The 72,089-nt window shown below is 43.8% G+C and overlaps 3 protein-coding genes and 1 long non-coding RNA gene across 7 annotated transcripts in view; 1 reads left to right on the top strand and 3 right to left on the bottom strand.

The window, feature by feature from the left end:
* Positions 1–9,873, bottom strand: part of LOC119659622 — a 14,865-nt gene extending 4,992 nt beyond the window's left edge. For 2 of the 3 annotated variants that reach the window (XM_038067821.1, XM_038067819.1), the window contains exons 1-6: positions 9,505–9,780; positions 9,137–9,438; positions 8,934–9,047; positions 8,706–8,873; positions 2,242–2,283; positions 2,140–2,181 (exon numbers count right to left, since the gene is read on the bottom strand). In XM_038067821.1, coding sequence (XP_037923749.1) covers positions 2,140–2,181; positions 2,242–2,283; positions 8,706–8,873; positions 8,934–9,047; positions 9,137–9,438; positions 9,505–9,688 — 852 coding nt within the window. In that variant the 5' untranslated portion in view covers positions 9,689–9,780. The other variant, XM_038067822.1, reaches the window with a different exon arrangement.
* A 9,310-nt stretch (positions 9,874–19,183) lies between these two features.
* LOC119660110 lies at positions 19,184–19,846 on the bottom strand. The gene is made up of 3 exons (XM_038068495.1): positions 19,682–19,846; positions 19,504–19,624; positions 19,184–19,431 (listed from the first exon to the last, which is right to left on the bottom strand). Exons 1-3 carry the CDS (start codon positions 19,762–19,764, stop codon positions 19,306–19,308), a joined length of 330 nt encoding a protein of 109 aa, XP_037924423.1. The 5' UTR covers positions 19,765–19,846; the 3' UTR covers positions 19,184–19,305.
* Positions 19,847–28,122: 8,276 nt separating this feature from the next.
* LOC119659030 (conserved oligomeric Golgi complex subunit 1) lies at positions 28,123–40,236 on the top strand. Of its 2 annotated transcripts, XM_038066926.1 has the most exons (7): positions 28,123–28,347; positions 28,407–29,065; positions 29,135–29,273; positions 37,713–38,673; positions 38,747–39,385; positions 39,470–39,506; positions 39,939–40,077. In XM_038066926.1, exons 1-6 carry the CDS (start codon positions 28,211–28,213, stop codon positions 39,482–39,484), a joined length of 2,550 nt encoding a protein of 849 aa, XP_037922854.1. In that variant the 5' UTR covers positions 28,123–28,210; the 3' UTR covers positions 39,485–39,506; positions 39,939–40,077. The 2 variants fall into 2 exon arrangements, with proteins under 2 accessions (XP_037922854.1, XP_037922853.1); XM_038066925.1 differs by lacking the exon at positions 39,470–39,506 and having other exon boundaries at positions 39,939–40,236.
* On the bottom strand, positions 40,157–53,299 carry LOC119659032. Its single transcript, XR_005250315.1, has 3 exons — positions 53,021–53,299; positions 40,383–40,488; positions 40,157–40,321 (listed from the first exon to the last, which is right to left on the bottom strand). It is a non-coding gene; the product is annotated as an uncharacterized LOC119659032 (long non-coding RNA).
* Between the last annotated feature and the right edge of the window lie 18,790 nt (positions 53,300–72,089).

A 72,089-nucleotide genomic window follows, 5' to 3' on the forward strand; every position in this document is an offset into this window, starting at 1 on the left:
ATCGGCTGCAGGAAATTTGATCAAGTTGTCAAGATCAAGCTCTCCAGTGGACAAATTGGCAACATTGGAACAACAGATGAACTGGAGTCAAAGGTCACCGTGGTGAAATGAAGATCTCTCCAGGCTGAGGAAGCTGACCAGGAAGAGCTTCAACATATGCTACAGGCACAAATATTGACAGTCATTCAAGAGCTGACTGAAGAAATACAGGTCGGTCATCAAGACCGCCAAGAGGCGGTCTTGGCCGGACTACTGTCAGAACATGGAAATGGCCAGCAAATCTGCAAGGCTCGGCAAGATTCTGCCCAAGGAACATATGAGCCCATCCTTTCTTAAAAAGTCAGTAGCTGTTGGTCCAGCCGCAGCAGGTATACGAGACCATCAAGTCAAGGCTGGGCTACAAATAGCTTTTCCACATATAAATTTGCGGGCCCACGTGGCACAATGCCAGTCATGCTACAGAAGCAGCAGGAAAGAATTGTGTTGTGGCTATATCTGTTTGAAATACGTACCACAGTCTTAGAGAAGCGCACGAGTGGTTTTCATGTTGAAACTGGGGAGGTGCGGCCCTGGGTCTGCGAAGGACTTTCGATCAATCGGCCTCGCCTCTTTGGTATTGAAGACCCAACAATGCGTCCTGAACCTCCACTTAAGGACGATTATGGAGAGAATGCCTTTCTCTAATACCGAGCATGCTTACCTCAAAGGTAAATCAACAGAAACTGTTCTCGACGGGGTAATTCGCACGGTTGAGCCATCACCCCCATACAAGCAGTATAAACTAGCTACTTTCCTGGATATTCAACAACGTTAGTATCGATACAATCAAGGAAGCCTTGACCAGTATTCAATTGGAAGAGTATCTTACGCATTGGACAATATCCATGCTAAGAACCAGGATAATCCAGTCGGGTCTGGGAGAGGCCATTTTACCAGAGTAGTGTCCGGATAGCTGAATGGTTAGAGCACAAGGCTATCGTACGCGTTCAAACGCGCTGGTCGTTCGCGGTTCAAATCGCGCTGGTGGCAGAGGGATTTGTATCGTGATTTTACGTCGGATACCAGTCGACTCAGCTGTGAATGAGTACTTGAGTCAAATCAGGGTAATAATCTCGGGCGAGCGCAATGCTGACCACACTGTCTCCTACAGTCTACTGTAGTGTACCGTTACGTTCTTGAATGAAGTGCTCTAACACACTTCAAGGCCCTGATCTGATATGGATTGTTGCGCCAACGATTATTATTATTAGTGAATAGAAGCTAAACGGTCATAGTAACATCCTAGATGAAGTACTTCGGGAAATCTAGACATTCCCCATGAACTACACCACATGCAAGTAAAATTTCACAAGAAACTTTACTGCGGACTTTGCAACAAGGGCAGAGTGGAAGACCGGCGGTATTCTTCACCGACGAATCAAGGATGGTTTGTGGAGTCGGTGTGGGAGTTTTCTCGAATACACACTGTGTATCCGAATCGTACGGTCTCCCAGGTTTCACCGGTGTATTCCAAGCGAAAGTACTGGCGAAACTGGAAGCCTAGCGAATGGTGCGAGCCCCAAGCGAAGGTTCACCGTCTGTGCAAGTCAAGGAGAATTTGGGCTGCTTGTGACAAAATCCGATTGCAAGAGCTCTTGTGCCAGCCGCGTGCAAATGCATACATGATTGCAGCGCCTATTGGGGATTCCAGAAATTTTAGAAATTAGAGGAAATTAAAAACTTTCGCAGCCCCTTGACCGTAAAAATTGCAAAAATTGGAAAAATTCAAAATCATCGTATTGCAGCTGGAGACGCCTCGTTCGCACGGTGAGGTAGCACAGTGCAAATTTTTATCATATATATATATATATAAACTTAAGGGAGGTTTCTAGACAATTTCTGAAAAAGATAGTGACACATTTTTAGCTTCATTTAAGTATATATCTGTATGAAGTGTATTTTGGGGCCTTGACACTATACAGAGACTGCTTCATAGTTTTTTGAGGGTTGGGCAGTTCCTGAGAATGGCCTGGGAAAAAAATGAATTATTTTATAGAACCCGCATTCCCTTTTTTCAACAAATGTCACAACTAGGACCGAATTAAGAATATGCACATAAGAACCACTAGGATGGGATAAACTTTCGATGGTTGCACTTACCTGAATTCTGGTTGCAGCTTCTTCATTGCTAAGTTGCTGGTTCTGAAAAAAACAATGGCATTAAATATTCAGCTCCTACTTATTCTGCACATAGTTACATACCTTAAACATCCTTCTTCGCAATCTTTCTTCACGTTTCTTTCTCTACAAATAAAGGACAAGAAGATAAGGTTAAATAGAAGTAATATTATTATAGAATGGGGAGTTCAAATGAAATGAAAAAAATGTAAAGCCTGCGATTAGGTCGGGTCATTTACTCAGTTAGCGCTGATTACTTTTTTCGCAAACTAATAAATCGTAAAAGGAGGCAATCACAATCATGGAACTTGTATCTTTATTCTGGTGTTGAGGTGGAGGCAGCTCCTCTAACATTCTCGGTCCACAATTTTGCGGTATTACCCACACTAGACAAGTGTTAAAAAGTATCAATTATTATTCCGAAAATATATCTAACACACGAACGGGTGCTGTGCCAACTACTGCAGCATGACCTGTGCCGAAGATCTAACTGAATTACGTCAGTAGGCTGTGGAAACGAAGTCATCTAAGGAAACGTGGAGATCTAGACAAAAGTAGTTAGCTACAAAACTGCTTCGTTTTCCCTAATGGGGGGGAGGGGGGGAATGATGATCAAGAACCTTGGCTTGGGATCGAAAAAGGTGGCGATTTTATCGTTCCAACCAACGGTCATGCCTTGATTCGCACGGTTCACAAAACTAGAAACATCAGAAACATTTCCGTTCTCTGATACACAGGCTTACATCCAACCTTATCCGATATATATGACTATCAGACATCCAGATCTTCCCTCCAGATCAGAAATAAATCACCCGGAGAAGGACATTTTCGGGAAAAGGGAGCCACATTGATTGAGCAGTCACTGTCTTAGTGGTTAAGAATCCCACACACTGAGGTATCCAAACCAATGTTTTTAAAGGTCTCCACCTCCTAAAAAAATGCAGAAGCTCAAGCAAAACTACAAGACTCAAGGCTGATTGAATCAAGGCCCCTGGATGAGCTCACCACAAAGACGGAGTTTTATGAGGCCCTAAGCTCTGTTTAAGTTCAGCAGATGAATCCAATGTTATAAAATAAGAAACGCATACAGTGGTACTCAGATGGCCACAATAGTGCTCCCAATTGACGCGCGAAAAAAACTGTTGCTTCTAAGAAAATTTTCATCAGCTGACCTAGTTCTCGGCTAAGAGAATAGACATCACCTAACGGGTGTTTCATATCCATCTTCCACATCTGGAAGGGCACATCGCAAGAAACTGCTCGAGAAAATTTGATAGCTCTAAGTTGTACCGAAAATGTGGGAAGAAACGTCATACTACCAAAGGTTGCAATAGTAATCCCAAATGGTTGCTATGCTGAAAAACAAAGAACAGTGACCCTGATCATATCCCAGCCAGCAATAGATGTCCGGTATTCAAGAAGGTCCTCCGTATTTTATTTCTTATACCAAAACTTGAGCTATTGCCAGGCAACCCAGGACGTACCTTTTCAAACTGTACTCGGAAATGAAATTGATGTTGACAACATTTGGGTATCCCTGGGGAAACCGATCCAGAAGAAGTCACAGGCCGCGAAGAACATTGTTGAAAATAAAGCCCCAGGCTCAGTTTTCATGCCGGATAAAGCACTGTTAAGGGGCGCAAGAGAGTCCCAAATTGGTTCTCTCAAAAAATTGCCGCGTTCTTTAATAGGGATTTTCTCAAAAAAAGGAAAAGTAACAAAAGCTAGTATAAACCCCGAAACTAAATTAGCCTTCAGCCGATCCTTCATCTTTTAGGTCTATTAAGCGGCATTAGTATCACCACACTTTTCGAACGAGTCATATACAATAGGCATATTGAACAATCAACACGGTTTCACAAGCATTGATCGTCGATCTTTTTCTGTGCTTCTGCTCCTCAGAGCAGTGGCATTTACCGGCTTCGCAGAGGTCGTGATTTTGACAAACGATCCAATTTAGGAAATCAGATCTTGGGTTGAATCACCAAACAAAGGACATCGATCAAAATTACCATACATTCGCAACCATAGCTGAAATACCTGGGAGTCAAGATTGACAAAAACTAAACTTCAAACCACATATCGAAAGATTAGCAACAAAATCATCCAGAGACGCCCCAGGCAATGTCGGCGACTCCTTATGTCGAGAGTTGTCAGCTCAATTTTGCTTTATGCAGCCACTGTCTGGGTCTCGGCATTGGAGCATAAAACAAATAAAAAAAATTACAGGCCCATACCGATCGAGTGCATTTCGGATATCGTACACTTTTACCCTACAATATCATACGAAGCAACATGTGAGAAAGCAGGAATGGTCCCTATCGTCATCTTCGCGAACAAAGGGCGACGCCTTTGACCCAACATACGCAATCAGCGAATCCAAAACCTATCGTCTTCAATTGAAACAATACTGGAGTAGCAGCAGAGATGGGCCGATTCACTTGGATGCAGGATCAATGGATTAAACGACGCGGAGAAATTAGCTAAGACCTAACCCAATTTATAAGTGGATACAGAATACCAGGATACCATTACCACTTCAGGCGGGACGACTCTTTATATTGCCCGACATGCGATATGATTACGGAGCCGGAACGTAGTTGTTACCTGAGACTATCATGGACCACATACTAGACCCTGAAGCGTCTTGAAGGGCAGTTGGGGAAACGAATAAAGGCAATTTATAATATGCTGAGGGAGCCAGGGTTTTGGAGGGAGGTGATAAATAACAATGCAAGCCGCAGTTCGTAACTGATTTTGCCCCGTAATGAAATGGCCGTCCCCCGGTGTAAACGAAGGAGAAGAAAAATGTTTTAGTAAGTTGAAGTGTCATCTAACCCTACGACAGGAATTGTTGAACCTTTTTAGACAATGAATCGATTTCAGTAAGGTAAGTAAGTACTGCCTTTGCCGAAACCTACAATAAATAAAAAAACAAAGCAATAATACCTCTCATTATTATAGAAATTAATTAATAATCAGCGGGAAACCATAAAATGAGGAGAAAGAGGAATTTGAACTCCGTTCGGACTCGTTTAATGCACGACGTCGAAACCGCTAATCGTGGGACGGTTCAATGTATAGATGTCATGATGATCAGGAGCATGGCTCCGCCTGTTATAGCTGTTTCGCCACAATCTAGGGGGAACACCTCAGCAGGTTCGCGTAGGCAGTCGATGCAGTGGACTGAGAATATCACCCTACAATTCTAAAGAACATGTATAGAATTTTCGGAAATGGATCCTTTGCACAGACCAGATATTCACAGGCTTTATGCATCTCCAGCAACTCCGGGAATGCTATCGCAAATCAAGATGAGATTGCATATCGACTGTCTGTTCATAAGTCGCTGCAGGACTTATTGTGATGCAGTTGGGACACCGAAAGATCTACCATGGAAAATTCGTCTGGAACGTCGGCCTGACTCATTAAGGCAGAACATTGCTAATCTAATTACAACCAGCACTGGCAATGCCATCAAGCGGGTCAAGAATAATATACAAAGAATTTACCGGAACTATGCCATCCTCAATGACGATGAGCTAAAAACAACTCGAAGAACTAAAGGAGCTCTGGTTTAGATCGGGTGCCAAATTTTTGTTATAGAATGTTTTCCAGTATACATAGTCGGCTGGCAATTGGCATAAATCAGATCATTAGCCGGCCAGAAGGATCCCTAAAAAGGACACCGTGCAGGACCCCCCACTAGACCGATTACTTAAGAATCAACCCTCTATAAGTTCATAACATCGTTATAAACGGAAGCGTCAATAAGCACCTTCGTATCCAACAACATTCTGTTCGGGTAGCAGAAAGCCTGTCGATTCGGGTCAAGGGATTGCAAAGATCGACTCGGTTGTTGTAAGATAAGCAACTAGAGGCCAAAGATGTCTTTTTATTTGCTATATCGCCAAGGCTTTTGACAGACTAATAGTTTTTGGCGACAGTGAAGGAAGGGTAGCATACCAACTTGTAAGTGCAGTCATCTGAGGATGCCAACGCTCTACATACGAAGGTGCATCTTCCAAAGGGTTCATTGAGTCCTCTTTGGTTCTACATGGCCCTTAACCCCGTTCATGGCTATATGCTGGCACTGGTGAAGACCTTGATATAGCAAATAAAAAGACCTTAGAAATCTGTAGCGACGAGTAGTTTAGTTGTAAAATTCAGATGAAATTTGGATTAGACAAGTGTTGAGTCCAAACCATCCGCAAAAGTCATCACAGCCCACATACCAGCCATAGCATTATTGACCTCCATATCTGAGGTATGATCGAGTCAGACTTCTACAAATACCTAATAATTTTGCAAGGAACTCATGCTGGAGTTAAATCTTTGGATAAAGAATCAAATAAGCGCACCGAATGTATTCGCTATCGCTTCATTGAGTTACCCTTTCGAAATATGACCGTAAATCAAAATCGAGCTGGAGCTCTTTGTAAGGCAGATTGTGGACTAACTCCACTTAACTTGAAGGGTAGATCTTTCAATCCTCTAAGTGGGGCGAAGTCAGACCAAAAATCGATCCATGAATGGAAGTTGAAGGCAATGCACGACAAACACATGAATTGTCTTTGGAAGCCAATTGTCGATTTGCATTTGTCCACCAGATGGCCATGTACAGGGGAGCTCTTTGCTGGAAAGTGCTATTCAGGATGGCGTGGTCGCCATCCGAACTAGGAGTCCTTTCTTTATGAAAAACTACAGACGGAGAAGGATGAAGACGCGTCTCCCGCGCCTAAAAACGAGACAAAATGTATAATACCAACTGATCCTCCAGGTTGGGATTTGGGTAGGGCTGACAACCCTACACGGAAAACCGATGTAAGGAAGCCACGAACGGAGCCTCGGACGCGATGGAACTTACAACGACGAACCCGGCAACGGCCACCACCACATATAGGAGAAACAGCCCGTTCAATTCATCGGCTTAAAAATTATAAGTCGCCAGGATCCGATGGAATTACTGCCGAATTAGTTAAATATGGAGGCGATCAGTAACACCAAGTGGTTCATCAACTTGTGCTCAAGGTATAGGACAGTGAATGAATGCCTGACGATTGGCAACGAGAGATAATCTGTGTCATACACAAAACGGGAAAAAAGGGATAGCCCCATACGCTCAGAATATCATTGGCCCATACCAAAGAGGCTTCACTCCAGGCAAATCAGGAACAGATCAAATTTTCTCTCTGCGGCAAGCGATGGAAAAACTGATGGAATAAGAACAACAGTTGCACCATCTATTCAACGACTTTAAAGCCGCCCATGATAGCATAGCCAGCTAAAACTGTACACGCCATGACAGAATTCGGTATCCCGACGAAATTGATAAGAGTGACTAGGCTGACCCTGACCAATGTGCGAGGCCAGAGAAAAGCAGCAGGACCACTATCAACACCATTCGACTATCATGCTTCCTCTTTAACCCGGCCCTCGAGAAAGTGATCCGTGATGCTGAGGTAAATGCGAGTGGTACGATCCTCTTTAAGTCCAGCCAACTACTGGCCTATGCTGAAGATATCGACATCATGGGAAGAACGACCCGAGACGCCCAAACTGCCTTCATTCAGAACGAGCAGGCGGCGATTCACGCGAGACCTTGGGCTGCACATCAAGGCAAGACAAAATATATGGTGGCAACGTCAGCACCGAAAACCAACCAACCAACATCAAATCGCACTGGCCAAACGGGAAGAATAAAGATAAAAGACTACAACTTTAAGACCGTTGATAATTTCTCCTATCTAGGATCGAAAATCACAACCGATAACAGCTACGATGATGAAATCCGCACACGGTTGTTGTCAGCCAACAGAGCCTATTTCAGCTTACAAAAACTGTTTAGCTCGAAACGTCTCACCATGGGGTCAAAACTGTTACTGTACAAGACTATGATCTTGCCAGTCGTCATATATTCCTCGGAGAGAACGGGGAGGAGGTTTTTAGCAAGAAGAATTACGAACTCTTGGCTGCGTTCGAGAGAAGAATCCTCCGAAAAATTTTAGCCCCCGACATGAGGATGGACGATTCCGTAGCCTAAATAACGACGAAATCTATGAGCGATACCGTGACCGTCCGGTTGTGGATAAAATCCGGCTCAATAGGTTACAGTGGGCGGATCACTTAATCCGTATGCATGCGGATGATCCAGCCACGAAAGTCTATAAGGGCAATATCTATGGTATAAAAAGAAGGCGAGCCACACCCTGCCTAAGATGGAGCGATTGAATTGGTGGACCTCGGCGCAAAACCGGGATGTCTGGGGTTCCTTATTAAGGCAGGCCTAGACCGGATGCCGGTTGTTGCGCCGTTGATGATGATGATGATGACAGGTGTTAGAAATATATACTACATAGCTCTAACCGCTGAGCCACCGGGGCACCACAACATCACTGGACTGATAGTCCTCTCTCCTTCTCCTTCAATCTGGTATCATCTTGCATAACCAGATAATTACGCTAGGAAAAGACCCAATGGGGTTTAGATTCAGGCGTCTTCGTGGCTCACTAGGCGGTTTTTTTACAAAAAATGTTGAATCTACTTACAATTTTCTCTTGGTTTTGCTTATAAAGACGATAAACTTTTTGAATTACAGTCGCCGACTTAACTTCCTGTTCTGAGAAAATCAGACTCTTATCTTGTTGTTCCTTTATATCTGAGCACAAACCCCGGGGCCGAAACTTTTTTTGGATAGAATGACGCCGATAGAAAGCCTTAAATAGAGGAGACCAGTTACTTCAAGCAGCATTTAACTACTAGATGTGATAGCTTACCTGTATCTTAGTTGCCGCTTTATCCATTTTTTCGAAAGAAGGTACTTTATCAGCATAGTGCTTGCAAGTCGAAGCCACCAATGGCCACACATCATGACCGCAAACGTAGGCCATCTAGAGTTTGAAAGGTACTTTGTTATCGTGCAGAAATATCTTTCAACATTTGCGTATTAATAACCCTTATTAAAACCAAATTGCCTTACTTTCAAATAGTCTGAGTATTTACGGAAAAATTCCCGGAAAGCAACTCGAACCGCTCCCTTCACAGTAAGAAGCTCTTCCTCTTTAAAGTTGCACTTCTCCACCAATTCTTTAAAAAGTCGATATTCATCAAACTCGGGACTCTGAGGCGCCATCTTTTCTCTTTCTTTAAGGTAACTTCGAAATGCGCCTTGAATGACCTTGGCAGCATTTGAAGCTCTTTGAAAATCTATCCCATTCGTGCGGAGGAGGTCGCTTATAATTAGACTTGATTCTAAAATTTCATCGAGAACTTCCACAGAAACTTTGGTAAAATTGAAAAAAATATCCCTTAATGTTATCCATTTTTTTTTTCAAGTTATCAAGATACCTTTGGCTTTTTCCCTGGTCTCCAACAAAGCGCCCAAATAATCTGCAATAAACTTGTATATCTCGCCATTCTCCGGCTGCTTCTCCAGGACCCTACGGGCTATGTCGGCCATTAAATCAGGTAGCCCTGGTGGTATGTTAGTTCTGGCCTCCTTGCGTTTTTGCTGATGCAAAAAGTAATTCATGGTGGAATTTAAAAGACTTTTAAATTATGGCTCTTATGTTTATATAGAACGACAGATAATATTCCGTTCTAAAGATAGATACAAAACATTCGATAATTACCAAACAAATTGAAAAGATGTTGTTTCCAATTCTCCTATCAGTTGAATGAAATTTTTATTTCTGACAGAAACAAGTTCAATAAAACAGTGAAACCTATTTTTGATAAAATTCATTGCATATGCGTTTAAACACATCGTTATTTGTTGTCTATCTGCAAGTAGGAGGTTGATGAATGCTAAGGAACGATGTCAGCCCAACAAAGGAATCTACCATTGTCAACCAAACCCATCAAGAGGAAGGAAAAAGAAGTGACAATTTATGACCCTCTGGGATAGTATAGATCCGTGGCCGAAAGTGGATTGGTACCCACGACGGAGCATAAAACCCGGTCAACGCCTGCTAAGCCAGCACCAACAGCTCTACTAGCAAAGCTTACCTCCACCTCCATGCGATGATCGCTTGATGTTCTTTCTTAATGCAACCTGGAGATGGAGAAGGATGAAGGTGAATCTCCTACGTCCAAAAACCAAACAAACTGTATCAACTGATCCTTTAAATTGCGGGTTGGATAGGACTGACAACACTACACAGACAAAGAAGGGTGCGGACTCACGAAAGAACCTCAGATACGAAAGAGATTCGGCGAGTGACCCGCAAGGGAGGCGGCATTTTCCCATGGAACGTACACTTTCTGTATTGAAAAAGAACTGACAAATAGCTTGCTAATACCCTGTCCCAAAGTAAAAGCGTTACAAGGGATGCACTGAACTAGGAACGGTTTCTTGGAAAAACCACTACACCGTATAGTATATAGTAAATACCGTATAGTAAAAAAATGGAACCTGCTACTATTGGCTGTGAAAACATAAGCGAAAGGCTGGGCACTCCGTGCTTGCGAAGCAAATATAAGCCTCATTAACGCTCACGCCTCTAGAAAGGAGACTGCAGAGATACCATCTAAGAGGCAGTAGAACGAACCCTCGAAATCTGCCCCGGTGTGATATTAACAGCCAAGTAGAGACCTGTATTCAGGAAATGCATCAGAAACCATAGCTTACATAAAAGTACCAACACTGACTGCGGATTATCCAACTACTAGTATTGCACGAAATGGCTGTTTGCGCGGAGGTCGTCCACAAACAAACTTGGATCTCTCTAGACAGGCCCACTTTCAACCAAATTGACCATGAGATAATCAAACACCGCCGCTTCCAGGCTTTGATAAATGTCAAAATATATAGTACTCCGAGCTCGCATAAAAACCCCACCTCAGATTACCCCTGACAATCAGGTGGGAGTGAACACTGAAACAATTAATAAGAAAGTGCTTCGTAACACCTATAAGGATAAAATGGGTGCTGCAATGACCAACCTGGAGATGATGCACCGACTTATGATCTTCACAGCTACTTGAAAAACATTATAATTGATACAGCCATAAACATATTTGGCCCCAGTCGCACAAGAAGTCGGAACGACTGGCTTGATGAACAGAACGAAAAAATACCTCATACCGGGCAATACAGCACTCTCAAAGAACGCGGGCACACGCAGAGCTTGTCAAGAATTGCATCGTGTGGAGAAGCGACTTCACAGACCTGCTTGACCGGATAGCCCCACACGCCCATTACATCATCGACCCATACCAAAGAGGCTTTACTCCAGGGAGTTCAGCAACATATCAGATCTTCCCTAACAAATCAGACTAAAACTCACTGAGGAAGAGGGCAAGACTAACTAGGCTAGCCCTGAACAATGTGCAAGACCAAATAAAAGCAGCTAAATCACTCTCGAGACCATTCCACATCAACAATGGTCTAAGATAAGGGGTGCGTAATTGTACATCCTTTTTAACCTGGTCCTTGAAAAAAATAGGGGGAGGGGGGAGAGAGAACAACCAGAAATGTACAAACTGCTTTCAGAGAAGCAACAGCATCAAATGGCTACGGTTAAATGAGAACAATAAAGATAGGATACTAAAACTTTGAGGCCGTTGATAATTCCCCTTATCTATAGATGAAAATTACAACCGATAACAGCTATGACGATGAAATGTGATGTTGGCTGCCAACAGAACCTACTTCAGCGTGCAACAACAAACGGAACAGCTCACCATAGACTCAAAGCTCTTACGGTACAAGACAATGATCTCGCCAGTCCTCATTATCTTAGGAAGATTTTTGGCCCCCTATAAGAGGGAGGAATATTCCATAGCCTATATAACGACGAAATATATAAACGATACCATGACCGCCTAATTGCGGATAATGTCCGACTGAATAGGCGGTGGTGGATAGGGCACTTAATCCATATGGGTGAGGATGATCCAACCGGCAAAGGCTATAAATTCAATATCTGTGGTTGAAAGAGAAGATGAGGCAGACTATGCTTGAGATGGAACGGCGGCGCGGGTCAGAACGAAGGAGCTTTTAGGGATATTGGATTGGTTGACCTCAGTGCAAAACCGGGATGTCTAGTGTCTCTTATCAAGACAGGCATAGACCAAATATCGGTTGTTGATAATAAAGATGTATAACGGTACAAATCCATTCACTCCCAAGTCACCGTCGGCCCCGGAAAAAAACACGATAAAACAATTTGACAGGGAAACCGAGAGTGAGAAATCAACTGGAAGCTTTTTACAAAGCGCAATAAAAAAAAGGACTGGTTATACTGCAAGAAATTCCAGTGTGATTATGAAAGGCTCGTAAGAAGTTTGAAACGAGAATCCTTTAGAGCATACAGGAGGATGTAATACAGACTAAATGGCAGCGCAAGACTCTTAAACGGAATGAGTCGAGCTAGCTGGGCTATCTTAGAGGGCCGGATGATACCTTCAGAAACCTCACAGCTGCGTTAGGCTTAACCCTTTTGGAAGTACGTTCTGTAGCAGGAGATAAAATTGAAAGGGCGAAAATGATCAAACCTTTCAACATGAAAATGATGCAAGAGGAATTGAAACACTGCAAAAGTAGTGGTTACCAATAAAAAAGCAAAAGCTGCCATAGTATACTTTGAGTATTTCAAAGCTTCTGCCATGGATGCGACTTATTCAGTGGTGGAAGGTATAGAGCACCTAGACCGACTTCTACTCTAGTCTTGCTCTGAGCTATATACCTAGGTTTTAGCAGGACGTTAGGGTAGTTTTCATACCAACTCTAGAAAAAATGACAATTCAAACTCAAAGATCTGGAAGATAAATTAGCTTATCATTCTCACTGAAATATCAAGAGCGACTCGTTGAGAGTCACTTTTGCAAGAAGATGTTAGGGTTAGATGAGCACCAATTTACTTACCAGCGTAGAAAATTCTACGAGTATGTTTCCATTCCTTGATTTCCGTTTGCTTTCGACAATTTCGAAAAACTACCTTAACTGGTCTGGTCCAACATCAAGTAGATGAGGGCTTAGGATCTCTCATATCCCGAACAAAAAATGTAGATTTAGTCTGAATTAGGCTTAAAGCATTGGGGTTATAAGTTGGATAAAATTCGCACCGGTGCGTGTTCGCGATTATATAAAAAGGAGCGATTTCCATCTCTTAACACACACCAGAGGTCTGACCCTAGGAGGGATTGCTATACTACCCCCAACATGTTCTCCATCTTCCGCTGGGCCTCTGGCGTCTTATAGAGGAGAGTGCAATATCTCAGATAATCTCTCAACTTCCATAAGACATAATCCGGCACGTGATATGAATTTTCTAGCCCAAAGAGAATGTCTTTCCATCTTACGTGATTATGGGTATTTTAGACATCCAACGTTACGAGGACCACTACTCATCGAAATCGGCGGCTCAATGCCTCAGCTCGGTGAACTACATTTGGGGTTTCCATGACAGCAACCATCCTGGATTTCCCTGCTTTAAGCCAAAACTATATTAGATGTAACTCATTCAGTCACTTCCCCAAAAAAAGTAGTTTTACCCGGACGTGGTACGGTTGAGAACAGTGGTGAAATGTTCCCTCCACCTTTGAAGCTGCTCGTTATCGTGGATGACGAATCGACGGTTAACATCCCTGATCGAACCTTAGGCCGAAGTAGTTATTATTTACGACAGTTATTACCTCCATGATAACACAATAACGTATATCCTTTTGCCACGGCTCACGCTACGTTTCACTTCTCCATATTTGCCGCGATACCGAAGTTCAGACAAACCACCGCCGAAGTAGCAATAAGAGCCCGCAATTCCCTAAGCTTCTGGATCCATCTTCATGTTTCAGAAGACAGGCAGATCTTATGGTGCCCCTTCAGAACTTAGGCTACAATTTCTCTTGCGTCGGAACACTTCCGATGCCGCCTCAATTCTAATCAATATTCAATGAGCTGTTCATGATGTCTGCATCCGCTCAGGAAGATAATTTGCTTATTGTTGAACAACAATCGGGTCCTGAAAGCGAACCCTAAAGGGCTTCGTGCGGCAAGGCTTCCTACCTCTGCAGGAAAACGCAGAGGCAATACGAAAGCAAACGACCATAAAATGATAATCTCGCTCGAAGCCGATCTCAGGGTTTCTCTTTTTTCCCACATCCAGAAGACAACCCCTAAATTTACCGCTGATCTTGATGTGACCGATCTGTTTAGATATATATGTTGTCAGCCAGTTGAAATCCAACTGACGTTATGAAAGGCTTTGTGCTCAGGAATTATGTACTACCAATGATAAGGTATTTGAAGCTACAGAAAGACACAGACCTATGTCCATTGTCATTATTATGTACTCAAGATCATGTTTCTTCACCACATGTCCAAGTAAGGTGTTATTAGAGGCCACCTTGTCATGCAGATCACCCATTATCATTCCAATATCACCTTTGGGGAATTGTTACCACAACTGAGCACCGACTTCCCTTGCGACTTTAATAGTAAATACAATCAATCCGGGTGGTGTTTGTCCCACTTACTCTCGAAAATTTCCGCTACTATGATTTGGCTTAGCAGAATATAAAAGAGCAATGCTCAATTCCAACAAGAGATTTAGCTCCTCTTACAGGCTCCCTCTCGGACACCACCTTGCCGTGGTGGGGGAGCTTGTGATAATTTACTACTACACTAAGGGTGTCCAAAAACACATGAAGATGGAAACAAAGGATTGTAGCTCTCCAAGTAGTAAGAAATCACAGACTTCGAATCCACTCGCGTCTCTGAGAAATCAGGTCATGGCCGAGGCATAGATTTTGGAGACCTCACCTAATTTATGTTCCCCCACGGATAAATCTATGGAAAACAGACTCTCCATTTCAATGGGAAACCTACACCCGGTGTCTACGGCACGATCAGCCAAAAAGGATAGTACAGCAACTCTCTTAATGAGAGGACCTGGAAATCTGACTACGGCTGGCCTGTCGGTGACTCTGTTGCCTTCCTCTTTTAAAATACGGGGGAGGAAGGCTCGGCAGAAGGAAACTTCAGCCGCAAAGGAGGAGGGACTACAGGCTTACCTGTCAGAACCTTCTCCTTCGTCTGTACCCGGAAAAACGGAAGAAAGGAAAGCTGGTAATGTGGACGCAACTGGTCTTACGCAGGTATGTGAATATAGATCTATGAAGCCCGGACTCCGTGAACCCAAGGGGGCTTCTAGCTGGCGATAACGGAAGGCACTGCACAGTGGACATTGAAGGGTCGTTTGACTGTGCGCCTTTCCAAAAGCTCTGTGATGCCGCCAGAGAGCATGGTGTTGACGAAACTCTAAGAAAGTGGATCTACGCTGTGCTAACGCAGAGATTATTGTTTGCTGAAGTGGGTGTTGATCGCTACCTAACAACGGAAGCGACGAAAGGTGTGCTATCACCACTTTTGTGAAGTATGCTGATCGACTCACTACTATACGAACTGCAAAATCTGCCAATACACGTTCAAGCTTATGCGGATAACGTGGCTGTGCTGGCTGTTGGTCGAGATCTCCGAATGGTGTGTAGAAATACACAACGCGCCGTTGATTTGATAGACAGTTGGTGTCTCAGGCGTGGACTTTCAGTAAATCCAAATAAAACCACAATGGTATTATTAGCAAAAAGGGGGAAACTGAATGGTTTTTGCCTTCCAGAGATGAGGGTTATAATCCTTCAACTCTCCGAAGAAGTGAAATATCTGGGAGTTATCCTAGACAATAAGCTTCTATGAAACAAACATATAGAGGTTACGATGAAACGAGCTCTCACGGCTTATGGGCTGTGTAGGCGGACTTTCGCCTCCACATGGGGACTTAGACCCCGGGTAGTAATGTAGATATATGTTGCTGTCATTAAGCCGGTGTTGGCTTATGCATCCGTAGTGTGGTGGGTTAAGGTGAAACAAAAGGGTTTGCGCTGTAAACTAGCCACACTGCAAAGAACTGTGTGTCTGGGTATCGCCGGTGCCATGAGCACCACATCCGGTGCAACTCTGAATGCCTTACTCAGCCCAGCTCATAGACTAATTCGATTAGATCTATGGGAAAACAATGCACGTGGGGGACACAGAGCATTCGAAGAGTCATTGGGAGAGCTGAATCTAGTTTTTGCAATGCATTCCGCTTCTCACATCCCCATACATCTGTTTGGTTTGGCTGATATGATGTTATCTTGAAACGGACGAAACCAGAAGAATGCGTGTCAGAATATACTGACGTCTTCTACACCGATGGCTCAAAGACAGAAAATGGTTCTGGACCAGGAGTCTACCTCTCGAATAAAAACGAGAAGTGGGCTTTTCCTTTGGGACAATACACAACGGTCTTTCAGGCTGAAGTGCATGCGATCCTAAGGGCGGCAACCTGGATGATTGACGAGCGGTTGAAGCGTAGTTAAACTGCATTGAGGGCGTTGAGTACTACTTTGATCACTTCAAAAATTGTTCAGGAATGTAGAAACCGATTGAATTCTGTTTCTAGATTCAATACGGTGGATTTACTCTGGCTACTGGTCATTGTGGTGTAGAGGGGAATTAAATCTCGAATGACTTAGCTAAAGAGGCTTCAACCTTCCCCATGCCCGGACCGAAACCAGCAATTGGGGTGTCAGATGCTGCTACCAAAAACTGGGAACAAACTTCTCAAAATGACAAGTGACGAAGCCTTAATGCTGCTAGACAGACCAAACTATTCCTATCAGAACAAAACAAACATACTGCAAAGTTTACCCTGTCGAAAAACAGGAAGACTTGCAGAAGTATTGTGGGCATTCTGAATGGCCATAATTCGCTAGCTGGGCATATGTTCATAAAAGGAATTATCCAACATGATACGTATCCATCCTGTAGTGAGGAAGCGGAATCCACGGAACATTTTTTATGTAACTCCCCCACCTACGGACGTATCAGACATCAAATTTTTGGTGCTGATGTACTCCAACGACAGTGGGTAGCATCATATCCACTAACGGAAATTCGACGGGGGGAATCAAGCAAAATGGACCACTAAGGTCTGAGTCCTCAGAGGTTTTGGCTCACCCCCACCTCAAACACGCACACACGCCTCTTACAGAGATCACTACTCTGCCGTTCAGTGTTGTACGAAAAGCTACTGGCTTGAAGAGAAATGAAAATTGCTTTAGATGTCGATAACTTTAGGCTCTCCATACTTAGACACTGTCTGAAAGTTACTGCAAAGTATATTGTGCCTAAATTTACACATATTCCGCAATTCAGGGTGATGGACATTTATAATTGACATTTCCTGCCAAGTGGCGACACATATTAGTGTGTAATATCCCGTGAGAAAACGTTACGAAAAATTAGACTTCCCATCCAATGCTTTTCAGCTGCAGAAGCTTAATGGGGTCATCCCGTGTACCAGATTGATGTCGATCGCCGTAATAAAGCTCGTATTTTTTGGTCGGAATGACGTTCGAATGACTTCGCTAAAAAGACAAGAATTGAAGCCAAGGCTGTACATGAGTTTCTTCAAGAAACCTAAGGTTTATGGATTAGATATAGCAAATTAATGGCCAGTTAAGGTTTTATAGCTAAAAATCGCATTCTACTTTTTAAATACGTTTTTCTCGAAACTGCATGTTGAAAATCGGCTGCCACCATAGCCCAAAATCTATCCAACGAAATTCTTTGAAATGTTCATAACTTAATCAGAACATATTTCTACGATCCGCAAACTAGGATAATTGCGATTCATTCAGTAGTTTTTTTTATTCATTGAAGAAGCCGTGAAAAAACACCAAAATTCACAAAAAAAGTTTAACAAGGCACCAAAAATTTAGTTTTTAATATTTTTTAATAATCCTAGTTTTCGGACTGTAGTTAAGTCTGTACGTTAAAATGCCGTTTACTTTTTTCTTTAGGATGATCGCAGCGCCATCTAGCGTGGAAGCAGAAAAACACGCGATCGGACTCGAAAAATTACCATGCACGCTCAAGATATTAATAAATCTGTGGTAAAAAATTCGTATTTGTATTTTTATCCAGTTCTTCACAAAAAAAAATCGAAAAAAGCCAAAAAAACGGCCTTCACACGGGATGACTCCCTTAATTACGCTAATTCTGGTAAAATACATTTTAAGGCGGAAACCACATTAGAAAGCTTATTTTCATGAACTTTTTTTAGGACCTTTTTAGTGAGAAATTGGACATTATATTAGTCATAGCTCGCAAAATTTTTTAGAGTAAATTAAAACACAAATAACAAAGTTACGCGGCAATGGTCGGATGCCGTAACTAGAGTTTTGCAACTATAGGACGTGTAGCGAGTCCAATTTTCCCCTGAAATCAAAAAGGTTTTAACTTTACATTACTAACTTATTTTCTAGGAATTTGATGCAGAAGCAATACAGGTAAAAATAATAAAATTAAAAACTTTGCAGATCTTCAAAAATAATTCCAATTTTCATCATTTTTTTCACTAATTATGCAAAAACAATCACCCTTGATATCAAGGGTGATATCAATCCATATGTTAGTTCGTATTCCAGGTAATTTTATAAACAATCATAATTCCAAATTTCATAATGACCGGTTCATTACTTTTGCAAATGCCGTATGGCGTATTCTGGCATAAACTGAAACTATGGATTGATGGAATAAAAAGAAATTCGATTCTGAAAAACTGCTAATGTAGTTGTGTTGCGATTCCCCGGTTGTGAGATCAGACTTCTTGGTAAATAGAATCCATTTTTCAACTTTATCCTTGGAAAGCAGACAATAATAGAATATAGAGGACCCACACAGTTTCCTATTCGTATTATTGTTTTTCTACTTATCTTCAATTTTCAATGGAATTGTGTGCTTCAGTTGCATTATCATCACCCTTCTATGCAACAGAATAACACAAAGACGAACATAAGCACCATTGGTAAAGCCGGATTCGAACCCAGGGTAACGAGTTCTAGAGGCTGACGTTCAACCGATAGGTCCATCACACTGCCGCTTTGGGACGAAATTTACTCAAGGTCTCCTGAACACTCCCTAATAAACAAGAAACATACATTTAAAGGCTTGGTTTGTATAAGCTTTCGATAATTTTTTATTAATAAAAATTTCAAAATTTAACAAAAAAGTTTGTCAGATCATTAAACAATGCAATCGTACGTTGAAAATATGAATAAAAACTGCTTTTAAAATGAAAACACTTCGGCCCGGCAACCTTTTTACATGCCTTCGGATTTTGCATCATACAAAGCTTTCGAGTAATTTTTGAGTGCTTTTTCCAAAATGGATTCAATCGGGCTGTACGTTGAACGGGATCGCAGTCGGGCCTTAGACATTTCCAGGGACTGAAACAAATTACCAACAAAAATGTTGATATTGCTTACTCGGATATATTACTGTGAATTGTATGTAAATACTTTAATAAGTTCAGAATTCCGTTTTCGCGCTTCCTCCAAGGTTGGAAATGTTTTTTGAAGCTGCCGGTAAGCTTTCTCCTGTTTGCCATACGCCAAATTCTCTCTTTCTTCTTCCATATTTCTGGAATAGCAGAGTCAACCTTTTAGCAGTAAATGAGTACAAACCTATGAAACTTACAATTTTTTAAGTTTCTGATCCAATTCGTTCTCAATTGCGGCATATTTTGAATTTATTTCTTCCACAAAGTCTGTTTCGAACATGTTTTCCTGCTCGTATGTGACGTACTAGTTGTTTGGTATCTAGGCGCAGATAATGTCCATAACAAATCACCTAGCAACGGTGGTAAGAAAGAAAAATAATTTGTATCTTTATCTCTGTTCGTCTTTGGGGAGATTTGGTGAATGGAATTCCTTTAGCGTCGTACTGGCTGCCTGGTTATCAGAGCCCTGACTTCAAAACTATTAATTCAAAAACACGACATGTGTAGGAATTATAATGAACACAAAACCGTCTTGTAATTTTTTTAGGCCTAGTTGGAAAGCAACATGCTTTCTCGGTCACGTTGCTTCCAGGTCAGAGGTGAGGCAGCGTCTGATGAGTCGCCTCTGCCCTGGACGAAACCGGAAGTCATATATTTTGCAACTTGGGTGGTTACCCAAAGATGAGGGTTCCGTGGCCCACAACCGAGAAAGCACGTTACTTTCCAACTGGTCTGGTCCTCAATTAAGTCGATGGTCGACTTAGGAATCCCTCGATTCTTAAACAAAATTTTATATTTTTTGTCTAGGGATTGAGAATGTCCTGAATCAGCATCCACCTGATGATGGAGTTGAACAATTGGAGGGAGGGAGCTCTTTTGGGCTAAGTGCTCAGGTAAAACAATAAAAGCATGACTTGCGATTTCATCTAGGGCAAAGGTAACTTAGACGCTGGTCTACTCAAACCCGATTTTCACTTAGGTATAATTTGCATCCACGTCGTATTGGCGATTATATATAAAGAAGCGAGTATCACCTGTAACCACTTTCGATCATGCCACACCAAGAGCAGCGACTAACGAATTTCTTTCGCCCGGATGAAACCGCAAGTCGTCCGTTGGATATGCTACCCACATTTAACTAAACGCCTTCTTTGGGCCGGCATGGTTATATCGAAAAAGAGACGCGGTCAAAACGGAAGCAAACAATGGTAGCATTTCCTTCTCCTGGCGAGCAAATGTGAACTGTGCAGGTTCTTAAGAGGGACGGATATAAGATTCATTTTTCTTATATCAGGCCAATTGCACAGCGCATCATCTTGGGATTTAAGAGTGTACTGACAGCTTTCGTCGTCGTATTGTCGTAAGAAGCAACCTGCAAATTACGAAATTGTCTACCGAAACGTTAATATCCCCTTCAGGCTGCCGTCAGGGTTGCAATGTGGGTAGGTTCCTCGAAACGGTACGGTCACTTTTCCCAGAATAATCATTTTTTTCAGCTCTGGCGAAAATTCCAGCGAAACGGTGTATGCTTTCATTGTTGTCCTAGCTGGGGATGAATTTTGTGTTCAAGGTCTGGCAGAAAGGTGAACTAGGAGTCAGCTAACCCGTCGAGCTGGTTCTGGACAGCGGCGCATCATAACAGCGGAAGTAATATCAAACAAGAAATAGACAATAGTAACTTTGTTCGGCGCAGGACCCAAAAAAGTAGAATCAAGTTAATGCGTAAATTGTAAGTGCCCCACGTAATTTCCGCTTCCACTCCTATATCCCATTTTAAAAATACTAAAAGCGAAATGCTTATAACCGTCTCTGAAAAGCATTAACAGTGAGAAAATTGTAATTTTTACGAATTCTATTGAAGACCACCGAAAATATTCGTTTTTACCAGCGAACACACACGACCATTCACCCTGCACTAGTTAATTAGTTTAGTTTGCTAGACCCATTGTACTATCCCAGGAGATCGCCTATTCATCGGCCTCTCACCGGCGGCGTTCACAGGCTCTCGCGAATCTGAAGCATTCTCCAGAGACAGAGAATGCGTAGACCCTTCGTTGAAGAAAACCTTACCAAAATATTTTCGTCTGAGGTCTGAGGAGGCCGAGGAGCTCTCTTCTGTTCTTCCTTCTCGCATTGGCTGCATATGGCCGATACTCCCACTCCGATTTTTTCCATGTGGTAGTCTAAGCGGCAGTGTCGCATTGAAAGCCCTGCTAGGGTTTCGTATCTAACTTAAGGGGCAATAAAAATGCCAATCCAATGAATTCGTTTTGGTGAAAGACCCCAGGTCTTACCTATCGCAGTCCTACAGCACCAGGGCAATCTGGAGAATTTCTGGTATTGTTCCTGGATATGGCGCTTCCACGGTAACTTGGAGTCGAGATGTACTCCTAAATATTTGACTATCTGTACCAGCTGGATTTCCGCCTTGCTAAGGTGGGTAGCGTGTAGCTTCCCTACCTGGCATTCGTAGTGAGCATAACTAGTCTAGTCTTCCTAGCGTTCACCGTGAGTCAATTATGGAGGTATCAACTGTGAATTACCTGCAGCGCTGTATTCAGGTGGTCACATACTGTGCGCGCAAACTTATGATAATAATAATAATTATTACGGCTAGATCGTCCGCAAATGATTATCCGATGATTTGTATTTCGTCCAGGAGCCAAAGCAAGGTGTCCATTATCAGGAGCAATCACAGAGGAAAGAGAACGCTTCCCTGTGGGCACCTCTTAAGACAGCCTGCCTCAATAGTCTTCTGTCCGACCAATATGAAGATCTTTGTCCGCTCTAACATGTGGGGGACCCAACTGATCAACACTGGATCGACTCGATGAATGCGCCTAAGGCGTATTCTTTATCGGACATTGTCTTCTCAATTTTCGACGTTACCTCAATGGGGTGCTGCCTCCGTGGATTTGCCTTTCTGGTGGCATGTTGCCTACAGTGAAGTGGCCACTTAAGGATATATGTATCCTTTATTAACCGATCTACTAGTTTTTCCAGTCCTTTTAGCAGAAAGGAGGTTAGACTGATCGGTCCCAGGTTTAGGAATAAATATTACCTCCACATCACGCCAGCTGCTTGGATTATAAGCATGTGCTAGGCAAGCGCAGTATATATTCCGAATGTGTAGACCTAGGAAATTCCCATTTCAATCGTTCCAGTGACAAGGATCCGAGTGAGCTTTGAAATTGCCTCATGATCGCTTCGCCGACCTTATGCTCTTCTTTCTCGCTTTTTGAGCCTCTTTGTACCGAATACAGAATCAAACTTTAAAACTCAGCTGAGAAGCACCCCACCGAGTAGTCTTCGAAAGCTTTTCCGATGCTGGTTGTGATCATCTGCGTTGTTTTCTCAATTCCAGCAATGGATTTGAAGCGTCTCCCAGGGATCTTAACTCGATCACTCAGTTCTGTTTTGTACATCGCCCAATCTGTCTTACGTAGATCCCAAAATGGAATGGATGTAGTGAGCATTCGGTTTCTACCAGATGCTCGAGTAGTGTTGATCCTCTCGAGTTGATGTTGGAACTTCCCCAGCATATATAGTGGGCGTTAACATCATATCTTGCTATTATTTCCATGCCTTTACTTTGGCATATTGATTAGATCTGATGAATGTTCCTCTAAGAACTTCGCCTACTTCATAAGGGAAATAAGCAGAGCAGCATAGAATCTTCTTATTTCCCTTTTGACTTTTTATAGTTAATTTGATCGTTGTGATGTCGCCATCACATAGGTCGTTAACCATGATAGCTTGGAAGCCTTTTGAAACTACCAGAAGTAGGGTCTACGGCATGCAACAAGTCAGCATGTCCGAAGTTTAAGCCCCTAATTTCCCCCAACCAACAACCCATGGTTCTTGTATGAAGTATATACATGGCTTGCAGCTATTGATCCGACGACTGATAAGTGCAGTAGCCACTTTACAATGCTGCAAACTTATTTGAGAGATATAGAACCTCATCTACAGTTCAGATGAAGATGCCGTGGGCTGCGTGTCCCCTTCGATGCTTTTAGGAGCCAACATTTGTAATATGACAGTCCCAAGCCCGTAGTAGAGCTGGTAGCCCATTTGTTCCCGAAACTTCTTAATATTCGGTTGAGGAATGCCGATAGTAAGGAAAGTTCCCAGCTTATCGACACTTCCTTCTGTTTTACTACCTAATAGTATCCAGGTGGAGGTGTTAAGGTTATTCTGGACTCCAAGATGTTTCAGGGCCCCATCGTCATTACACTCCTCTTCTGGAAGCCAGAGAAATCACTTTTCAAACGATAGTAGCTCGGAAACCCTCTTCCAGGTCAGTTTGTCACATCGTTGAAAGAGGAGCAATAAAGTCTGAGCCATTCGTGCGTGCTTTCGGCGCCAAATTTTGTCCGTAACATTTTACGGTATACACCTAACGACTCAAAGCGTAGTGTAATGTCTTGCAAGGATGCAATCCTTACAACTAGGAGGAGTAGCCGGTAGGATTAGTGTTGTCATACAAGACCCATCCAGTGGCTTTGATAGCCTTCGCTGCAAATAAACAACCGTTGCTGGCCGAGCCTTCTTTGCAACCATTTGATGTCCCAGACGATCCTTTCCCTTCTAGATTGACGCAAACCAGGAGTTGTGTTTTGCGGGAAGGCAGTTTGCCTGGAGGCAGTTTGCCCGAAAGCGATTTGCCCGGAGGCGGTTTGCCCGGAGCCTGTTTGCTGCCCGAAGACAGATGTTTATCCGTAGGTAAGTCTTTAGCTTCAGCAGGTGGTGCCGATTGGAGCCCGGGTCAGGAGTGCTGACAGAAGGGGACTGCATCGGCTCGTTCTTTAAGGTCTGGGTCCGAATAGGATTGGGTCCCACTTGAAAAGTGGGGAATCAGAGTCTAGACCCAGGTTCTCCATCAAAGAGCTCAGGATTGGATTATCATGATCAAATTGCTTTTGATATCTTTTGGTTTTTTAGGTTTTTAGTTTCTTCATAGTTGCATGCCAGGGACTTTGTTTTACTAGGAAAAATAAGTCAATCTCGACGAGGCCCCCTTTTTCCGAGACAAAGCTCCCCGTTCACTACCACACCCTGTGTGGGTTTTAATTACAGGCTTAGCTTCAGGTGCCACTTCTGGTTTCCGGGCAGATCCTCCTTACTGAGCTCACGACAACGTCATCAGCATCATCAACGGCGCAACAACCGGTATCCGGTCTAGGCTTACCTTAATAAGGAACTCCAGACATCCCGGTTTTGCGCCGAGGTCCACCAATTCGATATCACCAAAAGCTGTCTAGCTGTTTCAGGCATGGTCTGCTTCGTCTTCTTTTTCTACTATGGATATTGCCTTTATAGACTTCCCGAGCTGGATCATCCTCATCCATACGGATTAAGTAACCCGCCCACCGCAATCTGTTGAGCCGGATTTTATTCACAAACGGACGATCATGGTATCGCTCATATATTTCGTAATTATGTAGGCTACGGAATCGTCTATCCTCATGCAGGGGGCCAAAAATTCTTCGGAGGATTCTTCTCTCGAACGCGGTCAAGAGTTGGACATTTTTTTTGTTTTTTTTTTTTGCTAAGAACCCAAGTCTCCGAGGAATACATGAGGACTGGCAAGTTCATTGTCTTGACCCTGTAGTGAGACGTTTCGAGCGGAACAGTTTTTATAAGCTGAAATGGGCTCTGTTGGCTGCCAACAACCGTGCGTGGATTTCATCATCGTAGCTGTTACCAGTTGCGACTTTCGACCCTAGATAGGAGAAATTATCAACGGTTTCAAAGTTGTAGTCTTTTGTCTTTATTTTTCCCGTTTGACTAGTGCGGTTTGATGTTGTTGGTTGGTTGGTTTTTACTGACGTTGCCACCATATACTTTGTCTTGCCTTCATTGATGTGCATTCCAAGATCTCGTGCCGCCTGCTCGATCTGGATGAAGGCAGTTTGTACGTCTCGGGTCGTTCTTCCCATGATGTCGATATCGTCAGCATAGGCCAGTAGTTGGGTGGACTTAAAGAGGATCGTACCCCTTGCATTTACCTCAGCATCACAGATCACTTTCTCCAGGGCCAGGTTAAAGAGGATGCATGATAGGGCATCCCCTTGTCGTAAACTCCCTCTGGCTATGCTGTCATAGGCGATTTTAAAGTCGATGAAAAGATGGTGCAACTAATGTTCATATTCCAACAGTTTTTCCATCGCTTACCGCAGGCAGGAAATCTGATCTGTTGCTGATTTGCCTAGAGTGAAGCCTCTTTAGTATGGGCCAATGATGTTCTGAGCATGTGGGGCTATCCAGCCTAGCAAGATAAAGGAGATTATCTTATAGATGGTACTCAGCAACGTGATACCTCTATAATTCCTTGCGCTCCGTGATATCTCCCTTTTTATGTATGAGACAGACAATGCCCCTTTGCCAGTCGTTAGGCATTGATTCGCTGTCCCATACCTTGAGCACCAACTGATGAACCACTTGGTGTAATTGGCCGCCTCCATATTTAACGAATTCGGCTGTAATTCCATCGGCTCGATGCAACATATGATTTTTAAGCCGAGGAACTGCACGGACGTTTCTTCTATACTTGGTGGTCTCAGTTGGCGGGACCTCCAATTCGCCGATGTTCTGCTTATTCAGTAGTTCATCAAAATACTCAACCCATCGCTCCAATATGCCCATTCTGTCGGAAATCAGATTTCCCTATTTGTCTCGTAGGATGAACATCGTGGTGTGTAAGGCTTCAGTCTGCTGACTTGTTGGTAAAGCTTACGTGCTTGGTTCTGTTGCTCCCTGTACTTTTCTAGTTCACAGACTTGGTTCTCCCAGGCTTCCTTTTTCTGGCCATGACAACGTCACCGATATTACTTCCTCTTATTATATCTGACGTCCCTCATGCTGCCTTGTCCGGAAGGCGTGGAGCAATTCAATGAACGATGACATCTTCCCCCATCCCCGCGTCATGGACCTTGGCCAAATGGATCTGGATTTGGAAAGAGAGGCAAGTAGAGTTGGACTGAAGATAAACACCAACAAAACCAAGGTTCTCATTCTGCTGGGTCATCGCACCCTCCCTATCTGCATTAATGAGCAGGGCATTGAAGGTGTTGATCAATTTTTATATCTAGGAAACTTGGTTTCTGTTGATGGTGACACCGTATTGGATGTAACACATAGAAAGTCAACTCCACTGTTATTCAAGAGTAGGCCTGACATTTATACGCACTCTAATCTGATGACGAAATTGACAGTGGATAGGTAACACATTAAGGAAGGAGGACAATTGCATTGTTTGCTACGTTTTGCAGTGGAATCCACTCTCCCAAGATGGAGGAGGGGTGCATGAGTCTCTGGAAATCATGGGGAAACTGGAGGGCATTTTATGTAACCGCGACCAATAACGTGTAGGTGTGGTTGACGCGCTATACCCCAATAAAGGCTCAATGGCAACCATACTAGCTGTGCGTGCAAGTTCCTCAGATAAGATGCAGACAAAACGCTTTTGTCTTTTGTCCAGCTTTTGGTATTCCGACTTATTTATTCTTATTTCTAGAGTAGATGTCTTGTGGGACACAGGTAATCCTCAAAAATTTCCACCTTGGTTAGTCCAGCCCCGAGAGTAAAGGTCTTATTTGAAACTGAAGGTGCCCATGGTATTTAAAGTCCGCATACTAGGGGCAATATCTATGGTAGAAACGGAAGACGAGACAGACCCTGGCTGAGATGGAGCGATGGCGCAGGTCAGGACGCCAGACAGCTTTTAGGGATATCGAATTGGTGGACCTCGGCGCAAAACCGGGATGTCTGGAGTTCCTTATTAAGACAGGCCTAGACTGGATACCGGTTGTTGTGCCGTTTTTGATGATGATACTAGGGACAAAGCTCCCCATTAGCTAGGTAACCCTCGGCGAAGGCTGTTCCAGCTTAGCACCTTTTTCATCCCCCGCCAGATCTGCTTACCCCTGACGTATGACTAGCAAACAAACAGATCCTCGTCAGTTGGTTGATCCTGCACGCACCCAAGCACTCTTGGCTCATTCGAAGACGATTTCCAGCGGCCACATTAACCTGAAGCATAATTAGACCATGCCGCCTAGCTATGTACAAATGGAATCGCCGTGTAATGAAATATCCTGAAGCGCCGAGCTTGATGTTTTTGCTAAAAATTAAGAAAATTCGTCTGGAATGTATTGATCCATTTACCATCCAGTCTTGATATTTCAGCGTTAGAATATTGTTTCAAAAAACCTTAGTAACAGATTTGTGCTGACAAAAAAGGGCATGTGAAATCTAGTTTTAGTTTCTTAGTTTTTTTTAAGAAATCAGCGAAGTGAGTTATAATTTGGATAGAACAATGATTCTAGTCTAAATATGGGAAAAGGGAGATCGACAATGGGGAATATTTGGTCCAATCAAATTAATTTTGAATAAAAAAGAAGTCCCGTACTTTTCCCAACGATATAATAATAGTATTATCCGCTTGGTAAAAGCATTAATAATCATTACTAACGTATATTGGGAATTTTTATCTCTTTAAATTTATTTAGCCGGATTTCATTATCCGGTGCAACCACCTACGGAACCAACCTCCTCCAAAAACCATTAGACCGAACACAAATAGGTATAAAATCTAACATATGCCGTGCCAGATATGATGTTTTGACATGTTGAGAGCAAATTGACAATTCGTCAGCAATAACACGTCAAAAGCTGCGGTGAATTATTTTCCTGGTTGCTGGAGGTCTGGAATATCTGCAAAAATGTCCGGTCCCACGCTATACGACATAGACGTGGATGTGTTGTTCGAGCAGCGCAGCATACCGGAAATCGAAGAAGTCCAGAAGAGAGTCCAGTCCGAGATCGAGAAGAAACGGGAGGAGTTGCGGACGATGGTTGGGTAAGAGCCGGCAAAGTTTTCTTATCAGTTCCGTTTCTAATGCCGCGTTTAATCAACAGCGAACGATATCGGGACCTTCTCAAAGCGGCCGACACCATTGCCGGCATGAAAGACACATCCGCCACTCTCATCACGCAAATACAAAACATCACGACGAATTGCACAAGCCTCAACGAGAAGCAACTTCTGGGATTTCAGACGAAACCGAAGCAACCTCTAGTCCCCGACCGCGAACTCCACTCATACTATTCCACCGTTTTCCAGATAAAACTGCTCACCAGCTTGCCGGAGATGATTTGGTCGCGAATTGACGAGGAACAGTTCTTTCTGGCCACGCAATTGTTCATTTTGTCGCGGCACATCAGCACCGGACTCCATTTGGATGTGGGCAATAAAGTCATCAAGCATTTTCCGGTTGCGAAGAAGCAGTGGGAGACCTTGAAGCCGTTCTTCTTTACAATCAAGCAGAACGCCCTCTGTGCATTGGAGAAGGATACACTGACGCCGGAAGCAGCCACAGATTGCCTACTCAGCTTGTTTCTACTTGAACAGTCGTCGATGGACGGAATATTGACGACTTTCTTGCAAATTAGAGCGAAGTCCTATTTGGCCGCGCTTTCAAGCGATAAATCCGCTCAACGACGAGTAAAGGATCGGATTTTGTCCAGCTTGGAAGTTCTGAATTCGTCGGTTCTGCTGATTTTCAAGTGTTTCATTGGTAAGTGGTTTAGTCGACTTCCCCTCGCTTTGGCAAGATTAACTGTTTTTCTTTTGTAAAAATTGGCAGATTCAGGGAACGGGAAAGGACTGGTCGTCGAGAAACTGGAGGAGTTGGCGAGCGATAAAGCCGAGCCCACGATTTCCTTGATGGACTTGGACGAAATGGACATGATGTACGATTTGCCGGATATCATTGCTAAATTTAAGTAAGTTCAACTTAATATTTGCAAGTTTAGGCCCAAGAAATGTTTTTAAAGATATCGGACCCATTACTTAGTACAATTTGATAATTTCCATTGATCTTCCCCATCTACAGGGTGAGGCAATTGAACTGCGACCAACTTCAATCTGCTATAATTTCCAAACTGTTCATGACAGCGCTGCTATAATTTTGCCTCATGACAGATACACAAGCATCGCTTCGTCGGGAATGGGCCAAAATACTACAGAATCACTTGAGGGCAGCATGTGATGCTTTCATGTGCCGTCTCAATGCCATTATTCGGCCGAAGGGGGACATATCGAAAATTGCTAATGCATTAGGTTGTTGTTTAGGATCTGCGGGATCCTAAGTCCCCATTCACGTGATGGTGGACCGGACTAAGTGAGGAGCAACTTACTCCCACGTTTTTTAGTCCATGGATCCCTAGTTTGGAGCGTAGCACCCCAAGCATTAAAAATTGAAAAAATCAAAAATGACTGACGGTTTCGTCATTCGTCCGGTCCACCATCACGTGGATGGGGACTTAGGATCCCGCAGATCCTAAACAACAACCTAACTTCAGCCTTAGTCTAGCTTAGACTAGAACGACTGGCGTTTTAAGTCCAATATAACTCGCAACCTTGTCGTGTTTTTGCGATGATAAAAGGGAGCGTCTTTCCACCTGTTGGCACTTTCGATCACGCTGCTCCCAGGGCAGAAGTGAGGCAGCGTCTGATGAGTTGCCTCTGCCCTGGACGAAACCGTCAGTCATTTTTGATTTTTTCAATTGCTAATGCATTGCTAAATTTCAAGTAATTCTGATCATGTTTTGCTTTGCCACAGTAGAATTGATTAAAAAATAAAATAATTATAGCGTTTTCAAAAGTTGCAGTTCAATCACCTCATCCTGTAATTGCCGGCGAGAAGCTAAACTCTTGAGAACTCTATAGACTACCAGTCTTTTGTATAGAAACTCACGCCCGAACGTCTACCGCGAAGGTGCTCTTTTTCCTCCCTAGAGATCCACTTCGTACCATATCTTCAACTAAAGTGATATTCGGTCATGGCCCCATAGAAGAAATGAACTTACGAAACAGAGGGAAATTACGCTTTATTCATAATCGTTTTTACCAAGTAGTATGGCGAATCGGATGCCTAGATTTTGGAGCAGGTGTGTGGACGATATCTGAAATCGAGCAATAAACCAAAGTATTTCCTGGTCGATATTGATTCTATAGTCAACTCGCTGAGGCGCGAGGTCGGAATTATCTTTCCGCTACGTCGTTTGCATAACCGAGGAGGAGCGACTTCTCTGTCATGTCGACGTGATCTACATCTCTTTTCTGGCAGCTCATAGAGCAAGGAGCGGTCTTTCATATAATCCCTCAATATCCGCAAGAGATAATTCGGCACGTGGAATAAATTTTCTAATACGTCTATCAGATCTGTCCATCTTACAGGATTTAAGGCATTTCTGACATCAAGCGTTATGAAAAGTATTATCCGTCGAGATCAACAGCTGTGTGCCTGGACTCGATGAACCGCATCCACGAACTTCTTAACATCATCCACTGTGGATCTCTCTACTCTGAACCCGGATTGCTTTGGAGTAAAGTCCCAGGCAGCGCGGATCGCTTCAGCGTGTCTGCTCCTGATGAGCTTTCCCAGCCGCGTCAAGCATACATAGCGATCGGTATACAGACGGCAGCACAAGGTTTCCTTTTCTTTTGTTAATTAGCGTGAGTCCTTCCAGTGGTAAGGAAAAATACTCTCCTTCAAGCAGGCATTGAACGCCCCGACCAGCAAGTCTGGCCGTTGACGTAACACCGATTTGTAAATTTCCGCCGGAATACCATCAGGGCCTAACGTCTTTATGGCGAGAACTGCTTCTTCGAGCTCTTTTATTGTAAAAAGGGGGTAGTCCTCGGCACGTACGGGATGTCTGGAGAATAATGCCCCTACAATGCAGTCCATTTCTTTGGAGATTTGTATGCAGGGTTTCCGCAGAGCCCCGATTTTCCGGGTAACATGTTTATAGCCAAGTCCCCACGGGTCTTAATTTACCTCGTTGATTAGATTCTGCCTGCCGCAAGCTTTGCTTTTATTTATCGCACTGCGGAGTCTGCTTTCTGCTGACCTGTACTCTATGGCGCGTGCCTCATCGCGGGCGTGTAAACATTGTGCTAAATTGTAGAGCGTATGTCGCGGCTGGGGCTGTTCCGGAGAAACACGCTGTCGTTATGAGGTTCATTTACGATAGTGCCAGCTGCGGTGTTCCCATCCCCCAAAGTGCCCTCCATTGCGACTTTGCCTGCTCCAAGATCTTCGTCGAATTTGCTGATGTTCACCCTCGCAACGTTCTACATACAGGGGGAGCGCCAAGTTGGTGCACGCCGTTAAGTAACGTCAACCACTTCAAACGCGATGTATTAACAATCACTTGCTGCGAAGCCTTCCAGGACTCGCCACTCGTCCCCCGACGGTGCCAGAAATTCGAGCGCAAGAGTTATATCGGGAATGCTTTCTTCGCAGCCTGATTACCGGAACGTTGGCCTCAATCCAGTGTTTAAAACTACAAACCCAGTTCTTACCTCCTACCAGGATTCGCCCCTCCGTGCCAGAAACAGCTTTTACCGCCGCAGCGAACTCCGCTAGCAACTCGTGAACGGTTGCGCTCCGGTGCATGCTAATTTCTAGTAGGGATTCTAAAGATTGTACACCGCCTCGTGTCTACAGTGTGTACAACACGCTTACCAGACGTGCCACGATCCATGCAAAGAACGCAATTTTCGCTTTCATTGCAGGCCTTCGCTTGGTGACCTATCTGATTGCATATGCGCAATCCTGTCCTCCTGTCGGGTTCCTTGCAAGTTGCTTACGTGTATCCATAGTCCGGACACCTGTAGCACTTAGTAGAGGTTATCCGCATTCGTACCCTGCATATTACCCATCCAATTCGCTTTCCGCTCTATTGCCTTTACCACTTCAACTTTTTCTGTGAGGAAGCCAAGATCTCGGATTTCTAGAGAGCACATAGGCTCTAGACTTGACTGCTTCGCAGAACTTACTGTTGCTAGTCGGCTTCGGGCTTGGTTGTACGAACGGATCGTTTTTTTGTAGGGAAGACGCAGACAGCGGATTTCACTGAAGACTTCTGCAAATGTCCTGCCTTCCATCGGTTTAATGAGCAGAGCTGACCGTCTAGTCCCTCTTCGTTTCCTTGTCTTTTCTACTATTGATTTTCGGTTTTGTAGCCTCCTTGTTTTTAGACAGATGGACCTCTGGCGGCGTAAGGAGGTTTTCCTTTCTGTCCTTTGCTTTCTGTTTTTGGGCCCTAGAAACTACTTGGATAAAGACTCCTTCAGGCCCGTATGTAAATTTCACCAACGCATCATGTGTAAGGGAACGGCCCGCAATGGTCAGGAACGGCTACACACTCGGGGACAAAGCCCCTATTCCAGTTCCCTAAGGCCTGACCTACGCTTACGATTACGATCCCGGAACTCATGGACGGATCAACGCTCGCTTGGAGTAACGCGGTCTACTAACACTGGTTCAATGTACATTACCCAGCCAGGTTCCCGAATGGGCTGTTCCTGATATACCATGGCAGAGCTAGGCTCACATCAGCTGTCGATGACTCTGGGAATCCCAGTGCGTCCCAATGTGTACCGGTCATTCATGGTTCGCTGTTTACCGAAAAGCTTCCTTTCAAAATTACATCCAGTGTAGTATCTCATAAGAACTGAGCAATGGTGCTTTCTTTTTTTTCTGGAAATTATTTCATTTGAACAATATATAATACACATATATCTGTACAGTAGATCGGAATATCTCAACACGGTATTCCTACAGAACATAGGATTCGTTGAATGTCATTTGTAATTTGGGTAAGCTTGAATATCTGACATTTTGTTCAGAGGTAAGCGCTATGTAATTCAGCTAACGCAGCACGCAAAGGCAAATAACACCTTAGGGTATTCCTGGCATTATAGGAATTGTACAATTAAGTGGAGTTCATCCTGTCTGCTTGTGGATTACAAGAATATTGTAACACAAATTTGAAACAACTTATAAAATTTCATTGCGATTTAAGGAGGACAATCAGTTTGAAAGCAATAGTGAGTGAATTATGTAACGTCTACAATACCTTCAAGCTGTTTCTTGGAAAGTAACTGCAAAGAAATGAAGCCAGGGTTGAGAATCTGCCATTTGTATTAGAAATGTGGAAAGCATATGGAAGTTTAAATTGTTCAGCATTGCGCTGAACTACGTTTTGTTCAAATGAAAGTGACGCGGTTTTTTCAAGCAATTTATTGCTTGTATGTTCTACCACTTTGATCAAAATGTTCGCAGAATTTATTCAGAAAAATTAAATTACAAAATCAATATGGTTTTGTGTAAAACAAAACTATATTAAAGTCGGTTTACTGTCTGTTGCCTTACCTGTCTGTCTTCTTAGAAAGACACCGCAGTGCCAGGTTGCAGCGGTGTGTGTGCACCCACTAAACCAACCCCCACTTTCTCTTTCTTCCTTCTCTGCAGGATAGTCGCAAACCATTATTGCGCGGTGTGTCTGCGCTTTAAGCGATCAAACATTCCGCTCCTGGGGCCCTCCTTGCGCGTTCCGCTTCTTTAAGTTCGGCTTGTATCCTTTTGATTGCAGAGTTTACCGCGCACCAACTGACGATATTCTGAGGTCTTATGCTGATTATAAAAAAATTTTCCAGGCTTTCAGTATAACAAAGCATGCCCAGGGCATCGGGTGTACAACCTCATTCAGGGTAAAAGGGTGAATCATCCAATCGGAATCGTACAGATAGTTCCTGTAACCACCTTGCCCTGACAAGAATTGAGCCAGGTGAGGTGGTGTCGTCGCTGAATCCTCTCCTCCTCAATAAACGGAATCAGAGTGTGGGTCCAACTGCATGTCACCCTAGCGTTGTTGTTACTTTTCCAACCACTCCTGGTTTTTCGGTATTCTGCATTCTTTTCAATTAGATTCATTTTCCTTTTCTTATACAGACCAGAATGTCCATTGGAATTACTCTCGCAATGACGCATGCTGTTTGGCCTGAGATTATCCTGAAAGCCACCCATAACACGAAATAAGCGGTAAATTATGTTTACCCTCCTCCGATTGCTCTCACACGTTAGTGCTTCTTCCCAGACCGGTGCCGCCTATAATAGGGTAGAGCGAACTACTCTGGCCCCAAGTAATCTGCGGCTGTATCTTCGACCTCGAATGTTAAGCATCATCCACGCTAACGATACACTGATGTTTGCTGCTTTCTCAAAGACATAGCCCATGTGTCCCTTGAAACTGATCTCCGTGTCAAACATCAACCAAAGGGATTTGGTAACCGGCTTTAAAGTGATGATGTGACCGTCTACCCGAGTGCTAAACGTATTTCTTTTCTTACGGTTTCTTACGGTTCTTACGGTCAAGCTGAAGCTGATATTTTCGCTAACATCTATTCAACATCTTCAGGTTACTTTGCGACGATAACCACAGCTAGATCATTTGGAAAACCGATTACTGTGGTCTCCTTTGGCACACAAATGTCAAGGACCTCAGTGTACATTACGTTCGACAGAAGAGGACCCAACGCTGAACCCTGTGATACTCCGACTGTGATGGTGTGATGCAGGTACCCTGCCAGTTAGGGTGCCAGAACTACTTACTCAGGCACCTCGGGGATATCTCTCCCCGTATCGTGAGCGACCCGTTAACGTTGGTGACCCCTGAGGGATCAGAGAAGGCAATAAAAGGAACACATCAGTACTTCCTACATCAACCCTTTTCTCTTATCACACTTCTCAATCGATGCGTCAGCGAAGAAACCTAACTGCAGTAGCTCACTGACATTTTGCTCCATTTCTACTGTAAACGCTCTTCAAACTGAGTGCAGTTTGCGGCTCAGGAAATGGCATACGTTCTCTATATGATTCAAATACGAACTGTCGCATGACCGAGCGGAATGCTTGGCATCGTTGTTTTGATTGAGCCAGAACGCCTCTTTGTAGTGGCATTTTCCCCGCGCTCTATAAATTATATTTTTAGAACTCAATATATGATGCAGAAATCATTTTTTCTTCGATGAAATGCAAAATCCCAATGCCACTAGCAGCGAAACTTCCCCACAAAAGCCCTTCTTCCACCATGTATCACCGACGCAGGCAAATCTATCTTTTCTAGTGCTGAATTTGGTTGACGCTGAGATCGCACTTTTTGTTTTCCGTCAGAATCGAAAATATCGAATCTACATTCGTTGCTGAACATGCATCCATCTTGCGTGTGTGTGGTTGTGGATGTGTGTGTTTGGGGTGAGGGGGGAGCTTTTTACAGCCTTTGAGCACTCAGACCGTGGTGGCCCATCATTCTCAACTCCTCCATCTAACGGAATATCTCGGATTCGTTTAATTATCGCGGAATTTCCGTTAGTGGATGTGATGCTATCCGTTGTAACTAGAGCACATCAGCACCAAAGATTTTATGTCTGATGCGTCCATAGCTGGGGCATTCACATCGAAAATGCTTCGTGGATTCCGCTTCTTCTGTTGGTTCCGCTCCCGGCATAGGGGAGATTGAACCCTCTTTTGCTAAGACATTCCCTCTACACCACAGTGACTAGGTACCCAGAGTATTTCCGCCGTATTGAATCTAGAAAATTGAAACGGTTTCTGCATTCCTGAATGATTTTCGAAGTGATCAAAGAACTATTTAACGCCATCAGTGCAGCTTGGCTATCGTTGCAGATTGCGATGCGCCTGCCTTTCAACCGCTCGTGAATCATCGAGTTTGATGCCCAGGATCGCACATACTTCAGTTTGAAAAATTGTTGCATATTGTCCCAAAGAAAAAGTTTATTTCTTGTTTCTATTTGAGAGGTAGACTCCGGCTTCAGAACCCTGTTCTGCTTTTGAGCCATTGGTGTAGAAGACCATGTATCCCGCCACTTATTCCTGTGGGACTTCTTAGTTTCTGTACGTATCAGGGTAACTTCGTATCTTCTACCAAAGAGATGTATGGGAATCGGACGGCATTGTGAGAACTGGATTCAGTTCTGCCAGTAACTCTTCCAATGCTCTGTGTGGATTAGTCTATGAACTGCTCTCATTGCAGTGCTTTGAATAAATATATTTAAGGGCTGGAAATTGGGTGATGCATTTAGAGCTGCGCCGGATGTCGTAATACCCAGACACACAGTTTTTTGCAGTGCGGCTAGTTTCCGGTGAAAACTTTTCTTTTTCACCTTAACCCACCACACTACAGATGCATAAGTGAACATCGGCCTAATGATAGCAGCGTATATCCACATTGCCACATGAGGCCTAAGTCTTCATGTCGAGGCAAAGGTGGGCGTATCAAAACCGCTTCATGTCTCTGTCGATGTTCATCAAGAAAGCGCCCTCTCACCACTCTTTGTTCTTGTTGTGGACACTGTCGCACGGGACGTCCAACGTCCAGCGCCATATACCCTGCTTTATGCAGATGATGTTTTCCTAGCGTCTCATAACAAAATTGATTTCGAGTAACTTGTCCAAAAACGGAATGATCGCTTAATACAATACGGTCTCAGATTGAATCTAAATAAAACTGAATTTTTGACGACCGATCCCTATGAAACAGGCAATGTCTTTGGTCGATGCTATCAGCCAATGAAGGACTACATTATGAAAATGCTTCATGCATTGGTCCGACCTGAATGAAGTGGCGATCTACGACTGGCGTTGTTTGTGATCGACGTATCAACGAGCGTCTTAAATTTAAAATTTTGCTCGAAGTCGGCCGCTCAGTTGTCCTCTATGAGTGTTGGTCCCAGCCGCCATCTATGGTTTTGAATGTTGGCCGACTATAAAAGACAATCAACGGCATCTTACGGTAATGAAGACGCCTTGATCACATCAGAAATGAGGATCTCTGCGATCGATATGGGGTTGCACCGATCGTGGAAAAATTGCCAGAGAGGCGACTTCGATAGTATGGTCATGTAATTCGCGCTAACGAGAATTCACTTGCCAAGATTGGTCTGAACATTGAAGTCGATGGTAAGCGACCAAAAGGCCGGCCGAAACAACGGTGGGTTGATACGCTGAATGGTGATTTAATGAATGAATGAATGAATGATTTAAAGGCCCCGCGGTTACAGCTAGATCATGCTTTGGTCAAATAAAACTGCGCAACCAATCGCAATGAGCCGGTCCCGTTTATGAGTCAAATGCTAAAGAAAAAAGATTTGGACGCCCCTCGGTAATGTAGACTACTGGCATTTCTCTCCCCCTTTGTTGACGATAAATCTTTGTTAATCGGGACATGTAGATTTTATGGGTAAGTTTAAGCCACACCTCTAATAATCAGCGGATTATCTTTTGTACATATTAGCTATTAGTTCATGGCAGTTCACATGTTCAATAAAAATGCACTGAAAATTCTTCACAGGCCAACATTTGAAATGCCAACAATTACACCGACCATGTTGAAATCTGTGAAAGATACCTGGCTGCAAACCGTTTCGAAGATAATTGAAAATCAACTAAGAAACCTCTTCGATTTGGTTTCGTCAATGAAGACAATCCAAGAAATCAAACACCAATCATCGAAGCTAGAGAAAGATAAAAATTGGTCTGAAATGTGTGAAAAACTGTCGTTACCAGCAAGCTTGGACTTCTATCAGCATTACTATCGTCCATTAATCAACAGTCGAGTGCGCGACATAGTGCGCCAATCGTGGTCCAAAGCCGTTTCTTCTACGCACAACGACATTGAATCTCTCCTAACTAGTTCTTCAATCGCTAAAATATCAGAGAACAACTTGAAAAATTTGTGGAAAGAAAATGTCGGTGACATTCCCGTTAGTTTGAAGCAAGCCCTTCAACAGGACAAAAAGAACAACAAGCTCCTGATGAAATCAAAAGGATTTTGTCCAGAAATCGTAGATATTTGCGCTTCGTTAGATAATCGACTAAAAACGATCTTCTCAGAAGTCAATGTTCTCTTGGAAGAGGATAGCTCCGGACAAACGGATGAAAAGCAGTCAATGGTTAACTTTTTGAAGGATACTAGCGAAGATTGTATATCAGAATTAATAACGGGGATCAAAAGTATGGAATTCGATCGAAAACAGGATACTTGTATTTTGCTGGCGCGACTATTCACAGCTTTTGCGGATTTGTGTCCACACCTGAAGCTCTGCCTTTCCCATACTTATGTCGCGTCGAATTGGGACCGAATTTCAAGCGACAAAAAAAACTATGAGAAATGGAACCGGGTGTGTGCGCTGTTCGATGATGAGGCATTCGCGTTTTGGAAACAATTTTGTGAGACATTTGCAGAAGAAATGGGCCCTGAGCAGATTATTTCGAACAATATTGGAATTGAGACTATTCTGAATGATTTCACGGTAAGTGCTCATCATTTTTATTCTTAATTGTGTGGACCTTTCAAAATCCAGGATACATGTCTCGTAATTTCAGTCATGGGAGAGCATCAATATTGAGGAAAAGGACGATCAGGATAATGCTGTTCAGTCCACGATCCGAGTGCCATCTCAGCCCAGAATATCTGTTCAATTTTACGTTTTCAAATTGATTTACTCCTTGAATAATTCAATTCCTGAAACGCTACCACGACGAGTTCTTCATCATTTGAACTCGATCCTGGCCACGAAAATCTTAGCCTTGTATGGAAAATATATTGAAAACGAATTTGTAGCAACGAATCAGAATGCAGCACTTCAGCTCTACTTCGATTTAAAATTCTTCCAATTAGTATTTCTAGCGCGCGATGATAAGAAAGTCCAAGATGAAATTCAACGGTTAACTAATGCGCTGAAAAACTTTGTAGATCCATTTGACTTTGAGCTTTTCCATTCGTATTTGAATGGTAATGTGAAGAAATGTGCGCAGAGGCTGCAACATGAATTAGGCGTTTTGATTCCTTATCCGGAGAATGTTTCAATTTTGGCGGACCAGAAACCTAGCGCTGGAGCACAGGATCGAGACCCCAACGTTTTGTGCTTAAGCTCGAATGGGGCAGTCTCTACGTGGTTCCCGCTCCTACCGATTATCACCCCTGGAAGTAAGACTGGTACCATGTCGAATGAAGGAGAAAAGGTAGTGTTATTATATTTCCTTTTTTAAATTTAAAATTCGTTATTTCTTTCCCAAATCGATTCAATTGTGATTTATTTTGAATAGGGTGCGAGGCCTTAGAGCATACGTTCAGGTCACATAAGTATGATTTCAAATTAAGTGGGTTTGCTCTGTGATTTTGCGTGACTTTGTTAATTCTAACGTTCACTAATTCATCATTTCAAACCACATGCTATCCAAATATGGTTTCCTCTTTACTAAGCCCATGATTTTTGACTCTTGAATTTAACGCATAATTTGTTTACTAGCTCACCGCGTTTTCTTTTCTTTTATAGTTGCTAATTTAAGTTTCAATCACCTTTGTGAAAATATTGGAACTGCAAAAAGAAACCCAGACATATTACTTTCTTTTCAAAGCTAACTCACTGTGATTAAGAGAAAGAATCAAGTACAGAAATTCGGAATTAAAAATAATTTTCACTATGCCAGCAAATGGTGTTGTTCCCTAGCTTCCCAACTTACAAACTGAGCTTTTACGGATTTCTAAATAATAGACTCCTTTCGCAATTTTCAGGGATCCGGAGCGAAATCGAAAAGACAGTCAGACACGAAGCTAACTTCGTCCCAATCGTCCAGTTCATTAGCTTCTGCTCAACAAACCGCGCAGAATTATGCGAGTAATGTAAGATCCGGGGCTGCGGCATTTTTCGGTGCAATGTCACAAGAATGGTTTCGATAATCGCCCGCTAAAAATATAATCTTTTATTCCATGTTAAGTTATGAAAGCATAACATTTTTAATATTTTGTTTATTTATATGAAATTACACATTCATTCGCTGTAGTTATAATAAAATTTCAATTGTTGAAAGTATCACATGATTTTGAGCAGAATTAATCAATCCAGTTTGTCCTCATTCACACTAAACAGGGAGAAAGCAAACGCTACTTCTTTCCTCCTGTGAAAAAGAAGATTATATTAAAGAGGATATACCTATGTAGATCTTAAGTCAGATTTACCTTTTTTTCCTCCTTTATTGTCTGCTTTCGCACCACCAGCAGGAGCTTTGTTGTCTTTACCTTTGGCTCCGGCAGCTGCGGCTGCGCCACCTCCACCAGCTTTTTTCTAAAACAATGAAGAAATTATGTTATGTAAAGTTAAGTCCAACAAATAATTAATATTGAGTACTCAAATATATTTCAAGAGAAGAACGATTGATACTGAACTTTCTATAAAGGATGCCCTTCAGTAATGGCTCAGACAGTCTGTTCCGGACTGTAGGTTGTTTTCGACTAATAGTCATGAATCAAAGGTTAACTGGACCACAAGTATATTCTCTAACAGTGCCAAGTTCCACGAAATTAGTGTCGAGATAGCAACTTTTCTTAGCCGTTTTGGTTGTATATTATCCACAGGCTTGTTATGTCTGTTAGGCATCGTCAGAAGAGTTCCCTATGCCCTGCTTAAGTTCGCAGTTTCCTTCTTCTAAACAACATTTTTTTCTCATTCATCATTATCATGGTGTAATTGAAAGTTCCAAACGTCCAGCTCATCGCTCCCAACAACTTTTTGGCATTTGGTATATGCCACGGTTCCAGCAAAAGCAGAACCTTTGTTGCTCGCTGTTTCGTTCGCTCAAAACAAGCGAGTTCCCCACTGCAGCTTCATCATCAACAGCGCTACAACTGGTATCTGGTCTAGGTCTCCCTTAATAAGGAATTCCAGGGATACCGGTTTTGCTTCGAGGTCCACCAATTCGATATCCCTAAAAGCTGACGCGTCCTAGCCTTCACCATCGTTCCATCTAAGACAGGTTCTGCCTCGTCTTCTTTTTCTACCATAGATATTGCATTTATAGAATTTTCGGGCTGGGTCATCCTCATCCATACGGATTAAGTGATGCGCCCACCGCAACCTATTGAGCCCGATTTTATCCAGAACCTGACGGCCATGGTATCTTTCATAGATTTCATCGCTATGTAGGATACGGCAACATCCATCTTCATGTAGGGGGCCTAAAATTCTTCGCAGGATTCTTGTCTTGTACAAAAGGTGCTTTGATACAGTTTTCGTAAGCTGAAATAGGTTCTGTTGGCTGCCACCAACCGTACTCGGATTTCATCGTCGTAGCTGTTACCGGTTGTGATTTTCGACCCTAGATAGGAGAAATTATCAACGGTCTCAAACTTGTGGTTTCCTATCTTTATTCTTCCCGCGGTTTGATGTTGTTGGGTGGTTGGTTTTTAGTAATGACGATGCCACCATATATTTTGTCTTGTCATCAGTGATATGAAGCTCAAGATCTTGCGTCGCCTGCTGGATGAAGCAGTTTGTACGTCTCGGGCCGTTTTTCCCATTATCTCGATATCGTCAACATAGGCCAGTAGTTGGGTGGACTTAAAGATGATCATACACCATGCATTTACTTCAGCATCACGACTCATTTTTTCCAGGGCCAGGTTAAAAAGGACGCATCGACGATATCGAATGGTCGCGAGAGTGGTCCTGCTGCTTTATTCTGGCCTCACACATTGGTGCGGTTGCTCCCTGTACTTTTCGCGTTCACAGACCTGTTGGTTCTCTCAGCTTCCTTTTCCCGTCTGCGAAGTCGCTTCTCCGCTCGATGGAGTTCGTGATAAGTCTCTGCGCGTGGCGCTCCTTATAGGTGTTGCGGAGGGCTGTGCTGTGGATGGTTTCATTGTTAACTCTCACCTGATTGTCAAGGGGGGATTTTGGGTCGTGTTATTATTCGAGCTCGGAGCACCATGCCAACGAGATAATGATCTGAGTCTATATTGGCTCCTCTATCTGTTCTGACATTTATCAAGGCTGAGAGGTAGCGGCATTTGATCAGTACCTTACCTGGTGAACTTGGTTAAAAGTAGTCTGGAGAGGCCCACGTTTGTTTGTGGATGGATTTCCGCGCGAACCAGATACTTCTAACAACCATTGCGTGTGATACTGCTATCAGTCCGTTATCATTTGTATTTTTATGTAAGCTAGGAAATTTAGAAATATAAGCCTCATTAACGTTCACGCCCCTACAGAGGACACTGCAGAGTCGGATACCCCTATACGGGGTCCATTTCTACTCGGCTATTAAAATCCCCAAGCATGATTTTGAGGTGATAGGACAGGCTTCGAGGGTTCGTTCTACTGCCTTGTAGAAGGCATCCTTCTCCGACTCTGCAGTGTCCTCTGTACGGGCGTGAACGTTAATGAGGCATAGCCGTTCGCTTATATTCTCAAAGCCGATAACAGCAGGTTTAATTTTTTGGCTGACTAAGAAACCTACCCCGAACACATGATTTACTCTTTTCTAGGAAACCGGTCCCTGTCGAACGCTGTTATCATACATATAGGGCTGATATCCATCTCTGTACAGGGAGCGAAAATGCACAAATCGTTATTCCGTTGTCGTTGCTGGGTTTGTCGTTGTGTATTCAATCCGGTCCGAGACTCGTTTTGTGGCTTCGTAACAGGTTGTTTTCTGCACTGCAGCTTGTTTAATCATCGACTGTACATCCTGTCACCCACAGATGCGGTGTCCTCCTCTGGAGATCATCCCCTTTAATGTAGCTAAGAATTCACCGTTTTGTTTGCTTATGATCTAAGTATGCCAACTCTGCTGGCTACCAAGAACCGTGTGTCAATTCCTTCCTTCATGTTATCAGTTTAGGCTTTTCGCTCTAGATAGCAGAATGATTTAACTTTCCCGAGTTGACCAATGCGTTCCATCGCTGTTTTTGATACTGATAACGATATTTTATCTTCCTTTCGTTGATGCGCAGTTTTACACGTTTTACACGTTTTCGAGTCTAGCGCTCCTGTCCACATGCTCAAATCACGCGTCCATCATGCTTTCGGAACTCAGTCAAGTTAATGTAGGTTCTCTTATATAGCTGCTATTGTTGCGTTTGCCGCACTCCAATTTTTGTTTTGACCTCATTATTCCTTGAGATTATGGGGTTCAATAATTGAGAGCATCGCTCAAACTTCTTCTTTCCTCCACAAATCTCGGACAGCGGAATATAGTATGCCTCGGGTCCTCTGGTGTGGTGACACATTCGGGACAATCAGGAGACTCGTTCACTCGGAGTCGATGGAAGTACTTACCGTAAAGAGCTGCATCAGGTGGTAATTCAACTATTCGTGTTTCCAATCGACCCATTTCTCAATATACGGTATCAGGGTATGGATCCAGCGGTTTCTCTCGGAATTATCCCACCGATACTGCCATTTTCTGCACAGGTCCTTCCTATTGGCTTTTTGGGAATCCACAAACATCTCAGACGGATTTTCTTTCTCTCTCTGGTAGAGGTAGTGCGCCGCATCCGCTAGAAAATCTTAAGGGATCACCATCCCTTTTAGAAGCAGCCTGCGTCTGTATTTTGCCTCCTGATATAAGACAGCGTCCGCACTAGAGATGGACAAGCGTTTGCTGCCTTTCTTCGTGTATGTTTCAAGTGCCCTTACAAGCTTAGCTTGGCATCGGTCATCACATCCAGTATATATCGATTTGATTATATATCCGGACGTTAACGGAATTGCTTTTCGCTAAATTGGTAGTAAGGGTAAATTCTGTCTTTTCATCGGCCAGGTTTGTAAACATGCTTTGATGGCGTGAATGGTTTTACTTCATTAAAGCTCCAGATCTGTTTCACAATAACAGCCACTGCCAGGTCATCTGCAAAAGCTATCAACGTTATCTTCTCTGGTACGTGGAGACCGGTCACCACGTTGTTTCACGGCAAATATGCTTCCCTAGATACGAATATTCCTCCCCTACTGCTCTACGTCAGGTGCTCTTGGAGCGATCTACTTGTCAGCCATCTTGATAGAGTTGGTTCCACTTCATGACGTTTCCAGCAATGCAATTGTCGCCCTTCCTTAATGTGTGGCCGATTTATTGCCACTTCCGTCCAAATTGTTCGTTTGAGATAGTGTCAGGCTAGCGCACTCCGCTGATATGACACAGGCAGGTGTTGACGAAGGCTTAGAGCTTTTGAGTAGCAGTGGAGTTCACTTTCCATGTGCTACTTCCATACACTAACACAAAAAGAACACAAGCACGGAGAACAGAATCTTGCTGTAGAGGTACCTTTATTTCTAAATTTTAGACAAGGCAGCGAAAGCAGATTTAGAGCTGTTAATGCGTTCAATTTGGTGCCACTGTCGCCAGAGACTTCGTTTCCTAGATATACAAATTGATCGACGCCCAAGATGCTATACCCGGTTAATACAAGCAGAGAGAGTGTGATGATCAGTCAGACTGGGAACCTTGGTTTTGCTGGTGCTTATCTTCAGTCAAACTCTACTTGCCTCTCTTTCCAAATCCAGAGCCATTTGGCCAATGTCCATGACCCGGTGAGAGAGCAAATGTATGTGATCACTAGAGTCAAAGTGTTTGAGGAAAGATATGACACTGTTTCACGTCCTCCTATAAGGCAGGATGGAGAACGTCACCGATAACAAGGAGAAATAATATCGGTGACGCCTTGGATCTCAAATTCCTCTAGGATTTTACCTCGATTCAGCACGTGACATTTTGGGTCTTAATATGTCGCTCTGATAATACTTTCTATAATAGTTTTTCCGGAAAGCTCCCCATGCCTAGAGCACGCTACATATACTCCATGTTCACGCTATCGAAAGCTCCTTCGAAAACGATGAAGAACAAGTAAATGGAAGATCTAAGCTGCGCGTGCTCTTCCAAAATTATATGTTGGTAATGAAAGAAGATCAAGAGCAGAAAATTGCCTGCTCTTTGTCGACCGAGCTGATGATGAAATCCGGTTGTTGGCTGCCAACAGAGCCTATTTCAGCTAACAAAAACTGCTCCGCTCGAAACCTCTCACCATAGGGTCAAGGCTCTTACTGAACAAGACAATGATCTTGCCATTCCTAATGTATTCCTCGGAGACTTGGGTTCTTAGCAAGAAAAATTGCGAACTCTTGGCCGCGTTCGAGAGAAGAATCCTCCGAAGAACTTTTGGCCCCCTACATGAGGATGGACGATTCCGTAGCCCACATAACGACGAAATCTATGAACGATACCATGACCGTCCGGTTGTGGACGGCCGAGATGATTTCTCTTCTGTTTGGAGGAACAGCCGGTATTCGCGTGTCATGGTCACTAGCCATTTCATCCACTACAGGCGGAGCTTAACCGTATGTGACGCGGTTAAGAAGCGTGGTGAAGTGGTAAAAGTCAATAGAACCTTCAATACTTTCTCTTCATTAATTTGCGATTCTGTAGCCAGCCAGATCTTGTGACGCCCCTTCTGGACGTGGCTTGTTTTACAACTGAATTAACAGCGGGTTATTCAAGGTACTTGTCGTCCCATCAGTAAGATAGCTCTTCCACTGTTGAGCGACTTTGGGGGTTGCAGCTCTCCAACCCTGATACAAGTGGCGGGCACAACACACAAGCGAGCGTAGGTGACCATCAGATGGTGATCTCTTTCGAGGTTGATGATTGCTCATATAGTGTCGCTCAGTTGAAACCCAAATGACCTTATGGAAAGCTATATGCCCGAACAATGTACCATCATCAGCGATGAAAGCTACAGAAATGCTGGTACAACCTTTGGTGGTGTTTCTTCCGAATTGCTGTGTGAGATTAACACATGGATAGCAATTGCCCCTCGACAGCTCAAAATTTTTCATCACACCCAGTCTTTGGCACATCGCTGACCAGGCACAATTTGAAAGACGACTTACTTGCAAGCCATATTTATTTATTAAAGCATTGATTGTACAAAACGGAAGTCACAGTTGATATATTACTTGCCAAGAAATAACTACTATTTTTCACCCGCTATGTAGCACGTTCAAGGCAAGACGACGTCGATTCATGACGCGCAACAATGGCAGAATAGTTTTGACCAAAGCTTGCGCATCCATCATTCCTTTTATTTCGTTACACAGGGGAAAAGTTTGCAGGTGCAATTTTCAATGAACTCGCCTAACTTAGAAGGCCGACTTTCTTAATAGGTGTTTATCATTTTAACAACTGTCCGATCAATTGTTTCACAACTATTTGGATTTTACAGATATTTAGGAAGATATTTATATTCTGATTGGCATGCAGGATGAAGGTTAGTGCCTAAAAACATAAGCGAAGAAAATTTCGAAATGAAACCTCATTAACGTTCGCGCCCCAACAGAGGAGACAGCAGGGTCGAAGAAGGATGCTTTCTACAAAGCAGTGGAGTGGGCCTTCGAAGCATGTTGCAAGTACGATATTAAAATCATACTTGGAGATTTTGTATTCAAGCGATACACTACTGACTACTGGACTACTGACTATTCAGTTAGCAATATCACATGTTATTGGGTATCTTTGGGATAGAAATGAGGTAACTAACTGGCCCGTGACCCATGCGATTAATATATTGTCGTGTCAGTGTGTCGATGGCGTTTAGATGCTTTTCTTTTGTGTGCTTCCCAATCCTACGGGACAAGACATAAACAGCTGTGCAATGCCACATTTATGTAGCCATGTGGGCATAACCACTTGGGCGCACTACAATGCACTGCATCACATACATGGCACTAACACCAGACTTTATGTGCGGAATTTTTCCTGCGCATTTATCGTCAATGGCCGAGCATGCGCAATGATTTTTCTCCATCAACAATTTCGAACAAAGCGTTGGGAGTTGAATCTCCTTTATGCAGTCTTCTTGTGTGGGCCTCTCCAGACGGGACTACTTTCAAACAAATTGACCACGTATTGATTGAACGCTTCCACTTCATAGCCTTGATGAATGCCATCACGTATAGTTGGGTTAATATAGATTCGGATCACTATCCCGTTGACATAGTACTGCTGGCCACAAGGAGGAAATGTATGCCACAACAACCGCACCCGAAGAATGTTACCATTTATGCGGCCACAAACATACTTGGCCTCCGCCACCGAAAAAGTCGGAAAGACTGGTTCGAAGATAAATATAAACTACCAATAGAATGGAAGAATATTGCATACCGGGCAATGCTGCGCGCTCAGAAACTTATTAGGAACTCCATCGAGTCGGGAAGCGCATTCAAAGGTATAATATAATATAGATATAATATAATAAGTTATATAACAAGTCGGGAAACCGGAAGCAGGACGCTTCAGGCACGAAAGGTTTTGTATATTTCTTAGTATGTGGCATGTAATATATGCATATATTATGTGAGAGAATCCACTTTCGGGTGATATTGGGATTCATAGTCCTGAATTTGCAAAGAAGCGACACGTTTGACGTATTATAACTTTGTTAGTAATAGTGCGATTTACACCAAATTTGGTGAGATTATGCTCTATCTTATACCCTATATTGTTTCATGGTGCTAGCATGAACTTTGTACAGCCAATTACTAAAAATTATAGTAATATACTATTATTAACTTTATTTGTTTAGATATCAGTATGGAAGGTATTTCGGAGCCCAGGCAACATATAGTGGCAACCTCCTGATTTTGTTCAGATTTTTCGGTTGAGTAGTTTCTGAGAATGGCCCCCTTAAAGGAATGATCACTTTAAACCCCCCGCACTCCCCACCTTTCCAACAAAAGTCAAAACCAAGGCCGACTTCGAAAAGTACTAATCGAGACCTTTAATTTGATACCCCACATGAATATATTTGATGAAAAAAAATGTATACCCTCTTTTGCATGTATGGAGACCCCCCCTTAAATTTATCGTAAAATGATGTTACTCGCTGTATGCGTAAGCGTTCACAGTTCCCAGCTTTCTACCAAATTTGGTGTCAATCGCTTTAACCGTCTCCGAAAAAAGTTCGTTTGACGGGTAGATAGCCGGACAGACATAATAAGACATAATAAGATTTGTGTTTACAGAAAACCTTAAAAATGAAGTCCGGGAGAACCAACAAGTCTAGGAACTCGAGAAGTACCGTTGCAACGCGCGGATTTTTCACCAACAAGTCAGCAGGAGGAAGCCTTATACACCGCGATGCTCATCCTGCCGAGCCAAAGAGAGAAATCTGATTTCGGAACAATGGGCTGAATAATTGTTCAACCACCAAAATAGAGATGGAGGTCCCGCCAACTGAAAACGACGGACAAATGCTGTCACCGCCAACCATGGAAGAAACAGTCCCTGCAAACCATCGGTTTAAAAATCATAATTGGTTAAATATAGAGGCGAACAACTTCACCAAGCGGTTCATCAACTGATACTCAAGGTATAGGATGGCGAATCAATGCCCGACGATTGGCAACGGGGAATTATCTATCCTATACATAACAAGTCGGGAAACCGGAAGCTTGACGCTTCAGGTATAAAAGGTTTCGTGTTTCCCTATGTGAGGAGCATAACGTTCTCCATTGGCTGATAGCATTGACCCGAGATATTCAAATCGGTGAGTCCTGGGCAGGTCACTGCCTTTGCCTGAACTGAGCGATTTCAATATCTCGAGGGGCAGGTTACTGTCATTGCCAGAACTCAGCAATTCAAATATCTCGAGTCAATGCTATCAGTCAATGGAGAACTGCGTAATGAAATTGCTTCACGCATTAACGCAATTTGGATAAAGTGGCATTCCACAATTGGTGTTCTTTATGATCGACGTATCAGCAAACGTCTCAAATTTAAAATTTACCTCAATGTCGTCCGTCTGCCGCTCTCTATGTTCAGAGTGTTGGCCGACTATAAAAGACAATGAACGGCGTCTTGCGGTAATGGGGACGAAGATGTGAGACGTTTGATCACGTCAGAAACGAGAATATCCGCGATCGATATGGGTTTGCACCGATCATGGAAAAACTGCAAGAGAGGCGTTTTCGATGGTTCATGTAATTTGCACTAACGAGAATTCATTTACCAAGATTAGTCTGAACATCGAAGTGGATAGTAAACGACCAAAAGGCCGGCCGAAATATCAGGGGCTTTATACGCTGGATGGGGATTTAAGAGCCTTGCGATTACATCCTGACCTGGCATTTGATCAAATAAAATGATGAAACCGATCACGACGGGCCGACCCCGCTTGTGAACGAGACAAAGGCTGAAGAAAAAGAAAAAGATGTAAAAGGAGCGACAAGTGCACGACAGCTCCGTGTCACATAGCTAAAAATTCCATTGCTCTCTACTTTTTAGAAAGTGATTTAAATAAATAATTTGATGGGAACCCCTGTATTGATAATAATCAACCTCATACGCTTCACACTCTGAGTTTAATACTATTAGCAAATGTCAAGAATGTAACCTACATCAAATATAAATAAATCGGGAAACCAGAAGCTGGACGCTTCAGATACGAAAGGTTTAGTGTATTTCTTAGTACGTAGCACGTAATATATCCATATATTATGTGAGAGTATTCACTTTCGGGTGATATTGACATTCATAGTCTTCAATTTTCAACCGAGATACTTGGCTTTGGAATGATGATGTTGAAATGAAGGTCCGTGAAAAGAAACGCCTCTACCACAAATTTCTCGACGATAAAACGCCTGCTAATTGGCAAATTTATAAGAATGCCAACCGGGAAGCAAAGAAAGCGGTCGCTGTCACCCGAGCGAACCATTTCAAAAATCTTTACGATAAACTGGACACTCGGGATGGCGAGAGAGATCTGTACCGACTTGCTAAAAGCCGTGATAAACGCACACAGGATATCGAACACTTCTGTTGTGTTAATGACAAGAACGGTACTTTGCTTACTGATCGTCGAGCCGCGACGGATAGATGGCGAGAATACTTCGAGCAGATTTCAACTGAAGAATTTGCTCATCCTCCACTTCCACAATCATTGCCGACATTTGGAGCAGTTCCACCAGTCAGCGCAACTGAAGTCGAGGAGGCAATAAAACAAATGAAATCGGGGAAAGCAACAGGACCTGACGACATCGCATCTGAGGTCTGGAAAGCAAAGAGCTGGGACCCAACACCGTGGCTGAGTGAATTCTTTAACCGGGTTATTCAGGAAGGAAGAACACCATCTGACTGGCAAGAAAGTACCACTGTTCCAATATGGAAAAAGAAAGGTAGTCCAGCAGAATGTTCAAATTACCGTCCGATCCGGTTACTTTCCCATACCATGAAGATTTTTGAACGCATTCTTGACAACCGTATTCGCGAAATCGTTGAAATAACCGTGAATCAAGCTGGATTTGTCAAGAACTGCGGAACTACTGACGCAATACACGCTGCGCGGTTACTCATGGAGAAACACCGTGAGAAGCATCGCCCTCTTTACATTGCCTTTCTGGATCTAGAGAAAGCGTTTGACCGTGTACCACACGAACTCATCTGGTATGCTTTACGACAACACTTCGTGCCAGAAGAACTCGTGCGCTGGGTTCAATTGCTCTACCACGATCCGAAAAGTAAAGTTCGAAGTATGGCGGGTGTATCAAAACCGCTTCGTGTCTCTGTTGGAGTTCATCAAGGAAGTGCCCTCTCACCACTCCTCTTTGTCCTTGTTATGGACACCGTCACACGGGATATCCAACGTCCAGCGCCCTACACACTGCTTTATGCAGATGATGTTTTCCTAGCATCTGATAGCAAAAATGATCTCCAGCAACTTGTTCAAAAATGGAATGATCGCCTCATGCAACACGGTCTCAGATTGAATTTAAACAAAACTGAATTTTTGACGACCGATCCCCATGAAACAGGCACAATCACTGTCAGCGGCAGTGATCTGCCCAGATCTGAGCGATTTAAATACCTCGGGTCAACGCTATCAGCCAATGGAGAGCTGCGTTGTGAAATTGCTTCACGCATTAACGCAACCTGGATGAAGTGGCGTTCCACAACTGGTGTCCTTTGTGATCGACGTATCAACGAACGTCTCAAATCTAAAATTTACCGCAATGTTGTCCGTCCAGTCGCTCTCTATGGTTCTGAGTGTTGGCCGACCATAAAAGACAATGAACGGCGTCTCGCGGTAATGGAGACGAAGATGCTACGTTGGACTAGTGGCGTCACACGTTTAGATCACATCCGAAACGAGGATATCCGCGATCGTTATGGGGTTGCACCGATCGTGGAAAAGTTGCGAGAGAGACGTCTTCGATGGTATGGTCACGCAATTCGTGCAAACGAGAATTCACTTGCAAAGATTGGTCTGAACATCGAAGTCGATGGTAAACGACCAAAAGGCAGACCTAAGCAACGGTGGCTTGATACGCTGGATGGGGATTTGAAAGCCTCGAGATTGCACCCAGATCAGGCATTTGATAGAGCCAAATGGCGAAGCCGATCACGACGAGCCGACCCCGCTTGTGAACGGGACAAAGGCTGAAGAAAAAGAAGAATTTTCAAAGAAGTAACAAATTTGAGGTATTATAACTTTGTTAGTAATAGTGCAATTTCCACCAAACTTGGTAAGATCATGCTCTATACTATAGCCTATATCACTGCAAAATTTCATGGTACTAGGATGAACTTAAGTGGGGTTTCTAACCAATTACAAAAAATTGTAGTAATATACAATTATTAACTTTATTTAAACAGATATCGGCATGGAAGGTATTTCGGAGGCCAGGCACTATATAGTGGCAGGCTCCTGATTTTTTTTCAGATTTTTCGGTTTGGTAGTTTCTGAGAATTCCCCTTCCCCTTAAAGAAGTGATCACTTTCAACCACCTGCGCTCCCCACCCTTCCAACGAATGTCAAAACTAAGATCGGCTTTGAAAAGTATAATACTAATCAAGACCTTTAATTTGATACCCCACATGACTATATTTGATGAAAAAAAATTTTACACCTTCCTTTTGCATGTATGGGGACCCCCCCTTAAATTCAACGTAAAAGGATGTAATTCACTGTATACGTGAGCGTTCACAGTTCCCACCTTTCTACCAAATTTGGTGTCAATCGCTATAACTGTCTCCTAGAAAAATGCGTGTGACGGACAGACAGACAGACAGACTGTAAACCGATTTTAATAAGATTTTGTGTTTACAATCTATCAGTTTTCCCAATTATGTAGCGCAGATGGAATTGGAAAAGTGTAAAACTTCTAAGTGATTATTGTGACCATTTTCAATTTGATTCGCCTGAATAATTTCAGATAGAATACCATATTACTACCTCACTTGGAATTAATTCTATTTTGAATTGCTGATAGTGAAATTGCCTTAGTCAATTTGTGGAGACAGAAACCACCTAGGGGTGATAAGCTATTGAAATCAAGAACATTTCCAGGAATTATAACATAGTAGCCATATTCGGTATATCCATGGAGAGTGTCCTTCTACGAGCTCTCACTCTGGGCCTTCCGGGTGCATTGTCCTCTCAACCATCCAAGGAAGGCAAATCATCTACCACAAGCTTCATCTCAAAATTAACACAGAGTACAAAACTGCATTTCTGATGAGAAAAGTTACATAACCGACTGGCTTAGATAAAACGAACTATCCTTCCAATAACTGTTTCGATAAATTCAAAAATTAGATTCGTTCGGAAAATAGTATCAAATTCAGTGAGGCTTTCCCAACCTGCAGCTCACCGCTTCATACTACGATTTGCCTCAAGGTCACTGCATTTTCCGATGAACGTGTGAGGGAATACTTAGCGCTTTCAAGAAGCTCCATTTATTTGCGACACATTCAGTAGATATAATTGAACAACTAGCACTTCTCAATTAATTTGATTTTATCAATTAAATGATTTGTGATGGCACTTACGTCGGTTTGACCACCTCCACTTTTCCCTTTGCCCATATTGCGTCGCTCGGTTACTTTCACTTATGCAGGAATCTGTGCTCAGTGTTCACTGAATGAATTATATTCAATCACTAAAATTAAGGTTGGCGATTTTAGTTTGCTGCGCGAAATCTACGCTTATTTTAGATACTCGTACGTGCGAGTTTGTGTCCAACAATCCAAGAATATTAGGTTTGCTCTTGAATTGGTTTCAATGTCGCGTTAGTGTGAAGCGAACTGCATACTAGGGAAGCGATTTGTAGTTGCTTCAACATATTGGGCTGAATGTGGACCTGTTCGTCTTGTACAGATATATATACTACGGAATACCAAAGCAAATGCATATTTGTTTATATGTTGGCTATTTTGTGGGGTTTTGTGCCAAAATACTCAAGTTATTTATAGCCAACGCATAGGAAATAATAGGAGTCGCTCAAATAATTGCGTTTGTTATGAACGCGACGGAGGGAAAAACATGCTAATTTGTGGGTTGTGAAAATATACGAAAATATGATTTTGAGTAAAATGCCATAGCTAAGAATATATAAATATTCTATTGTAAAATATTCGCGAAAACCTTGAGTACTACGCTTGGGGAATTATTCTTTGGACAAGTGAGTAGAAGGCCATTTCGAAATTGCGCTAATTTTTTAAATCAAGCTCGTTTTACTTGGCTTGGATCAGAATTTTCATTAGATATGCATATTTCATAATTATTATAGACAACTAGAAATACCGTTTTGCATAGTATGTAGTTACTGGCTTTTTTTAACACATTCAATTTATTTACCCTATTATTTATATTGCTACGCTTGTACTTAGCCTAAGTTTACAAGCTAGTGGGGGGAAAGTCAGGAAAACCCTCCATAAAATAAAGAACGTATAAGAAAACCGAATTACCGGTAAAGGGATGGGAGAAGGATGCGTAAGGGGAGGGTTAAAACTATTGGAGTAGACAAGGTCAGTGCGATGTTCTTTATAGGGCCGGTGGTAAAATAGTAACCTGCCGTTGCGATAAACGCGGCCTAGGGAATGTAGGTTTAGGATGTCGGAGGGGGGGACATGGGTTCGGAAAGGAAGATCTGGAGGGCTAATTTGTGAGGAGATGGATTCTCGGACCAGGCTATTGTCGTGGTTCAGGGATTAGTAAAGGAACTTTATGAGGGATTTGATGAGGAAAACGTCAAACGAGTCGAGTTGACCCGGTTGTAGACGGCTTGGTTGGAACGGGGGTGGGAAGGGCCTAGGGATATTCGGAAGAATTTCCTTTCGTTAGCTCGTAGGCGCTCCATTTGGTGGGAGGTTAGATCGCACCAGGCTACGAAACCGTATGTCATTAATGGACGTATTAGCAGCTTGTAGCAGTAGAGCTTAACGTCAGGACGGACAGAGGACTTGTAGTTAAGGATGGGCCATAAGGATTTAAGACCACTTGTAGTGTTGGAGAGGATCAAATTAACGTGAGGAATGGGAGAGAGACGGGAGTTTAGATGAATGCCGAGGTATTTTGTGGAGGTGACGGTGAGGATTGGATCTTGGCCAATCTTAATGAGGAGAACGGAAATATCGCAGCGCATCTTGAAGGTGATTTTTATCCTGCCTCGAAAGACGATGGCATGGCATTTTGACGGATTAAGTAGGAGTTTCCAGAAGATGAGGTAGGAGTTGAGGGATTGGATGGAGAGGTTTAACCGAGATTGGGCGGCACGGGTATTTCTGGATGGGGTATAGATAATTAGGTCATCGGCATGTTGGAGAGTTTTGACTATGTAGGGAGTTGTAGAGGAGTGGTGAAGAGGGATATCTGCAGTGTAAAGAGAGAAAAGGGTTGCCGAGAGGACCGAGCCTTGTGGCATGCCTGCAGGGGGACTGTAGGGATCGGATAAGGAGTCGAGGACTCTAACTTGGGAATGACGGTTTGAGAGGAAACTAAGGATAAGTCGACAAAGGTGGGGATCAAATTTAAAGATAAAGGAAAGTTTGAAAATAAGGCCTTCGTGCCATACGGAGTCGAAGGTCTTCTGAATGTCTAGGAGGCAGGCGGTGGTGGGAATTTATTATTTAGGATTTTGTAGAGGTTAAATTTGAGGACGAGGAGGGCATGTGATGTGCCATGACCTTTCTTGTTGGCGAAATGGAAGCTAGGGATGGTATGGTGATCGCAGATGTGGGAAAGTAAAAGGTCATGGATGGCGACTTCAAAAATCTTGGAAAGGGAGTTGAGTAGGGAGATTGGGCGGTAGCTACTGGGATTGGATGGGGGTTTTTGTTTCTTGCGGATGGGGACGATATGCGCTTGTTTCCAAGGAGCGGGGAAATGAGCTAAGATGAGGCAATGATTGAGAAGTTGTGAAAGGAGAGGACTTAGGGTTTTGGCGGTATGGTATGGATTTTGTCAGGACCTGTGGATTTTTTGTTTTTACGGGAAAGGATTATGGATTCGATGGATTCTTGGGAAAGGGATGGGATTGGGGCGCAAAAATGAGGAGCGGGACCTGGGGGTGGAATTGGTAGGCTGGTGTAAACTGGGAAGTTGGACGCAAGGTCGGAGAGGTGTTGGGAAACCGGAGATTCGGTAGAAGGGTCTGAAAGATGAAGGGTAGTGCGATGAGCTGCGAGGAAGGCTTTCGCCAATTGGTCGGCATGGTCTTTAGATGAAGTGTTGTGTGGAAGGGTGGTAGAAGTTTTGGATTTGGCGAGGTGGGGACAGGTGTGGCGGAGTTGGTTACACGTTTGGTTATTTCTGGAGATACCTGAAAATTTGACGGTGTGGTGTTCGGCGTAGAGGGATTGAATTTCGGATCGGATGGTATGTGTTAGCGAATCAATGCGGGTTTTAAGGAAGTTGAAGCGGGGATTGTATCTATTGCGGTGGAGTTGGTGACGGAGGGTGGTTTGTGTTTAATGAGGTCGAGGATGTGGGTGGGGAGGGTGATGAGATTGTTGTAGTTAAGGGGACGCATAGGGATGGTTTGGTTGCAAACCTCTTGGGTGATTTCGGTTATCCGGGATATTGTATTGTCTAAATACTCTGGAGAAGGGTTTACTGGCTTTGCTATGTTGAATTAATTATATATGAACGAACAATGATTGCGATGGTAGATGAAAGTTCTTACTGTGAAGGAACTTAGAATAAACTGGCTTCATACTCGGCTTGTCAGACAGAGCATAGGTTAGCATAGTCTGCTAAAGACGCCCCATTTGAGAAAAGCCGAGGGATGAGCCATTACAGTCTAAATGTCTGTGTAACATCTAACAGACTCAAGGAGTTGGAGAAGGCCTTCTTAAGTGAGGAAACCACATTAGAAGGCCTTTTTAAGGTTTTGTGTAAAACAAACCCTCATTAAAATCGGTGTGCTGTTTTTTTAGGAGGTCTTCAAAACACTCTGGCCTGTGTGTGAGATTTTTACCTACTAAAACCACCCCCGACTCCCCCCTGCTCCGTGGAACCACCTTTAGGTATTACATCACGGGGCGGAGTTAGCTTACTTTAGCTAGGTCTCCTTCCGTCTATCGGCGGGGTTCGTAACCGCGCCTTCCTCACTTCTTCTGCTTTTCGCAGTTTATCCTGGATTACAGCGATCATGGAATTGATCGCATCCCAGTCTTCCTGACAGGCTACTATTCTCCGGACAAAATTTTCCGGTGATAACACTTCACCTAGAGTTTCCTCTAGCTTCCTCCTTTCTTCCGCGAACCTAGGGCACTGGAAGTCCAAAGACCCTTTTCTGACTGGTCCCATCGCTGTTGCCATCTGCTTATGGATCATTCCTTTTCGGCTTTTTTCACCTGAGATAAGGAAGAGGTGAACCTGGTGTCATAAATGTTCATCATTTCGGTTCTCAGGATGTCAATCGTCATCATTCCCGGGATGACGAGCGCTGCATCGTCTGCGACAGTCTTGTAAGCAGAACACACCCTTAAGGATGTTCTTCTGTAAACCGTATTCAATTTATGTGTGTTGCCTAAAACCTGCAGTGCTTTTCCCCAAACTGGGACTGCACACAGCATGATAGAGCTCATCACCATGGCTATGAGCAGCCTGTACGTATGCCGCGGGTCTCCTACGTTCGGTATCATTCTTGCCAGATCCATACTTGTGGTGGATGCTCTTTTACAAGTATGCTATATGTGCTGCTTAAAATTAAGTCCTCCGTCTATCATCACCTTCAAGTATTTGATGGCCGGCTTGGAAGTGATGATACGATTCCCGATTCTAATGCAGGCGTAATTTCTTTTGCGGCGCTTAGTGATGAGGACTGCTTCTGTCTTTTCCTCCGCGAGTGCCAGTCCAGCACTCTCTAACCAAGCCTTAGCAACACTGATTGCTTCGCTTGAGTACAACTCAGCATCCTCGAGATGCTTTGCGACCACAACCAGTGCTATATCATCGGCGTAACCCACCACCGTGGCCTCCTCCGAACCGGAAGGTTAAGTACATCATTATACATGATGTTCCACAGTAGTGGGCCCATTATAGAGCCTTGTGGGACACCCGCGGAGACAACGTACTCTTTGGGTCCATCATCGGTATTATACCAGATTGTCCGCGTAGCAATCGATAACAGCGGCGAGGTAGGTGGGAACACCAATCGTCGCCAGAGACTTTCGTATAAGATTTCAATGGGCCGAGTTAAATGCATTCGTCACATCTAGGGTCACCACCACACAATATTTGCTGGTACAATTTTGATGGTATCAATGGTTGAACTGGCTTTACGGAACCCGTACTGCCTATCTGAAGGGCCCCGTTGGCTCTCAACGACTGGAAGTAACCTATTATAAATGACCGGCTCTAACATTTTTCCCATAGTGTCTAGTAGACATATGGGTCTATAGAAGGACGGTTCCCCTGGAGGTTTGCCAGCCTTAGGCAACAGCACCAGCTGCTGCCGCTTCCATGGTGCAGGAAAGATACCCTCCGACATGCACGTTTTGAACAGCTCCGCGAACATATCCGGTCAACATTTGGCGGCAAGTTTGAGGGCTTTATTCGGTATGCCGTCAAGACCCGGGTCTTTACTGTCGCCTATTCGACTGCAGATCTCCAGCAGCTCGTCCCTGGTGACTGGTGCAATCGGCGTCACATTCAGGGGGCGCTGGAAGGTGTCAGTACTCCCCTCTTACTGGGGAGATAATCAGCGAGAGCATAAAGCGCATGATCTGCGAACATGATCGGCCTCCACTTCCGTCCTATCACGATTTTATAGGCACTACCCCACGGATTTATGTCCGCTTCCGAACAAAGCTCCTTAAAACATTCCCTCTTACTCCCTTGGATGTCGAGCTGGAGGTTCTTGCGAGCTTTCCTATAGGCATGCTTATTTTGCCCTTGATCGATCCTACCTATTGCCCTCTGAGCCGTTCGTCTGACTCTGTGGCAAATCGATCGAAGGCTGGCAAGTTCACTATTCCACCAATAATTGGGTCTTCTAGTGGAGAATGAGCATCTCCGTCCTTAGTGTAAAGGTGATTGCCTGGTGGTCGCTGCTCGTGAAGTCCTCGCTAACTTGCCAGGACATGTCACGTGCTAGCGGAGGGCTGACAAAAGTCAGATCTACAAGCGAACCAGATCCAATTTTCGATAAGTGTTTACATCACCTACGTTTTTTTTTTTTTTTTTTTTTTTTTTTTTTTTTTTTTTTTGGGTAGGGTAGGTGAATGCATTTACGCACACAGTGTTGGACTCCCGATTCGGTACATCGTCGGACTACCAACTAAACACCTCCCCATCGTCAGAGAGCTAGCCTGGAACCGTTTGTCACATTACTTCGGGCCAGCCCCCGATCTCTCCCGCCTTGCGGAGCCTTCAAATCAGGGAATTCCTTTCACCAACGGGAGGGGAGAGGAGGAAGGGAACTGTCAGTTCAAGGAACTCCCTGCCATCCGGCTCCTCCACCGGTCGAGTTCTATCTTCTTAGCAACGAGAAGGGCCCGAACGTAATGGGCAACACGGTTCCAGCTGTCAGCAGTCCTCAGCATCTCTTCCACAATGTTGTCTGGAGAGAGATCCCCTGTGTTTAAATAGAGCTGCTGACGAACCCCATCCCACCTTCCACAAGAAAAAAAAGTGTGGTGGGCATCGTCCACAACTCCATTGCAAAACACACAGTCCGGAGAATGCGCCTTTCCAATCTTGTGCAGGTAAGACTGAAAACTTCCATGCCCACTTAAAAATTGGGTAAGGAAATAGTCAGTCTCACCATGCTTCCGATTCAGCCACGCACCTAGGTTGCCGATGAGCCGCGCAGTCCATCTGCCTCTAGTTTCATTTTGCCAAGAGAGCTGCCACTCGTCTAGAGTGTGTTGCCGTTCTTCGCGAGCAACCACCTCCCTTGGCTCATCTCCCTTGCGCTTGTATATGGCCTGACGCTCCCTAGCAAGAAGGGCAACGGGGATAACTCCCGCGATCACCATCACGGCCGGTTCAGAGACTGTGCGGTACGCAGACGCCACTCGTAAAGCTCCCCGTCTCTGTACTTGCGCGAGGCGTCTACGATATACCTCCTTGTTAAGAGCGCCAGCCCATACCTCTGCGCCGTAGAGCAGGGCAGACTGCGTTGAGCTCATCAGGAGACGTCGCCTACTAGACGTAGGACCCCCAATGTTTGCCATTAGCCTACTTAACGCCGAAACTCCAACCGCAGCCTTGTTCGCTGCTGCTTGGATTTGCTCAGAAAAGCTCATCTTTGAGTCAAGAGTCAACCCGAGGTACTTTACCGCTGATTTTGACTCAATTATCGACTCGCCGAACGATATGGGACACAGGGTCGGAATTCTCTTCTTAGTCAGGATGACTACTTCGGTTTTTTCCAGTGCAAGGTTGAAACCATGAGTAGTCATCCATCCGCTTACCCGTCGCATCAATATGCCGAGTCTGCTTTGCGCCTGTTCGACAGTGCGTCCAGCAACAAGCGCTGCGACATCATCTGCGTAGCCGACCAGGCGCGATTCTTCTGGCATGTCGAGTTTAAGCAGACTGTCATAGGTAGCGTTCCAGAGGTCCGGCCCTAGGATGGATCCCTGTGCTACCCCCGACGTGACCTCCATCCACCTTTGACCCTCTAGTGTTTCATAGAGCAGGGAGCGATTCCTCAGATAGTCCCTCAAAATCCGTAAGAGATAGTTCGGCACGTTGAAGGTATTGTCTAGTGTGCCTAGAATGTCTTTCCATCTTACGGAATTGAAGGCGTTTCTGACGTCAAGCGTTACGAGGAGCACCACCCGTCGAGTTCGGCGGCTATGTGCCTCTGCTCGTTGAACGGCGTCCACGACCTGCATGACAGCATCAATTGTCGATCTCCCTGAGAGGACTGCCTGTTCCAACTCTTTTACAGAGAAAAGTGGACAGTCCTCTGCGCTCTCCGCGCCGACGTCACCATCCCATACGGGGTGTGCAGGGAAGAGTGCCCTCACAATGCGGTCCATCTGCTCGGCCTTAAGTGAACAGGGTTTCCGCAGAGCCCCGATTTTTCGGGTTACAAGTTTGTAACCGAGTCCCCACGGATCCCCGTTCACCTCGTCGATCAGATCTTGCCAGCAGCGAGCTTTGCTCTTGTTTATTGCGCTGCGGAGTCTCCTTTTGGCTGATTTGTACTCCATCATTATGGTACATGCCTCCTCCCGGTCGCCTAGACGTTGTGTTAAGCGGCGGAGCCTGTGACATTCCTTCCGGAGCTCTGCGATTTCCACTGTCCACCAATACATGGAAGGTTTGCAGCGCCTCGATGTCTTCCTGGGCATGGAGGCTCCGCAGACCGTCGTTATCAGGTTCATAACTGAATTTACGACAGTGTCAGCAGCGGCGCCACCGCCCCCAGGAGTACCCTTCAGCGTGGCCCCACCCGTTCCCAGAGTTTCGACAAACTTCCCGGTGTTCACCTTCGCGACGTTCCATACACAGAAAGATCGCTGGGGTGGCGCACACCGAGAGTTTGTGTCCACCACTTCGAAAGCAATGTATTGGTGGTCACTGGCCGAAAACTCTTCCAGAACTCGCCACCCGTCCACCAGCGACACCAGTGATTCCGATGCGAAGGTTACGTCTGGAATGCTTCCTTCGCAGCCCGGGCGCCGGAACGTTGGGGTGGATCCGGTGTTTAGAACTACCAGTCCTGTTCTCGCCGCCATTTCCAAAATTCGTTTCCCTCTGGAATCTGTGTGAGGCATGCCCCATTCAAGTGCCCTAGCATTGAAGTCACCTCCGACCAGGATCCGCCCATCCGTGCTTAAGATAGCGTCCTCCAATGCCTCAAGCCTCCGACGAAAGTCCGGCATCGTCTCATTCGGCGTAAGATAGACACTAAAAAACGTTATCCCTGAACACCGAATCCAAACAAAGCCGTCCCCTCGGCCTTGGGCAAGAACCCCCAGGAGGGTGCCGTCCCGAACCCAGATGGCAGCGGTACCTGATATGTCTGGGTGCCATGAAACTGGGCCCTTGTTTCGGTACTGCTCACTGATGAGTACTAAATCAGCTTTGGTCTCCGCAGCGAACTGCGCTAGCAACTCGTGAGCGGTTGCACTCCGGTGCATATTGATTTGTAGGATGCGAATCATGTTGACCGTATCCTAGCTCTTTCCAGTTCTGCTCTGAAAACTGGACACCGCCCCGATCCCGCAGTGTGCGCAATGCTCTCATCAGTCGCGCCACGGTCCTTGCATAGAACGCAGCTTTCCTTTTCATTGCAGCTGTTCGCTTTATGGCCTGCCTGACCGCATTTACGGCATGTTGCCCTTCTGTCAGGTCCCCGACAGTTTGCAGATGTGTGCCCATAATCCAAACATCTGTAACATTTGGTTGGGGCGGCCCGAATTCGTATCCTACACACTACCCAACCAATTCTTATTTTCCCGCTGTTTAGAAGCTTCCTCGCGTAGTGCTCGGCAACTTCCACCACAGCGAGTTTTTGGCCTCGTGAGTTTGCGGAGGTGATACCAATCCGGACATTGGTTACCTCCGGGCATTCGCGTTTGATGGCCTCTTCTACCTCGTTCTTTTCCGTGAGACAGTCAAGGTCTCGTATTTCTAAAGCACACGTGGGTTCCAGGCTAGAAACCAAAGCTTTTTCTCCTAGAAGCCCCTTGACTGCTTCACAGAACGTGACTTTATTTATAGTCTTCGGGCCTAGTTCGACTAAGACTCCACCACCCTTCGTTTTACGTATGGAAGACACCTCCGCTCCGTTGTCTTCGGGTTTGATTTTGTAACGGATTTCGCTGAGGACTTCCGCAAAAGTCTTGCCTTCCGTCACACATCACATCACCTACGTTGGGCTTCTAATAAACACCGCCCAGTTGCGTTAGTTTCTTTGCGGCCCCACTCGGTGGCTCACGCATTAAAGACACCGGCTATTACCTTTGGACTGCGTCCGCTTGTGTTATGAACAAGATCGTCTAACAGGTCTTCAAAATCAGCCTGGTTTGCTGTCTGTCTGTCTGTCTGCCCATCTCTCTGTCTGTCTTTTTTTTGTTATATATTGAAAGGTGCCTACCGCTGGCTCCTTCCATACGCTTATGTGAGACTTTTACTCACTACAATCGCCTCCTTCTCCTTTGCTTACCCCTGCCATTTAGGTATTATGTCGCGGGGCAGGATCAGTTAGGAACTGCGGCTCCTGTCGTTATTTATAACTTCCTCCGAAGCTCCTCCCTCTTCAGCACATTGAAGATCCCTTTCATTAACTTTCCCACCGCCTTCCAAAATGTTTCCGAGGCTAGGATGTGGATATTTTCGGGTATCAATTGTGCTCCGCCGTCAATTTCCACTTCCGCCCTGTGTGCGGAAGACCTTGGACAGTTAAAAACAACATATTCCTCATCTTCCGGAATCATCACGCAAGTCGGGCAAAACAGGGAGACATCTGGCCTGCAGCGGTAAAGGTATGCACGGTACCTTCCGCGTCCGCTTAGGAATTGAGTTAGGTGGTAACTTATCCCGCTATGCCTTCGTTTGATCCATTTAGAAGCATCTGGAATAATCCTGTGTGTCAAGCGTCCTTTAGGTAAATCATCCCATGTTTTTGCCATTCCAAAATAAATCCACTTCGTGCCAATTGCCGACTATAAATATAGGACTCGCTGATTGCATATGATGGGTCCTAGAGGCGTTGACTCTCGTTCGCCCAGATGTTGATTGGGATCATGCCTGTATGACACAAGCTGCTTCGTCTAATTTTGTACGATAAGCGCATGACATACACTCAATCGGGGCTGCCATTTTTCTTCCAACTTCAAATACGGTGCCCAGATTGGAGCTCAATAAACCAAGATGGAGCTGACTACTCTCGAGGTCAGGAGCCGAGGATCGCCTATATTTGGTAACATTCTTGCCAACAATGTAGCTACTTCGGAAGTTTTGGTTACTAAATTTTCAAAATGGGACTTGAATTTCAGTCTTTGGTCAACCATGACTCTTAGGTATTTAAGCGTTGGCTGCGACTGCATGATGTGTTCACTAATCCTGATCTTTATCGACGTTTGCTTCCTTCGTTTGGTAATCAAAACTACCTCGGTTTTATGCTCCACGAGGGTCAGACCAGTTTCCTCTAGGCAAGACCTGATTTTAAAAATTGCCTCGTCTGTGAGTACCTCGATCTCATCAATATCTTGTGCCACGATAGTCACTCCGATATCGTTTGCGAAGCCAATGATTGTCACTCCTTTGGATAGTTGCAACTTTAAAATTCCGTCATACATTATTATCCGCAGGAGAGGGCCGAGGACTGATCTTTGTGCAACCCCGCAAATCGTTCTATGCGTCTTAGGCCCATTGCCCGAATTGTAACAATATAGCTGGACTATGCGCACCAGGTATTTGGGAGTGTCCCATTCGATCAAACCAGCAATTATTTTGCTGCACTTTGCCGTATTAAAGGCATTCTTCACGTCGAGAGTAACTACCGTGCAAGATTTATTGGCTTCCCTTGCTTTTTTCGCAATTTCCATCACCGTGCTGATGGCATTGATAGTAGATTTTGCATTTCGGAATCCGAACTGCCTGTCTGAGAGACCACCCTCCTTTTCTGTGATTGGTACAAGCCTATTGAAGATGACCCGTTCGAAAAGTTTGCCGATCTCGTTTAGCAGGCATATAGGCTTATAGGTTTATAAGACGAAGAATCACCCAAAGGTTTATTTCGCTTCGGGATTACCACAAGCTTCTGTTTCCTCCCTTCTTCTGAGAAAATCCCATTTATGAGGCACGTCGTAAATGTTTCAGCGAACCACCTAGGAACTGTTTCGACGGCCAGGGCTTTATTTTCGGTGGTATCAACCCGCCTTGAGACTTCACGTCTTTATTCGAGTAGCTTACCCAGGATGAATTTAGGTGTTTGGCTGTTGAGTCAAGGCACGTGAGAAAATGTCTGTGTCCTGACAGGGAGATAATATCATCTCGCCGAATTGCTTGCATTCAAGTTTTCAACTGTCGGTGTTTACAACAGGCAAACCTGTCAGGGGAGTTTCGCTGGATGACAGCCTTGATGACTGTGTTGATGCCAAGGTGATGCAACAATCAACTTGCATCGTAATAAGAAACCGAGCATTTTGGTCATATTCCAAAAAGCAAATCGTGTACTGATTCAATAGCCAAATATAAGTCCGTGCTTATTGGAGGCATGGATATCTTTTCTGTAGCAAAAAAGTTTCGAAATCTTCAGATTGCTAGCCCAAAAATTGTTCACCCTTCTAGTTACCTTTATGAAAGTCACTATCTCAGCTGGGTAAAAACTTAAAAGATTGATGACCAATATTATTAAGGGAGGAAACTACCTTAGGATGTTTTTAATTGCTTAGAACGTTAGCCTAACTATCCCAAAATACTCTGCAGAAATTTCAAAGCGAAATTCGTGGTCCTTTAGATTTTATAGAAGTAGAAGCAAGCGATTATCAGGTACAGGCTCCTCGTCACTATATAGTAGCAGCCTCTAAATTTTTTTAAGATTTCTCGGTTGGCCTGTTTCTGAGTATGGCCCCGTTAAATAAATTATCACTTTCGACCTCGCGAACTCGCCGCCTTTCCAACATATTTCAAAACTAAGACCAGCTTCGGAAAGTATTAACTGAGACCTTTCATACCCTACATGACTATATTTGGTGAAAAAAACATCTTCCTTTTGAATGTATGGGGACTTCCCTAAAATTCGACGCAACAGGATGTAGCTTACTGTATCCGTGAGCGTTCACAGTTCCCACCTTTCCAGCGAATATGGTGGCAATCGCTGCTACAGCCTTCGAGAAAAATGCGTAAACGTTCACAGCCGATTACCAACCCTGATTTGCTGCGGGATATCATTAGCGTGTGTGTCCGGATAGGCGAGTGATTAGAGCGGAAGGCTATCATACGGAAGGTCGCGATTCAAATCTCACTGATGGCAGTGGGATTTGTATCGTGATTTGACGTCGGATACCATTCGACTCAGCTGTGAATGAGTAACTGAGTCAAACCAGGGTAATAATCTCGGGCCAGCGCAATGATGACCACATTGCCTCCAACGGTGTACTGTAGTGTACCGTTATGGCACACTTCAAGGCCCTGATCCAATATGGATTGTTGTGCCAACTTCTTCTTTTTCTTCAGCCTTTGTCCCGCTCATAAGCGGGGTCGACTCGTCGTGATCGGCTTCGCCATTTGGCTCTATCGAATGCCTGATCTGGGTGCAATCTTGAGGATTTCAAATCCCCATCTAGCGTATCAAGCCACCGTTGTTTAGGTCTGCCTTTTGGTAGTTTACCATCGACTTCGATGTTCGGACCAATCTTGGCAAGTGAATTCTCGTTTACACGAATTGCGTGACCATACCATCGAAGACGCCTCTCTCGCAACTTTTCGGATCGGTCGTCAAAAATTCAGTTTTGTTTAAATTCAATCTGAGACCGTGTTGCATGAGGCGATCATTCCATTTTTGAACAAGTTGCTCGAGATCCTTTTTGCTATTCGATGCTAGCAAAACATCATCTGCATAAAGCAGTGTGTAGGGCGCTGGACGTTGGATATCCCGTGTGACGGTGTCCATAACAAGAACAAAAAGGAGTGGTGAGAGGGCGCTTCCTTGACGAACACCAACAGAGACACGAAGCGGTTTTGATACACCCGCCATACTTCGAACTTTACTTTTCGGATTGTGGTAGAGCAATTGAACCCAGCGCACAAGCTCTTCTGGTACGAAGTGTTGTCGTAAAGCATACCAGATGAGTTCGTGTGGTACACGGTCAAACGCTGTCTCTAGATCCAGGAAGGCAATGTAAAGAGGGTGATGCTTCTCACGGTGTTTCTCCATGAGTAATCGCGCAGCGTGTATTGCGTCAGTAGTTCCGCAGTTCTTGACAAATCCGGTTTGATTCACGGTTACTTCAACGATTTCGCGAATACGGTTGTCAAGAATGCGTTCAAAAATATTTATGGTATGCGAAAGTATTATAACTGGATCGGACGGTAATTTGAACATTCTGCTGGACTACCTTTCTTTTTCCATATTGGAACAGTGGTACTTTCTTCAGATGGTGTTCTTCCTTCCTGAATAACCCGGTTAAAGAATTCACTGAGCCACAGTGTTGGGTCCCAGCTCTTCGCTTTCCAGAGCTCAGATGCGACGTTGTCAGGTCCTGTTGCTTTCCCCGATTTCATTTGTTTTATTGCCTCCTCGACTTCAGTTGCGCTGGCTGGTGGAACTGCCCCAAATGTCGGCAATGATTGTGGAAGTGGAGGATGAGCAAATTCTTCAGTTGAAATCTGCTCGAAGTATTCTCGCCATTTATCTGTTGCGGTTCGACGGTTGGTAAGCAAAGTACCGTTCTTGTCATTAACGCAACAGAAGTGTTCGATATCCTGTATGCGTTCATTACGGCTTTTAGCAAGTCGAAACAGATCTCTCTCGCCATCCCGGGTGTCCAGTTTATGGTAAAGATTTTTGAAATGGTTCGCTTGGGTGACAGCGACCGCTTTCTTTGCTTCTCGGTTGGCATTCTTATAAATTTGCCAATTAGCAGGCGTTTTATCCTCGAGAAATTTGTGGTAGAGGCGTTTCTTTTCACGGACCTTCATTTCAACATCATCATTCCAAAGCCAAGTATCTCGGTTGATGTACCGCCTACCCGGCTTGGTGACCCCGGGGGTTGCAGAGGCCGCTTTGTGGATCGTGTCTTTCATTTGGTTCCATGATTGTTCCAACGATTATTATTATTTTTATATCATTAGCACTCTCTCCCCACAAGTTTCAAGTAAACCGATTCTATCCACTGTCCACATAGATTCCGGTGATATTCCCGAGGTAACTACTGAAGAAGTGCTGGAAGCCGTGAAGAAGATTAATAATACCATCCAAGTTGACTAAGGCCGATTAAAAGACCAAAGCCAACCTAAAAATGTAAAGAACTGGTGGAATTGACAGTGAAGGTCCGACAGCAAAAGATATAGGGTCTGCTGTTGTCTTCCGTCGACATACATTTGCACACCTCTGTGCTAGCCAGGCTCTGGAATGAGGGAGGGGGATTTCTTTTGACACATCACTCTCGCGTTATTTGACAAAATTTCGTTCCACCAAACCTGAAGTGCTATGATTCCGATTTCCGACTTGTTTGAATTTTCTGCATCTGCGGTGTACAAAGATTTGTCCTTCGTAGCCAACGAACGGTCTGCATTAATGTGATGATGTGATTTGTCATTTGTCCGCTAAGATTTTATTGCTTCCCCCGCTGAATTTTGCAACCATAACCTCATCTCTTTATTGATAACGACAGAATCACAGATATATAAAATTCCCAGCAATTCATTAGATAGGAAACGATTCATCAATTGTAGGAAATCATCTGAAAAGAAATTCTCCTCTGTCAATATTGTCGAGTTTTATTTACTTGGCTCACATATGAATGTACGTATCCCTTGGTAGTACCTACACTTCCTCTGTGCCATCCACAGTGAAGTTTACATAAGAACTCAATAAAATTTATCTCCTGTTCGTCCTAAACTTACCCAATTAGGTAGAAAAGTCAGAACAATAAATACTGAAACAAACCAAGGCAAAACGAAATCATTGTCCTGTCTTCATCGACAGATAAACTTTTTTTTATATCCACGTATTCTCTTGCCCATAATATTAATCTGTGCTGCTTAGACTTTAAGAACCAAATAAAACCCCAACGTCTCACATGCTCACACATTGTCATGGTCTTCCTTTTTCGTGTGAAAAGGGCATTTATCCGCATATCAGGGAAACATTTCAGTTATTTCCTGCAGAGTGACCTTCCCCGAAAAAAGCCCCAACGACAACGATTGAAGTGAATTGGAGCCAGAATTGCACTGTTTACTTCTTCCTCGATCTTATTCCTGCTTCATTCAATTCTTCCATTCTTTGGTGTGGAAGGATAAACACCGCATGAGTCTTTTCGCTAGAGAGGATTCCGTAGAAAAGAAACACATCGGGCAAAGGAGTTTATACGTTCCTTGGTCATAATGCCAAGGCAATAATGGAACAAGTCCAGGATATCGTTCGGTCGAATAATGAAAGAAGCAGTTTTTCTTTTATTCAGTGAACGGAGCGAAAAAGTTTGGAATGGAAGGTGGAAAATGTAAAGGATGAGCACTTAAATGGAACTTCAGGGTAAATCCTCTTCGAAAACCTACAAATGCTCTGTACCTACGTTTGCTATTTCTATGGCCTGTGTAGGGAGCAGCGAATAGATACAATTTGACTGCAAACAAGTTCTCACAGCAAAATGTTCGCTTGGAAGTTGGTTTCAAACAATTTTAATAATGCACAGGAAACACAAAGATTCAGGAAAGTAATTTCTGAAGTTTATCAGAAGTTTCGCATTTGAAAAAATATTTTGCCTATTGTTCATTTTTTGAAAATATTTTGATTTGCACGAGGTTTTCATTTTACAGGCAAGTTCACAGGACACGTGCGCCAGGATACTATGCAAGATTTTGAATTGAGAGGAAATTTCAATTAAACTTTGATTAAATTATTATAAATAAATGTTTCCATTTTGAATTGAAGCACGCAGCATTTGAAGCACGAGGAAGGTATGGAAAATTGAGTGCGGTGAAGTGACTTCCCTCTGCTGATTGAAGATGAGGGTCCACCTCAAAACTACAGGCGATTCTCAAACGCGCAAACAAAAAGTATTTTCTTCTCAAACAAGTTCTAAGGAATCATGTCTTGGACATTGATGGTACCAATAATTTCTGGGCAGAAAGGACTTTAAGGATAATCTGGCCTACTGGAGATTACGTCAAAACTATGCATATTTCGGTCATTTTAGGTTGTGATGCGGTCATTAATGAAAAAAAAAGAGATATTCATGAATAATCATCAATGGCGCAATAACAGGTGCCTGGTCTAGGCCCTAAGGTCATGTAGACATCCCTGTTTGCCACCGAGGTCCATCAATTCGACATCTCTGATAGCTGTCTGGTGTCCCGGGTTTTGCCAGGAAGCCAGGAAGCCTGGGAGAACCAACAGGTCTGTGATCTCGAAAAGTACAGGAGGCAACCGCACCAGGCGCGGAAGTTTTACCATCAAAGCAGCGGGATGAAGCATTATACACCTCAATGCTGAACATTATTGGCTCATACCAAAGAGGCTTCACTCCAGGCAAATCGGCAACAGATCAAATTTTCTCTCAGCGGCAAGCGAAGCAAAAAACTGTTGGAATATGGACATCAGTTGCATCATTTTTTCATCGACTTTAAAGCCGCCTATGAATGCAAAGCCAGAGTAAAACTGTACACGGCCATGAAAGAATTCGGTATTTTTTCGAAATTAATAAGACTGACTACGTTGACCCTGACCAATGTGCCAGGCAAGATAAAAGCAGCAGGATCACTTTTGAGACCATTCAACATCAACAACGGTCTAAGACAAGGGGATGCCTTATCAGGCGCCCTCTTTATTTTGGCCCTGGAAAAAGTGATTCACGATGAAGACGTAAATGCGAAGGGCACCATTCTCTTCAAGCCCACCCAGCTACTGGCCTACGCTGATAATATTGACATTATGGGAAGAACAACCAGAGATGTACAGTCTACCTTCATCTAGATCGAGCAGGCGGCGGGAGATCTCGGTCTGCACATCAATGAAAGCAAGACGAAGTGCATGGTGGCAACGTCAGCGTCAAAAACCAGAGAACGAACAACATCGAATCGCACTGGTCCAACGAAAACAATAAAGATAGGAGACCACAACTTTGAGACTGTTGAAAATTTCTCGTATCTATTGTCGAAAATCACAACCGACAAGAGCTATGTCGATGAAATTCGCGCACGATTGTTGGCTGCGAACGGAGCCTATTTAAATTTACAAAAGCATCTCACCATAGTGTCAAAGCGGTTACTGTACAAGACTACGATCCTGCCAGTCCTTATGCATTCCTCGGAAACCTGGGTTCTTAGCAAAAAAAAATGAAAACTCTTGGCCGCGTTCGAGAGAACAGTTCTCCAAAGAATTTTTGGCTCCCTACATGAGGAAGAACGATTCCATAGCCTACATAATGACGAAATCTATGTGCGATACCACGACCGCTTGGTTGTGGATCAAATCCGTCTCACTTAATCCGCATGAAATGGAGCGATGGCGTATGTCAGGACACCAGGCAGCTGTTAGGGCTACCGAATTGGTGGACTTCATTACAAAACCGGGGTGTTTAGAGTTCCTAATTAAGGTATGCCCAGACTGGATACTGGTTGTTGCGCAGTTGATGATAATGGAACGAGGTGTTTCTCATAAATTTCGTTATTATGTATATATATTATCTTATAAACGACCAAAAATCCTTAGAAAATTTCTTCTCATTCGCATGAGGTCAGATGTTTGGATTGAAACCGTTTTTATAAGCTTAAATATGCTCCATGGTAGTATCACCTTCACTAACGGAAATCCTGCGATATATAAACGAATTCGGGATATTCCGTTACATGGGGGAAATGGTACAATGAACCACTAGGCTTTGAGTGCTCAGAGGATTTAACTCTCCTCCAACTCAGACACACACATTCTAATGAACGGACTGGTCAATAGTTGGAAGCTCTCGGATGGGCCCTTCATGCCGAATCACAGAATAATCAGGTTTGGCATTGTTATGAACAAGAAAGTAAAAAGAATAGTAAGGAATCCCAGGGGAACAGATTGGGACTCTGACGGTGACAACATGGTTCATGTGCAGGTGGGCGGTGATATCAGGAGTGAAATAGAGCTTGTAACAGTAACGTGAGATCTCAACAGAGTTTTCATTCACGTATTTGGGGCTAGCTCTTGCTAAGATAGTCACGTCATTCATTAAGGGATGTACTTTGGTGTGGAACAGGAACCTAACCAGGAGAGGAAATAGGCCCGAAAACTCTTAAACCGGGAGAAACAAACCAGGGACTGGTAGATATACAAAAATTATCTGACGACGTATAGTGACGGGATCAGGGAAGCAAAACGAAACAATTTCAGGGCTTTCTGTGACGGGATTGAACAATCGACAGTAGCATCCAGGCTATACAAGGCTAAAGGCAAAGACAGGATTAATTAGCTTTGTACTGATGAAGGGAGTAAGTTGCTCCCGAAATATATATATATATACATAATAAAATAAAATTGTAGTTGGGATTAAGCTAATGGTCTATTAATTTTTAAGGGAAAAAGGTTAATTAGGAAATAGCAAAAAAAGGGTATGCTCGGAAGCTAGAGTTAGATGGGCAGTGTAAAACTTTTAAAAAATTGATATTAATCGGTTAGACGGCAGTTTCCCTGCTCTACTTCAGAGAGGCACTGAAATCATCTTAAATTCTCTCCTAGGAGTAGAAAGGGGTAGCACAGCATTTGGATATATTACTAAGGGCATATAGGCGACCAAAGGTGATTTTCATTTCAAAAACGGCTAAGAAAGGATCCCTTTCACCTAAAATCTACGAGACCAATTTAACGTTCTACTGCGCAATCCTGTACATCTATGCCAACATGTTTACCGGGCAGGGCGATCAATCGAAACTGCCTGTATATGCTGACAGAACAGAACAGAAACTGAAGGAATAACACTGTATGCGTTTTGGCCCGACGAGAGAAAG

Source organism: Hermetia illucens, chromosome 6 (assembly GCF_905115235.1).
Source record: "Hermetia illucens chromosome 6, iHerIll2.2.curated.20191125, whole genome shotgun sequence".
In the NCBI taxonomy this organism is placed as follows: domain Eukaryota; kingdom Metazoa; phylum Arthropoda; class Insecta; order Diptera; family Stratiomyidae; genus Hermetia; species Hermetia illucens.

What these genes read in the sequence shown, in the direction of transcription:
- LOC119660110 (XM_038068495.1), bottom strand. Translation starts at nt 19,764, where the DNA reads ATGTTCGAAACAGACTTTGTGGAAGAAATAAATTCAAAATATGCCGCA. An exon ending in GATCAGAAACTTAAAAAATT is followed by an intron (nt 19,625 to 19,681) that starts GTAAGTTTCATA and finishes CTGCTATTCCAG; the next exon opens with AAATATGGAAGAAGAAAGAG. An exon ending in GGAATTCTGAACTTATTAAA is followed by an intron (nt 19,432 to 19,503) that starts GTATTTACATAC and finishes AATTTGTTTCAG; the next exon opens with TCCCTGGAAATGTCTAAGGC.
- LOC119659030 (XM_038066925.1), top strand. Translation starts at nt 28,211, where the DNA reads ATGTCCGGTCCCACGCTATACGACATAGACGTGGATGTGTTGTTCGAG. An exon ending in CTATTCTGAATGATTTCACG is followed by an intron (nt 38,674 to 38,746) that starts GTAAGTGCTCAT and finishes TCGTAATTTCAG; the next exon opens with TCATGGGAGAGCATCAATAT. An exon ending in TGTCGAATGAAGGAGAAAAG is followed by an intron (nt 39,386 to 39,938) that starts GTAGTGTTATTA and finishes CGCAATTTTCAG; the next exon opens with GGATCCGGAGCGAAATCGAA.